Source organism: Rattus rattus, chromosome 1 (genome assembly GCF_011064425.1).
Source record: "Rattus rattus isolate New Zealand chromosome 1, Rrattus_CSIRO_v1, whole genome shotgun sequence".
NCBI lineage: Eukaryota > Metazoa > Chordata > Mammalia > Rodentia > Muridae > Rattus > Rattus rattus.
The window spans coordinates 240636148-240708236 of NC_046154.1; the positions used below are offsets into that span (position 1 = coordinate 240636148).

The 72089-nt window shown below is 39.0% G+C and overlaps 2 protein-coding genes and 1 pseudogene across 14 annotated transcripts in view; 2 read left to right on the plus strand and 1 right to left on the minus strand.

Moving 5' to 3' along the window:
- The first annotated feature begins 4136 nt into the window (after positions 1-4136).
- On the plus strand, positions 4137-5826 carry LOC116890120 (annotated as a pseudogene).
- Positions 5827-8372: 2546 nt separating this feature from the next.
- Tmem71 (transmembrane protein 71) lies at positions 8373-41824 on the minus strand. The gene is made up of 10 exons (XM_032916155.1): positions 41605-41824; positions 40111-40191; positions 38586-38646; positions 34406-34618; positions 31705-31853; positions 22641-22826; positions 18646-18721; positions 14872-14933; positions 14710-14770; positions 8373-9898 (listed from the first exon to the last, which is right to left on the minus strand). The coding sequence occupies exons 2-10, from the start codon at positions 40148-40150 to the stop codon at positions 9883-9885; spliced, it is 864 nt and encodes a 287-aa protein (XP_032772046.1). The 5' UTR covers positions 40151-40191; positions 41605-41824; the 3' UTR covers positions 8373-9882.
- Positions 41825-56392: 14568 nt separating this feature from the next.
- Phf20l1 (PHD finger protein 20 like 1) overlaps positions 56393-72089 on the plus strand; it is a 66370-nt gene continuing 50673 nt past the window's right edge. For 10 of the 13 annotated variants that reach the window (XR_004389438.1, XM_032916164.1, XM_032916190.1 and 7 more), the window contains exons 1-3: positions 56446-56685; positions 58666-58785; positions 72017-72089. The exon at positions 72017-72089 is cut by the window's right edge and continues 99 nt beyond it. Coding sequence is in view for 12 of the 13 variants with exons in the window: in XM_032916164.1 (XP_032772055.1) it covers positions 58703-58785; positions 72017-72089 (156 nt within the window). In the remaining variant the exon portion in view is untranslated. Of the gene's footprint in view, positions 56686-58665; positions 58786-72016 lie in introns of all 13 variants that reach the window. The other 3 variants (XM_032916226.1, XM_032916174.1, XM_032916182.1) reach the window with 3 other exon arrangements.

The window sequence follows — 72089 nt, forward strand, 5'->3', positions numbered from 1 at the left end:
AGAAGACTCATATAAACCAATGTATTTTTTTTTAGCAAAATTTGTATCTCTATTAGTGCTGATGCACATTTTCTGTAAGAGGGAGTTCTAGTTTCATTTATATTACTGTGATGAAATGCCCTGACTATAAGAAACTTAGGAGAGAAATGAATGTGTTTCAGCATAAAATCCTAGGTTATACTTCATCTCTTTAGGGAGTAAAGGCAGGAACTTGACTCAAACTGGTCACAACACGTCTGGTCAAGAGCAAAAAGGAATGAATGCTCATGTGTTTACTTGCTTATGCCCACACTGATTTCACTAAAACAGTTCAGGATAGCCTTCTGAGAAAATGACATCACCCACAATAGACTGAGTCATTCCTCATCCAGTAATTTAAATATGATAATCCCATATGGATATGCCAATAAGACAAGACAATGAAGAGGACTCCTCCATGAGTCTCTTTTCTCTGGTAATTTCAGGTTGTGTTGACAATTAAAGCTAATTACAGTGAGTGTTCTATCTATCGTTTTTATCTTGTTCATATCCAAATTCTTATTCTGAAGCCCTTGTGCCAGAGTGATGGTATTAACAAGTGGAGATTTGGGTGGGGAAAAAGAACAAGATCATGAGGGTGACCTCCTGTGAATGGGCTCAGTGGCTTTATAGAAAGAGGAAGGTATGGTGTCTTTCTCCTCTATGTGAGGATCCAATGAGAAGACGGCCATTTTCTAACTGATAAGAGTGTCCTCACCACACACTGTGATTAGGATTCAGACTTCTCGCCCTTCTGATTTATGAGAAATGAATGTTACTATTTAAATTATGACATACATAATTTTATCTAGCATCTAAAACTAAGAGCTCCAATGAGCAACTCTTTGGAGCATCCCATCGCCAGTGACTATATTGCATTCTTCTTGTTTTGCACAATACTTTCTTTACCTATGAGACAAAGTTCTTGAAGGCAGATGCCAGGTTGTAAATTAACTTTTGTCTAGTTCAATTCTTGCTTAGTATGTTCTTAAAAATAACAATAAGTACTAGCTGAACTTTAGAACTTGAGTTACTCCCTCTACACATATTTTTCTACTTTGATACACTGATGTGACATAAACTTCACATAGATTGGAGGGTAGAGGCATGCTTTCTTTGAAATATATGAAAATTGTCATACCTGCTACATTAACAAATTACCCCATAGAAATATAACCAATAAGGTATGTGCTGTATACTAACTATGCTCACATAAATATATTTATATATAACATATACATTTATATATCATATTAAATACTATATCATATACTATATTATATATTCTATTAATACAGTAGACTACAAAATTATATTCTTTATTCCATACCTGTCATACATAGCTATATTATAAGTATTAATTAATAAATCCTATTGGTTCTATTCTCTGGAGGACTTTGACAGTATAGTTTATATATATATGTATACATGTGTATAACATATATATGTATACATATGTATATAGCATGTGGTCTGGTTATAATAATGAAAAAGTACAAATTTATATATTATAGCTCATTTCCTATATTTTTAGTATTTTAATAACAAAATATTTTAAAATAATGGCTTTCTTACTAATATTTCAGTTATTGAGCTGAAACTGTCTGCTTTGGTGTACGTTGCCAGGAGCTTGGCTCTTGACCTATGGTTGGGCTATGCAGATATTCACTAAATAAATGAGATTCTAGAATCAATACACACAAATGTCATCTTTTGATGCAAACATGAAAATACTCATCAAAAGTTGTAAATACTCAGGAAACAGACTCCATATCATTGGGCATCTGCTGTGTATGGTGGATAATCTTGATTGTTAAATTGTTCTGATTGATAATCAACTAAGAGGTTTACCTCTGGGCAGATCTGTGAGAGAAATTACAGGCAGAATTAACTAATAGCAGAAAACATCCTCCAGAGGATGAGGTCAGGTTGGAGGAAAAAGCAATGATACTTACCTGCCAGCGTTTATTTCTTCCTAGTAATTATATATATCCCATTGTTGTGGCTGCTGCTGCCATTTGCTGCCACCAGACTCCAGCGTCTTCTGGTTCCTGCATGGGCTAAAGCCCAGTAGATTACTAAGCATCCTCCATGACCTCAGCACCACATTGGCGCTACTAAGATTATGTTACCAAATCAACAGCAGGGGAGAATGGTCAATGCTACTTTCAAGTCTCTCCAAAAACCTGTATCATTTTTGTTTTAAGATTATTCCTGTTTATAAAGAGTTATATGTGAATCAGCTATTAAATAATAATTACTTTTTTCTACTCCTCCACCGAAGATATCAGTCACAGAAAGGGAGTTCCTTGGCAGATTTCCAGGTCTCAATATGACTTGCTTATACATAGGGATTCAACATTGCTATATACATTGCTTATACATAGGGATTCACCATTGCTACCTGGTCATGTTAAAGTTTTAATAACTGAACTCAGAGAATCACTTTACGCGCACTTAGTAATTTACTTACAAGGAAACATATCATAAGAATATAGTGCATGAACAGATGAAACAATACACAGAGCCAAATAAAGAGCCAGATGAGTTTGGGCGCATCGTCCATATTTCCTGCATGTGGAAAATAACCAAGAAGGTCTCCAAATGCTACACCTGACATATTTAGTGGAGGCTCCATCACGTGGTTGTGGTCAGCAGTTAGCTCAGTTTCTGTCTCTATTTTCTTCTCTACGACATGAAGGGACATAGAATTCCAGGCTTCTAATCATGCTCTGCTCTGTCTAATGGCCAGTTCCCTTCCTGTAGGTGTCCAGGAATTCATCAAGTGTGTCTTCATTAGACTGGAAGATACACATGACTTCCAGAAAATCCCAGTGGGTTTAGCAGTTCTATGTAAGATTCTCCCATCATCACTATTACCCAGGATATTACCAGGGTTTTCCTGGCTCTGTATTAAAGGGCAGGACCAGGGACCAGGTGCCCATTTCCTATTCTGTTACAAAATTATAAATGTTTTGTTACAGTCACAAATTTTATAAAACCTTAAACAGGGTTGGAAATGGTTGATCAGTTTATCTTCTTTTATTAACCCCAAACTTTGTACAGCAGATCAGTGATGCCGGGGGGTTGAGGTCATGAGTCAGTACCAAGCAGGCTGCAAAACGCAATATATACCCCTATCTTGCTCTGGGTCTAAAAGGTACCACATGTATAAGCAGGTTTTCCCTTTCTGGGAAGTAATTGGTCACCAGCTCAAGAAGGGGAGGGAGGGCAGGAGGGGCAGGGTTTAGAGGACCATGAGTATGACAGAATGACTTCCAGGAACAGCTCCAGTAAGAGAGAGCAAGTTTATTGTTGTAAACAAGGACTGTATAGACCTTGGGAAGTGAGTGGGGTTTTCAAGATTGGTGAACATTATTGGCTAGGGCTGAGGTTCCAGGGAAGATTCATTTCCATGAAGAGGAATTCCAAGAACACGGTAGGCAGGTTCTTATGGGTGAGGAAGTTGAACCTGTAATCTGGCCAAAGACTACGTGAGGTGGGGGGGGTGGGTAGAGGTAATAATAGGCTGGAACATGTAGGCTAAGAACAGGAAGAGAGCTGTCCTAATCCTGGTGGTCTCAGGATGAGATTTTTCAGGAGTGAATCTCAGTCTTGTTCCAGGGAAGCTTTCCCAGTTGCACGTGCCCACATTTTTCCCCCGATAAAGTTTAATTGTTGCTTTGGGCTAAAATATGTCAATTTTAGAAATCCCAGGAAATCTTGATAAGCAACAGATGTTTTCTTAGTTTATTTAGCAATTATGAATGTTTTGTGGCAACTCCAAAGAGTAAGTTGATCTTGTGGCTCTTCTCCAGTAAAATTTGAGACAATGACTTCATTGAGGAAGTTGGAAAAATCGCAGGATCACACTCCAACACTTTCAAGGAGGCAAAAGAGCTGGACTGTGAAGCAGAAGTCATTTGTAAGTGATGTAAAACCTTATCCCAAAGTCCAGTCCCTCTTCTCTGGAGATCATTGTCTTAGTTAGGGTTTTATGGCTGTGAACAGACACCATGACCAAGGCAACATTATAAGGACAATATTCCCCCAGTGCAGGCTGAATGGGCTACCTCTTGACACCCCCCCTCCCCTGTCCCCAGCGCTGAGTTGAAACCATGCATGGGCACCTGAAGGCCAAGACATCCGAAGAGCAGGCAGAGGCCAGAAGGCTAGAGTGGGAGCAGAAGCTAAAGCTCTACCTGTCAGCCACTCAAGCTGTCTTTGAGAAGCAGCCGGCTGGCGAGCTGGATGAATCAGTGCTAAAACTGACAAGCCAGATTCTGAGAGCCAGCCCTGATTTTGCCACCTTCTGGAACTGTCTCAGAGAAGTGCTCCAGCAGTTAGAAACCCAGAAGTCCCCTGAGGAGTTGGCTGCTCATGAAGGCAGAACTAAGCTTCCTAGAGAGCTGTCTGCATGTGAACCTTAAGTCCTATGGCACTCGAAGCATGGCTGCTAGCTGCTAAGCTGCCTGCCTAAGCCCAACTGGGCCTGGGAGCTGGAACTGTGTGCTTGCTTCCTCCAGGCAGATGAGTGGATGAGCGGATGAGCAGAGCTTTCATTGCTGGGACTTTGTAACTTCACTGGTTGCTGTCACCCCTGCAGTGGAACTCACCTTCACTGTGCAGCCTCATCACCAGAAACTTCTCCAAATATTCCTCCAGGCATTATCGCTCCTGCCTCTTGCCTCAGCTGCACCCGCAGCCAGACTCCTGCCCACAGGGACTGCTGAAAGAGCTGACAGTGGTGCGAAATGCCTTCTTTACTGACCCCAGTGATCAGAGTGCCTGGTTCTATCGCCCGCTGGCTCCTGGATCAGGCAGAGCCCCACGATGTTCTGTGCTGCCTGCATGTGAGCTGGGAAGAGGCCTGTCTGTCAGTCTGCTTTTCTCATCTCCTGAGAGTGGGCTCCAGGATGAGGACCTTGCTACTCTTGGTTGATGAGGCACCTTTGAGTGTGGAGTGGAGTACTCCAGATGGCAGGAACTGGCCCAGCCATGTCTGGCTCCGTGACCTGCCCACTGCCTCTTTCTCAATGACCAGTTGCCCAGCACACGTTCAAGGTCGTCTGGACAGGAAGTGATGCCCAAAAGGAATGCATGCTTTTAAAAGGTCATCAGGCGTGCTTGTGCTCAGACCCAGCTATTGATGAACAGCTCTTTAGGTGTGAGTTGTTAGTAGAAAAGTCCACAATGCTACAGTCTGAGCTTGAATCCTGTAAGGAGCTGCAGAAGCTGGAGCCTGAGAATAAATGGTGCCTGCTGACCATCATCCTCCTGGTGCAGGCACTGGACCCTCTCTTCTATGAGAAAGAAATACTGCAGTACTCCAATACCCCAAAGCCATGGACCCAATGAGAACAGCCTACTTGGATGATCTGTGCAGCAAGTTCTTGCTGGAAAAGTGTTCTCAAGATGGAGTACGCAAACGTGTGTGTGCTGCACCTGGCTCACAAGGATCTGACAGTGTTCTGCCATCTGGAACAGCTGCTCTTTGTCACCCATCTTGATCTGTCCCATAATCATCTCCCAGCCTTGCCCTCAGCCCTGGCTGCTCTGCACTGTCTTGAGGTGCTGCAGGCCAGTGATAATACCCTGGAGAACTTGGATGGCTTGGCTAACCTTCCCAGGCTGCAGCAGTTGTTACTATGTAATAACCACCTCCATCAGTCTGCAACACTCCAGCCTCTTGTCTCCTGCCCCAAACTAGTCCTCCTCAACTTCCAGGGCAACTTGCTGTGCCAGGAAGAGGGGATCCTGGAGCATCTGGCTGAGATTCTATCCTCTGTCAGCACCATCCTCACCTAGGAGACCCTGCTTTACCCTTACCCTTTAACTTATTGGGGCTGAATAAAGAATGGAGAGGTTCCTCTAAAAAAACAAGAAGTAGAAAAAGAACAATATTTAAATTTAGTTGGGGCTGGCTTACAGGTTCAGAGGTTCAGTCCATCACCATCAAGGCAGGAGCATGACAGCATCCAGGCAGGCATGGTGCAGGCAGAGCTGAGAGTTCTACTTCTTCATCTGAAGGCTGTTAGTGGAAGACTGACTTCCAGGCAGCGAGGACTAGGGTATTAAAGCCCATTCCCACAGTGACACACGTATTTCAACAAGGCCACACCTACTCCAACAAGGCCACACTTTCAAATAGTGCTACTCCCTGGAGCAAGCATGTACAAACCATCACAAACATGTACTTAGAGTTTCTAGGTTCTTGATAATACTGGAAGAAAGGAAACTATGGAGACAGAAGTATCAATGAATCAATGATTACATTATCTTAAAACCTCATTCTTATGATCATCACCTCTACAGGAAAGACTTCCAATAGAGGAATTGGAACACAAACCCAGCTACAAAACCATCAACCCAAAATTTGTCCTACCTACAAGATGTGCAGGGGTAAAGGAGTAGAAATTAAGAGAATGGCTAACCAATGTCTGGACCAGCTTAAGACCCAGGTCATGAGACAGTACCCAACCCTGACACTCTTTATGGTGTTCTGATATACTTACCAACAGGTGCCTAGCATAAATGTCATCAGAGAGGCTTTACAGAGCAACTGATTGAAACAAATGAAGTGGCCTAGAGGTAAACAATAAGTGGAACTTGGGGACTTTTGTGGAAGAGGGAGAGGAAGGATTCAAGGAGCAAGAGAGGTCAAAGACACCAAAACAAACAAACAAAACAAACAAACAAACAAACAAACAAACAAATCAGAAAAAAACATCCTACAGAATCAACTAACCTGGGTCTGTAGGGGCCAAACAGAGACTGAATAGCCAACCAAAGAGCACAGATGGGATGGACCTTGGCCTTCTGCACATAAGTAACAGCTGTGCATCTTGGTCTTTGTGTGGGGTTCCACACCAGGAGCAGGGGCTGTCTCTGATGATGCTGCTTGCCTTTGGATCCCTTTCCCCTAACTGGGCTGCTATGTTATGCCTCAACTGGAGAAGATGTGCCTAGGACTACCACAACCTGATATGCCAAGGGAGGTTGATATCCATGGGAGGCCTTCTCTTTTCTTAGGAGAAACAGAGAGGGTATTGGAGGGAGGGTAGGTGAAAAGGAGGGGCTGGGAGGAGAAAAGGGAGGAGAAGTACAACAAATAAATTAATAATAATAAAAATCTCATGTATAACTGCTTTTGAAGCCCTTTGCGGACAGAATAGTTCTGCTAAGAAACGCTATTGAGAAAGTTGGATATTCTTATCTAATGCCATGTGATAAAATATCTTTCATAAGAAACTACAGGTTGAAAGGATTAGTTGAGTGCACGGTTTTAAACGTTTCAACCTGTGGTTACTTGAAGAAAAACATGATAGAGAGACAATGCTGAAACAAAGGAATTTACCTCATGGCAGCTTGGAGAGGGAGGGGCCAAGTTCCACCATGACTTTCAATCATGTTTCCAGTCACACATCTAGGGCCATGTTCTAAAGTTGCTACCACTTCTCAAATGTGTGGACCAAGCCTTCAACATGGGAGCATGTGGGGGCATTCCAGATCAAACTACAACATACCATATACAGTATGGTATTGAGACCTGTTGAAGTCCTAAATGTAAGCTCTGAGACAATGGAAAGCAACCAAAGGGAGTTTGTTGACATTGACTTCAGCAGTGATTTGGGGGACGGGTGTTTTTAGTTTTGTTGTTGTTGTTGTTGTTGTTGTTGTTGCTGCTGCTGCTGCTGCTGCTGCTGTTGATGATGATGATGGCTTTACTACCACACCAAATCTCAGGCAACAAGAATGAAAATAAGCACATGGGAACATTTTAAATTAAAAACTTATGCACAGCAAAAACAAAAAATCAACAAAGTAAAAAATTCAAGCAAAGGGTTTAGAAAAATATTTGTTTGCTATGTATCTCGTAAAATACATAGGATGGTCATACAATTTAAAGTGGAAATACACAGTCAGTCTTGAAAATTTGTGCTTATCCTCACAGCATTCAGAAGCCTGGGTCAGGAGGGTTGTCATGAGTTTAAAGTCAGTCAAAGTTGCATAGTGAATTCTAGGCTACTTTTGGACTGTAGAGTGAGAAATCCTTTCTCTGAAATCAAATAAATAAATAATAAACAAGCAAATAAAAAGACAAAACACACATAAACTAGTAGAAAATGAATAAGAAATCTAAGTGATCAAGGTCAATAGATATGTGAAAAGGTTTATGGAGGTAGACAAATATAAATTATACATACACACTACTGTATATGTAATTTGATGGTGAGTCTTCTTACTTAAATAGGTAAGAACTTATATAAGTTCATTCAACCAAAAATGTACAGAAACCAAATGGCATTAGTTCCTTTTCTTACTGCTTTAACAAAATACCTGACAAAAGTAAGTTAAGGAATGGAAGGTTTATTTGACTCAAGGTTTAAAGGGATACAGTCCGTGATAGGAAAACAAGGCGCCAGAACCTGAATAAATGGTCACATTGTGTCCACAGTCAAAAAGAGAGAGAGAAAGGTGAGTGCTGGTGCTCAGCTCTCTTATTTCCTTCCTCTTTTTTATTCTGCCAAGGACATTTTTATTCTTTTTATTCTGCTCACGGGATATTGGTACCCAAGTTCAGGGTAAGTCTTCTCTCTTCAACCTCTCTAGAGACAATTATGTAGACAAACCTAGAATTGAGTCATATGGGTAATGCTAAATATAGTCATGCTGACAATGAATGCTAACCATTGTAGATATAAAAGGGATTGATTTGGTATTAATTTTAAAGTATGTAGTTTTATACACAGACGTTTCTTACCATGGAGCATCCTTAGCAGGCTATATTTGAAAGTTCCTGGTGAGAGACTAGAATACTCAATGTCTTCTATAACCTTTCAGTCCACTCTACAGCTTTATCTTTTTCATGTGCTTTAAAACACTAATTTTTCCTTCATTTTGAACTTAAAGAAATTTTACATATCATATTTTCATCATAACATAAATAAAAGATGATCATTATTCCCCAGAAATCAAAACGAAAAATCTAGTAAGGAAAATTGTACAAAAGAATTCATAATCCAAGGAATGGCTCTCCCCTGCTCATTTCCCATCAATGTCTGCCTTTCTTTTAGCCTATTTCTTGTTACTATAATAAAATATCCAAGGCAGAATACTGAGTGATGAAAAGGGATAGCATCACATCAGTGGATATGGGAGGAAGTGATCATATAGCTGGACAGAAAGCCAGAGACAGATTGAGGGACTGACCATTTATACTGAGTGAAGTTCTCTCAGATGTAAGGAAATCTCACTGGCCCTGTTTCTTAAAAAGTCTAACACCTCTTAACACTGCCACACTGACAATCAAAGTTTCAACACATGGACATCTGGAGGCAAACCATAGCACCTATTTTCACCATCTAAAATCAATGTACATTTTCAAATGGATACATTTATTGTATTGTATGTACAAATGGTGTCTGTTTCCTATGCATCTTTTATGAATAATATAAGCTTGTTTGCATTGTTTAGTTAAAGTAGTTTAGCAAGGCATATCTGCATGATGGAGAACATAAGATATTCATGGTTCGAGCCTCTCACAGAATTCTCTATTCAAAATAAATGTTTGAGGTCCACTGAATTAGAGACAACAAGGGAGCATTACTCCAAATGGTCTGTCCTCTGTTATTTTCTCTTGTCCTTTCCTTTTTAGTTAACAGTGTTTTTGAAAGAAAGGAACATTAATATTATTGTCATGAACCAATTACTATTACATGTGGAAATTAGATTTTTTTTAAAAAAATAACATTGTCAAGTTAACTTTTCTGTTATCCATTCCCTTTCAATAAAGTGGTTGATTCCAAGAAGACTCCAAATTAATGTTCCCAGATGGAGGACATTCATCATCACATGTATTCCTCAAGTGCTGTCAAATCTAGATTAGAGAAAGGAGAAAATAAGTGAATAATTCTCTCTCTCTCTCTCTCTCTCTCTCTCTCTCTCACACACACACACACACACACACACACACACACACACAATTGCATTATCTAATCATACACAAACTAGCCTGAACAATATCAGCTAAGAAGAGTGGAGCCTCAACTTAAGTTTACTCTATACCAATTTCCCCAGTTTTCAGTGCCCTTTTCTCTGAAGCCAGGCAGCTTTTGACCTTTAAAGTTTACCAAGGAAATTGGCAAATTACCGTTTTATAACTGTTTTATCAGCATCATGCCAGGAGTACAGCCTAGAGTAGTCTTTCTCAACCCTCCTAATGCTGCAACCCTTTAACACAGCTCCTTATGTTGTGGTGACTCCAGACATAAAATTATTTCCATTGCTACTTCATAACTGTGATTTTGCTACTTTTATGAATGGTAATGTAAATATCTGTTGTGAAGTGGTCTTTTAGCCTCCTAAAAGGTTGAAAACTTCTGGCCTGGAGGACATGATTGTAGTTTCTATGTCTCAACTCTCTAAAGTTAATTAATTCATGTATCTTTAGCATGAATGGAAAAGTTTCCATCTAGCAGTAGAGAGAACACATGTATTCTGGCTACTTCTAACTATTAACTTAACACAACCTACTGACTTGAGAAAAGAGCCCCAGTTAAGAAATTATCTAGAGCAACATGTCTGTAGAAGATTGTCATGACTGTTAATTGAGATGAGAAGACTCAGTCCACTGTGAACAGCAATATTCCCTAGGCAGTGAAGACCTGACTATATAAAGAGCGGGATAAGCTAGCTAAGAGGAGAAAGTATGCATTTGTTCTTTTTGCACTACACTGTGAATGCAGTGTGACTAGTTGCTTGAGTTCCTGTCTTGATTTCCTCTCAGTGATAGACTATAACCTAAAACTTTATGCTAAATAAGCCCTTCTCTCTCCTATATTGATTTCCATTCCAATTTTCATGGGAGATTTTACTAGAGCAACATAAATCAAACTAGAACAAGCTGCTACCTGCTTTGGTACTAGGATCTCTGTCATAGGTTTGCAAAATATTCACACTGGGGCTGAAAAGGAATCACTGGAGGCACAGGATACTTGTGATAACCTTCATGAACAACCCCGACAACTGTACACTTTAAATTCAAGGAGGAAGGCAGGCGATGATGTAAAAGGTGGTATGACTTGAGAAGACTGAAATGCCAAGAAGAGGTCATGTAATCGAGTTTATCCCTGCATAGTACAAGATGTGTGTGGGAGGGCTCAGTGTGGATGTCTGTTGAATGTACTCAATGATTTCCCCCAGTTCCTTAGACCTTCATCACTGACTGTAAGAGAGACTAATGAGTCATTCCTTTCTTTTGCAAAATAAAATTATATTTATTATTGTTATTCTGGAAGTTCACAAAGATGCTATGTCAAGGGAAAGTAAATAAACATGAATGACTCTGGACTCTTGAGCTTAAGACACACATATATGTCTCACTATCTTTTAGATACATTTATGGAGAAAGGATAGATTTGTAATATCTCTAATACACAGGAACAAAAAAAAAGTCCTGAAAAAAGTCCTTCAAGCAATGATGAGGAAAACATCATTGGGCTGATGAATATGTATCCAATATCTGCTATTTTGAAGGTATTGAGATAGATGCAGTTCTTGTTTTCCAGATCATCATATAAGAGAGTATATACATAAAAACTGATAAGAAGGAGACAAGAAAATGGAGAGATAATACAAGAAAAAGAGGGGAAGGAGAAGGAGAGGTCAAAGTATGTACATAAACCATAAATGAGGGTGTGCCTGAAAATGTCAGTGGAGGATGTATATGCAGTTTTGATCTGTTTGCTTTTATGAAAGGACAAAGGAAGAGCACAGAGAAGTGGAGAGATACCTGAAAATTAACTTGGGAAAGTAACCATGACAGATCACAAGGTGCTTCTTCCAGGAAGGCTTGCCTGTCCACACCCCATACCTCTCCCAGTCTGGGGAAACAACCTTTTTAGTGTTCACTTGGCCTAATTACTAGATCCATACTTGTATTTACTATATATTTTTTTTACCCTTTTTGCATGTATGTGACTATTATTAAATTCTGAAATATTAAGACTGGCCACACACCTGAGTTTTGTGAACTTGAGACCCATGAAAGAAAATTACTGTAATGACTGTTCAGATAAATTGCACTCGGTACAGTTAGGAGTCAGGTTTTGGTAAGTTAAGTAATGCTGCAAATAAAGGGGTAAAAGTTACAGGATTGAGCCACCAACCAGGCAGCATATGCTAGCTAGTGTGAGCCCCTTGACACATATACAGCATAGGACTGCCTGGTCTGGCTCAGTGAGAATAGACATACCCAAACCTCTACAGACTTGAGACATCAGGGAGTAGAGAGGTCTGGAGGGGTGGGATGAGGTGGGGTGGGGTCAGGGGGTGGGGCCATAGGAGACAGTGGGAAGTACAAATGGGATGAGGAACTGTGGGAGGGTGGACCAGGGTGGGGATAATGACTGGACTGTTTAAAAAATGAAGATAATAAAGATGATGAATGAAGAATCAGAGGAGGAGGGGAGGGGAAGGAGGAAAGAGGAAGGGGGAGGGGGAGAGGGGAGGGAAAGGAGAAAGGAAGGGAGAAGGGCAAGGAAGGAGGGAGGGAAAGGGAAAGGAAGGGGAAGGGGGAAGGAAGGGGAAAGGGGAAGGGAAGGGAAGGAAGGAAGAAGGGAGGAAGGAAGGAAGGAAGGAAGGAAGGAAGGAAGGAAGGAAGGAAGGAATTCATTCATTCCAAGGTAAGAAAAACATTACAGGATTTTTCTTTCCAAGATTATCATAATAAATGTGCAAACCATTACCCAGACAGGTCATAAGGACTCAAGATCCTCAGGAGCTAGGATTCAGAAGGCCTGGAGCTTGAGAAAGAAGACAGCTCCTCCTTGACTTTTGTGTCTAGAGGCCCTACCCGTAATGCCTTAGTGCTCCCTTTTGCCTTCACCACAGACGTTTTACAGATAATGAGAATTTATTTTTCCAATTAATTGTACATTTAATTTTTAAGCAGGAGCGATTTATATATGCCTCACTGTCTGACAAGCCTTAACATTATTATTACTTCTGAAATTTGGGCCTTAAAATAACCTTTTGGATAAAAATTGTCTTTGTTTGTTTCTTTATTTTGGTGTCATCTTGGCATACAAAGCTGAGCTACCATGGAACATCACAGGATGACAGGGTGGAAAGAACGTAAGAGCTAGAGGTGGGGAACAGCACTGAGAATCAGGGTCTTACAGATGCGACGCACCCCAGCTGATGTATTTGTGAACTCACTGCAGATGTGGTTGCCTGCACAAGACCTGTATGAAACGGTGCTCATCAACATTCCACCATGGGAGGGAGAAGGGCTCCGGAGGCTACACTCTTCCCTGAGGGGACTATTGACAATGAATGTTGGTTAGAGGAAGGGTGTCACTTTCCTCAGCGGAGTAGCCACCACGGATAAGTTACTTATCCTTCAGTAAATAACCCCTCACCTATCCTCATTTAAACTCAGTGGGGTACAGATACAAACATGCATACAAACACACACACACACACACACACACACACACACACACACACACACGAAAATAGAATGAGGACACCAGGCAGTTCTACACTAACAGAAATGAATATCAGAGCCACCAAGATAAAGGGAGCATGAAGGTGGCTTGGAGTGTATCCCAGTTGTGTAGAGCTTGCTTATAAATGCATAAAACCTACATTTGATCTCTACGATAAAACAGCATACTTTTCTTTCTTACCAAGAGAAGAAAAGGAGGAGACATGAGACTTAAAATAACGATTAATTCACAATATTTAATTATTTCTGAAAAACTGTAGGTAGGGCTGGAAAAGGCAAGCCAGTGAGCCTCCACTGAGATCTAAAATGATTTGGGTATGGCTAGGAGGTAATTATTTAAGAGGAATTTTAAACAAATAGAGCTAACAATGGCTTAAGAACAAGACTTTGGGTGGTGATCCCAACACCAAATTATTCATTAAACTGGATGAATGACTGTCCTCAGAAACCCAAATAACTAGAAATTATGGGACATGTCACTCAACATGTCAGTAAATCCGTACTTACTAGAGTTGTAAACAAAACAAATCTTTACTCACTCCACAGTGATTTGAGACCAAGATTCCATAAACAAGTATGCGCAAAGTCAAGTGCAAAGGCCAGCAAACTGGTTTCACCTGCAGGGCACCCTCTATCTCCAAGCCCATGGGAGCCGGTCTCAGAAATCACAACGAAGCTAAGGCCATCGACACAGACCGTCTTGCAAGAAATGGCACTGAGAAGCCTGCTTTAAATTCTGTGAGCATCTCTCAGACCCTGAGAGCACTCTGGAATGAGGGTTAGAAGAGTTAGGGAGAGGAGAGAAATTGTGGTTCGCAACAAACCACTTGCTAGGCTTTTGGGAAGCTGTCCTACAAAGACATCATAATATAATGCATTTTGAAAGTGTGATACAATAAGTTTATAATGGCACTTCTAAAAAGAAGTGAAAAGAACACTAATTTTTCTATTGTTTTCAATGTTTCAGACCCTAAAATATAATTCTATATTTTTTGAGAATAAAGCCTAATTCTATGACTTCTACTAGGCTTTTAGCAGTAAAGGAAAATATTCTTCGTATGCTGACTGGAACTGCTCCTCCATGTAGCACTTACTAAATCTTACTTAGCAGAAGCCTACCAAATACTAGAATCTGTCATCTTTGATCAGACAGTGCTATCACCAGAGGTAGCACTTACCTAGCACAGGTGGTGGCTTTGAAATAGCTGGCAAGGTTGAGGAACAGTGACTTCACAACATCTTGAGTAGAAAAAAGAAATATATACATACATTTTATTTTAAATACCATAATTTGCGTAAATTTCAAGAATTAGAGGAACAATCTGGGAAAAGTTACTCACAAGCTATTGTGATCAGCAAAGCACATGTAAAGATGCTGGTTAATTCTCCTCCCACAAACCATCTGAAACAACAAGATTGTGTCGTTTGAGCATATTAACCCTGCATTCCCAGCACATACAGTGTTCTTCTAGACTAAGAATATACACCAAATGTCAAGATTTACTATATAGCTCCAAAATAAACATAGTTTGTCAGCCAAAAGGTAGGCAGATAGGGCAACAAAAGAGACTAGAGAACCTTAAACCAGAAACACATGTATATGCTAAACAGATTTGCTTTTTTTAATAATTTATTTTTATTTTAAATTATGTCTATGTCTGTTGTGTAGGAAAGACAGTATATTCATGTGAATACAGTATGCACAGAGGTGGAGGCCTGATGCATTAGATCACTCTGTAGCTGAACTTAAAGGCTGTTATGAGCCACCTGAGGTGGGTTCTGGCATTTGAACTTGACCTCTGTAAGAGCATTCATTCTTAACTGCCGAGCCTTCTCTCCAGCCCTGTAAACTGATTTCTAACAGGAATGTAAAAGCCACTCACTGGAAAGATAGTCCTGACAAATGGTCTTGAAACAATTAACTATTTGAAAACAGGAGAATGAATTCTCACATATATTTTATCTCACACATCAAAGTTAAAATGAGTCAGAGGCTACCATGAAGTACAAAACTTCCAAAAGAAATCATAGATAAAAACTGTATGACCTGCGTTTGACCATAAGTTGCTAACTACAGTATGAAGTGTAGAGTCTCTGAAAGAAAATGATTAATAATCAAGCTTTCTGAAGATTAAAGAAGTTTTCTCTGGGGAGGATGGTGTTAGGAGGATGAGAGGCAATGCAACGTCATAAGAAAATATCTGCCAATCATAAATCCACTGAAGGAATCTACCTAGATTATATATGAACAAACCTCAGCATAAGGTCACTGAAAAGTGACAAGGTATAATGACATATGTGTATGCAAATGCCACACTCAAACCTGCTGCTTTGCATAATAATTGAAAAATGAAACCCAACAACCATAAAACAAATAACCTTCAAAATGGGTGAAACAAACGAACACGTGCTACATCTCAGCCAATGGCAAAAATGCATGTGAAGAGAAGTATTTAAAGCAATGTAGACATCGCTTGTCATTAGACAATGCTAGCTAATGAATGTGATCAGAATGTGTGATATGCAATTATCAGAGAATAAATACTTTACAGGCCATTAAAAAATCCTTGAGTATATATGGATATGAGTAAATGCTTAAATTTGGATTTTTCAGTTTTCACCTAATGCCCTTTTCTGTTTCAGGATCCCATCTAGAAAACACATTCCCCTTAGGCTGCTCTGACAAGGTCCTCAATGGCCTTAGTGCCTTTGTGGATGGATTCCAATGTGCTGAATGCTCTTCATTTGGGTTTTCTCTTTATTTTTCTCATGGCTAGACTAGGGTTTGCAAGACTGTACAGGTAAAGTGCCATTCTTACTATATCTTCCCAAGGGCACAGGCAATAATCACTCTCATATCTTTGACAGTGACCATGCTTACCAAAGGGGGTGCCAGTCTATTGTACAAACACCATTTCTACCCACTTCCTCGAACTGTTCTTTGGAAATCAGTTCCTAAATACGGCTCACCCAAAAGTGATATGGAGTTTAGCTCTGCTTCTCAAGGCTGGATGTGTCTACATATGCTAGCCTAAGAGAAAGGTTTCACTGAAAGAAATGTTCATATGAAATCCTGTCATATATGAAACAGAGTTTCCTGACCAACTCAGAAGTTTGGAATATATTAAGTAAAAGGAATGCTGACTATGATTGGTCCTCATAATTTCTTCCAGCCATTATTGTACTAATGCACATTATCAGTATCCAATTTGGTGTATTAATGAAGAACGTTACAATCTATTTCTAGCCATAGAGCCTCCTCCTTTTGTTCTTTTGGTCCTATTGTGATCTAAAATGTTTCTCAAACCTCATAATTAAGTGGGAGGCTTGTTTTAAAATACCAACTCTCACTAGGCCTAAATTTGTACTTAAGTGAGAGAATCTAGGAGTTGGAGTTAGAAAAATCAACCTTTCCAAGCAAAGTGGAGGAGTTTGACCTCAGGATGCAGGCATTGAGAGTAAAAGCATTTTGCCTCCAGAGGCTAAAGACTGTGAAGCTTTTAAGGCTTCACTGTTCACTTTCATTTCCTCCATTCATTCAAAAATATCAATGAACTTGGGTCATTGAGGATACAGAAGTAAGGCAATACATTGATGTCAGCTCTGGATTGCTCATGTCCTTTAAGAAATACTTAAAATTTTATCTCTGTGTGTGCATGTGTGCGCGCGCGCGCGCGTGTGTGTGTGTGTGTGTGTGTGTGTGTGCGCGCGCATGTGTGTGTATCCCATGTCTGTGTCTATGTATATATACATGTGTATATGTACACATGACTGTGACAGAACAACTTTCAGGAGTAGGCTCTCTTTTTCCAATGTGGGTTCTAGGTATTGAACTCAAGACATCAAGCTTGTACTGAAAACACTTTTACTTGCAAAAATTGCCATTAACAGATTGCTCACATTCTTATAGTGAGAGCTAGATGATTAATATTTGGGTAACTGCACATACAGTCATGAAGGGTCAGTAATAGAAAGTGTTCTGAAGTAAAATCAAGCAGGGCATATGTGTGACGATGGGTGTGATGATGTGTGGTGTCATTCTGTGCAAACTTGCCAAGGAAGTTTTCTCTAACATAGAAGTTGAAAAGAGTCTAGAAAGAAGTAAGGTCATAAGTTAGTAGCTTAGGGAAATATTCTTGGCCAGGGAGAGAGAACAAAGACTCTGAGACATGAACAGGGTTAGTACTGATGGGACTTGAACATTTTTCTAGAGTTTTGAGAAAAGATGGACAAGAAGGCAGACCAAGAACATGTAGTATAGGAGGTAGATGTTAGCACACCTATAGTAAAGACTGAATGCTGTGTATCCATGTGAGGCTGGCTCCTCTAAAACTGACAGTTATCATGTGCAAGTTGATAGGGTAAGGCAATAAATAAAATCAGGATGGTATGAACAAAGGATCTTTACATATGATTGACTGACAGTAACTATTCAGAAAAATGTTGCATGGGAACGCAAAGTACTACAAGCTCATTATAAGCTTGTATGCCAAGTGTTTCTACATGGACATCTGCCCAATATCAAAGCAACCTCAATATAGCATCACTCTTGGTATCAATTACTGTGGCCAAAGGTTGCTGTTTCAAAATTCTTGCTATAATACAGTTTTCTATCTATAAATCTCACCTTTTCTCAATCTGTTAATCCACTCATGACTGAAGTAAATCATCTGTTCATATACATCATGCTGTTAGTTCCAGATAAATATTGCTATCATTTAGACTTTAAAATTTAGAGAATATCTTTTTGATTCTTCTGTATTTTAGGGTACAAGCTACAATAGGAAAGGCAGAGACTCAGTGGGGACTTCAAGTGCTCTGAAATGAACTGAAATGGAAACCGGGATTGTAGCTCTCCTTGCCATCACAGCTTAAACAGAATATAGCACATGGTCAAATCAATTTCTAAGCAATGTATGCTAGCTTCTGTATGTACTGGAGACGAGAGAGAAGGTACCTGAAGAATAAAAAGCAGTATCACGCTAGATAATGAACAAATCTTAGCTATAGAACTACCTAAAATGTTTTATGGGAAGAGGCAAGAAAATTACCCATCAATTACAGCTCCCCATTTATTCTGAAATGTTATTGTAAGAAATCAAAACCAGGATTACCTTGTGCATGCAGAAATGATTAAGCACACGGCTAGGAGGATTGCCTGAAAGGAGAGCTTATGCATCAAACCAGCTCCTGAAGGAAAAAGAAATCAATTATAGATCATTGCTAATTAAATAACCCCGGAAAACAAATTTCTGCAAAACCTGTTTCATAGTTTTCAGAAGTATGTCATTTTAATCAATCAATCAATCATCAATAACAAGATAAAAATCGTGCCAAGTGCAGCTGGAACAATGGCTCAATGGTTAAGAGCATGCCCAGTACCTACATAGTAGCTTACAACATTAGTTCCAAAGAATCTGATGCCCTTCTTCTGGCCTCCATGAGCTCCTGCATACACATGCTACCAATAAACTCATGCAGACATATATACCTATGCATAAATTTTAAAAATATTTTAAATCATGTAATATTTTATGGATTCATTGATTAGAAAACTCTACAGTCAATGAATTAAATTTCCTCTCTCACAACAAAACAAGAGAATATGCACCTCAAAATGTTTCAGACTTGCTACTTGCTTTGATATTGGAAGAAGCACTTGTAGAATTTATGCTAAAGTCAGAATACTAAATATATGATGATTATTATGACTGTGAGAACCACAATAATAAGAATGCCTAACATTTTCAGAGTATTTTTAACACACAAATACTTTTGACACATTAGCTTATTTAATTATCCCCAAACCATGAAAGATAGGGAGCATATTCTCAGTTTTATAAATGAGTACATCAAGACTGGGAGACATGATGTAATAGTTCAAGATCAAGCAGCTATGGGGTCCTGGAGCCAAGATTTAAAAACTCACATCTAGACAGGACATAATGTTTTGTCTGAAATGAGGCATGAAAAGACAATTGCAACTTTGCGTACTGGAAATTTCTAAAGACCAAGAGGAAAAAAAATATATGTATTATGAAGTATTTATCCTTTCAAAATTCTGTAATCAGTGAACTATTTCAATGGTGTCAAATCACAGAAGAAAGAAGTACAAGCTTCCAGCAGTTATAATTAGGAGAATCATGAGAATCATGACCTTGAGTCTCAGACTAATCACCTCGAAGAAATCAAAGCTGACTTAAAGATGAACACATGAGGATTTAAAAATATATTTATGATTAGATCTCAACTTGATTTCTCCCCAAATGCTACAGAAGCTTCATTTTGCAACAGTTTAAAACTCAGAAAGACTTTATACTGTGAATGTTGTTATTTTTGTGATTTATGCTGGAAATGAACATAGAGTTAGCTATAAATCTCACTGAGCCCCTAGTGTGGGTGGAATCCTGAAGTCTGGTGAGTCAAACTGGAGCAATAGTAAATTATGTCACTCAGAGCGAGGAAGATTTATGTATACTGTGAATTAAATAAATTATTGCTGGTGCAGTGGAATGTTAACCATTCATCTAACGTGTGTTTACATTGTCCATCCCTTCTGATTTCATGTGCAATTAGGGAAAATAAACCCAGCTTGAGACACAACAAAGATCACTGGCTATGCACACTGAAGGGTGAAAGTATGTATGTACCTTTGAATTCAACCAAGAGATGAGTTCCGTGACTTTGAACATATTCTTCTTCATATTCATATTCATATTCATTGCTTCTTCAGTGGCCATTGACTTGGCACTTATCTTGACTTAGCTCATCAGTAACATAATGTCAATTCCAGGCTTTGATTCCTCCAACTTCTCCCTCCTTTACTCTCTCTCTCTCTCTCTCTCTCTCTCTCTCTCTCTCTCTCTCTCTCTCTCCACTCCCCATTTTAGCACCTTCTATTTTCTTTAACATTTTTAATGTTTAAGTTTTCTTTTTCTTTCTCTCTTCCCCATCCTACCCCACCTCACCCTCATGTCCAAAAATGTCTGCATGTACACACTGCTGAGTACAGTGAGCATCTATTTGCTGGTTTTGAAGGCAATGCTATATTCTTGATGGGAACTCCTTTTCCTGCTAGACAGTAAAGTAGCTGGATTTTTCTATTTTTTCTTCCCAGCATTTAACCTATTCAAAACCTTTTAAAAACACACATACTTATCAACAAAGTAGTTGTTTTTGCCATGAAAATGGAATCTTTCCAGAACAGATGTAACAATTCTAGGTTTCATATCATAACTCTAAATGAACATAGCCTCCTCTGATGGACTGGAGATCTGAAGGGTATGTGTTGAAAGAGTCTCCAGGAGCCACCATGGGAAGATGGGCACAGAGGAACGGCACCCACACAGAAAAGATGGCAAGGAGGCAAAGACTAGAAAAACGCTAAGCTCTCTGTTTGAAATCATTTACATAAGCCAGTAAATTCTATCACTGTAACTCAGGCCTGGAACTCAAAAGCCCTAATTGATACAAATTGATACAGGCCAGTGTTATTCAAATCTGCTGTGTCACCAGGAACAGAATGATCATTCAGGTCCTTCACAGGGAGAAAAAGAAATGATGGAGATGCCCAAACATGTCAAATCCCAATGATAAGGAAAATAAATATTTTCAGTGAATTTATACATGCAGAGGACCCTGGAATAATGGGAGAACAACTTATTCCAGCCACCAAGCAGGAGAGGACAAAGAAGGTCCATCAGTGGCAATCTCATTTCGAGTGGGCCTTGAAGAAAAGTAGGAGCTGTCCAAGTACAGCAGATAGGACAGACATCCCAACTAGATGGTCACATTCTTTGCAATGAGTGGACAAGGCTTACTTCATCTGTAGAATGTTGGCATTCTTATATGCTAAAACAACTCAAACAGTTATGAATTCATTCATCATGAGTCAAGGAGAATTTATTCTGCCCAGTCACTGTATGGTCAGTTTGGAATCCAAGGATGACCTTCATAGAATGATGAGAAATGCAGGCAAGCATGCAACAGTGGTACAGCTCATGGGCATAAGAGAGAGGAGTTCTGGGAACCAGAACAGTGAAGGCTAGGCTTCTGAGGTGGCTGCTGAGACTCAATAAGTATTGATAGCCTAGTGGTTATCTACTCAGTCAAAGCTAGCTTTTCTGTTATTGAAACAACTGTACAGTGAACTTAAAGACCCTTTAGCACTTGCTGAGCAGCTGCAGCAGGGATATATTATACAGGGCATATGAGTGAGTGTTTGGAGGAATGCTCAGTGGGACACTATCCATTCCTGGTTTATAGAGGCAAGTAAAGACAGGGTCTTTTCACTCAATCTCAGCCTCCTACAGTGATAACCTCAAATCTCTTGAGTATTCACGTGGACAGGAAACTGTACAATCTTCTAGGTTGTTTTCATTGCAATGCAAAGAATAGGATCATCTCTCTGCACAGATTCAAGACTAAATTTTAGAATTTGGCCACCTGCTAGTACATGTTTTCCTTCTGTGACTCCTAGCGCTGTAGATTATAGGTGGGGCTCTGAAACGTGAAATCTGTGCAAGCTTATCAGAACGAGCTCAGCTCTCCAACTTGGATGTGAGACACGATGAAAATGTCTTTCATTAATCAGCTGCTGACAAACCAGAGTCTTCAGCACATTGGTGAGCTTCTTCCACTATTAATGCTAGGAAATAGGAATAACTCACTAGTATTTTCCTTCCTGAGGCATAGCACTAAAAATGGGGGGGGGTTGTTTGTTTTGTTTTGTTGTTTTTGTTGTTTGTTTTTGTCTTCTTTTTCTTCATTTTCCTCCTTTTAGAGTACATCAAACACACAGCTAAAAATCAAGAAGTAAATGATAGAGACCTGCCATCCTTCCCCTCAGCTTTATCAAAACTAAATGCTAATCAGGCATCGAGGTTCTTGAAAAATAGAACACTATAAACTCAGGGCTGCTGAGGACTTCATGACTATACTCAAAGGCAGTCACCTCCTCTGTGTAATCTGGACACTAGCAGGAACCCAGGTCCTCCCTTCCTCAAGCAGGTTGATACCAGTTCCTGTACACATTAGTCATTGCTACATCACTCTTAGGTGGCAAGAAGAGAGAATAGTTTGGGCGTGGCAAAGATTTAAAAGGACTCACTTGAATGCACCAACATGTTCTTTTCAAAATGTCCTGATGTTTTCATCTGAAGCTGAAGAGAGGAACTCTGGGAGCTTTCTCCGAGAGGCTGAAGCAGGAGGTGGCCAGTAGAAGAAGATTCTGATGTGTCTGTGATTGGCTTCTGAGACTCCCAGCCATCACTCAGAGAACAATCTAGATCACTTCCTGGAAAAGCAAAAGTTCAATATCTCTCTCTCTCTCTCTCTCTCTCTCTCTCTCTCTCTCTCTCTCTCTCTCTCTCTCTCTCTGTGTGTGTGTGTGTGTGTGTGTGTGTGTGTATGTGTCTTTTCTGTTTCTTTCTGTGTGTGGGTCTGTGGAGGGTTCTGTCTGTTCTTATCTATCTATCTATCTATCTATCTATCTATCTAATCTGTGTGTATATACATATATCCAATGATGCTGTTATACTTTTTATTTCTGTTTCTATGATGAATCACCCTGAACAAAAGCAATTTGGCAGAAGGAAAATAGTGTTTATTTGGCTTAAAGTTCCAGGTTATAGTCCATCATTTTGAGTAAGTCAAGGCAATAACTCAAGCAGCCAGTCACAGTGTATTCCCACTCAAGATTAGAGAGAAACAAGTGTTCCGAACTGAGCTCGCTTCTGCTCAGTCATCTTCTTTCATTCTGATGCTGCTCAGGGGCCCTAGGCCAAGCACTGATGCCTCCCATAGAGGACTGAATCAATTATCAAGCAAGATAATTGCACATAGACATGCCCCACCTGATCTGGACAATGCCTCACTGAGATCCTCTCTCCTGAGTGGATCTAGGTTATGTCAAGTTGACAATAGAAACTAACCAGCAGAGCTGCCCTGGTACTGTTCCCAATAATCAGAACAATAACAACATTGCCTATTGCACTAGTGGAGGGGGACAGTAGGAGCCTTCCTGGTGGTGTTTTAATCTGTCCTCATCCTTTGAGGTATAAAAGACATATATCTTCAGAACACAAATAAACAAAGATGAGAAGAATGAGAGTTTGGTAAAGGAATCCAACTATAGTGTAGTTACCTAGTAGAGTTCAAGGAAAATATAATTTTACAAGTTGGAGGAAAAAAAAACCCAGAAAGCATTGACTTCCTATTGGAAGGGTAGGGGCTCCATTTACAGATGATGGACTGTTCCTTAGTAAAAATGTCTCCATGTACATATTCATGTGGAATTTCATCTGGATAAAACAATGTACAGTTTGACATATAGTAAAGTCCAGGTGATCCTTGAAGAAATCATGAAATTATGCCTTAACATCATATAGGCAAGGACATGGGTTATCATATTTTTAATCTCTAAGTGATGTTAGAAGATAAATGGATTTATTTGAAGGATATGGGAGAGCATATGAGGCTTACATTTTTAGAACATCAAACTTTATAGCAGAGATCACTCCTACTTCTAATTTGCTCGTTCACTCATTTGGCATCTATTGAATGTTCCTGTTGAGAAGCAATAGTGGAGTAGACAGGTGTCACCTTTTGTTTTGTGAGGTTTATATTCAGGTAGGAGCATAATATATTAGAATATATTGTGATAGGTGTCACTATAGAAACCTACTCTCTATAAACCACATTGAAACACTGAATGAAATCTCGAATAGCAAATATTTGCTTGGTTTTATCATCCAAACAGAATGCTTGGTGCAAATAGTTTCTAATGCATTCCCTTATAACGGTTCATTACAAATACATTTTACTTACCCTGGAATTAACCTACCAATGCTTCTGAATGACAGTCAGGTTTAATCTCAAATCCATGCAACACAAAGTTTGAAGCACGATATGACAACGCCTAGAATCAACAGGTGCCTTCAACATAAAGTCACCATGGGATGATTCTGGGTTGTTGACTTTTGAGCTGAATCTAAGGTTAAAAGACCCTAAACTGCTGGAAAGGATGAATGCAATAAGTAAGAATGACTTTCAATTACATAGGAAGTGCCACACTTTGACTAAACAGAACCCACTGATTTGGTTCATCTGGCTTGAATATCCTAGGATTTCTCAAGTCTCTGTCTTTGATGATATCCACCCTCAGCTTAGTTTTTCTACCTTGTCCCTAGGTGAGAATTTGAAACAATGAGGAACACAATGGTTTGGAGACAAGACATTCACAAAGATCAGGCAGAAGTCCTGCATGAAATACAGGTATTTCCTGGGCTGACTTAAAAGATGGCACACATCCAACACACACTCTTTTAAAGCTGCATGCTTAATTAAACTCAAAAGAAAAGGTCATTCACAGCAGGCAAGCTGAGAGGCACTCATAACCCTAAACAATAGCTGTGGCTGGCTGAATGGGGGGTGGGGGTGGAAAGTTGGGACTTACAAGTCATAATTAAAGGGCTGCAGTTCAGAGAGTTCTATAGAGAATGGGGAAGGACTCTTTATTCTTAAAGGGAACAGAAAATTAGAAGCAAGTCCCTGCAGAGATGCAATAGTCCATATTCCCTCATGAAGAGAGAGGTGGGGGAGGTTGGGAGGGGAGAGAGAGATTTGATAGTCCAGGTCCAGTAGTCAGTGAATGGAAGGAAACTATCTCCTTAGTGTTTTAAAAGTGGATTTCAAGTTATAATTTGTACTAATCCAAAGAGTTAATATTTGTCCCATCAGTACTGGCCCTTGATACTGCCAGGAGCCAGTACAGGCTACGTGCAACATCGCTCAGTGCAAACTACATGATTTCCTTCAGAGAATGCCCAGATTGATGTTCACAACCCTATACCACAAAGTGCACAGAAATATCATCTCACATGGGAAAGGAAAACAAATATGGCTATGAAAGATGGAGAACCTCTGTAAAATATGCTCCAAAGATTCATGCAATCCCTGCTTGGATTTTAGCTTTAACAAGCTGGTCTGGCTTTTGGGGGACTCATTATCTAATTAGAAATTTTTGTAAAAGGTGATGTTGATAATCAGAAACAAAGTATTTATCTTTATTCCATCATTTCACACAAAGTAAGTTAGGACAATTTCCTCCTTTGAATTGGACATCTAGAGAATTCCATGGAAGAATTTTTGTTCTTTCCCTAGATTCTTCTAGGCTCAAGACTTATCACATATTTTAAATCCCCTGAATTCACTGTGGGGAAAAATATAACTTCTGCCACCTACACCTTATACAGCTGACATGTATAGTGACAGGGTCTCCAGAAAGGGCACAACTGAAGTGCGGTGAGGAATAGCTAAGACCCTAAAGGTTTTTTTTAGAGAGAACAAGAACTAAAAAAAGCAAAGAAGAAGAGAATGCAGTAGGGAATACTATTGTTTCCAGGCGGTGGGTACCTCAGACAGAACAATAGGAGGCTGGCCAGTCCTTGTTAACAATCAGAAAGGCTTCTTCCTCTGTTTCCACTGGTGTCAGGGGATGCCCAGAACATAAGGTGATTGAGGAAAGATGCCAGGTGGGCAGAAGTACTGAAGCAAGGCAGGCTACAATGACACCTCAGGGAAGCCCCCAGGCCAAAGGATCTCAGAAACTGCAGCAAAAATAGAATAGACAGGTACTTCATGGACACATAGCAAGAAGGTCTGTTTATCTGTTAAGTACATTTCTTATATACCTTGTATGGATTGTTCTTTTCAAGGAACTAGAGGAGCCAAGTCATATTACAGTGAAAGTCTGGAAAAGGACTTTGGAGTATGCCTTGAGGAATACAGGAAGACTTCACAGGAGAGGCAGGACTGGACCAGAAACCTGGAGGATCAGTATAAACTCTATCAGGAGACAGTAGGAAGATAACGGAGCAGGTGCAGAGAGGGAAGGTCAGAGGAAAAGAGGGGGGTGGGCAAAGGCCAGACATGAGTCTGAGAGATAATATGGTAGGTTCCCAGTGAGCAAGTTCTACAGGGCTGGATGGAAGAATGAACCTGGGGAAGTACCACAAAATGATTCTGACTGGACTGAGTCCAGGTTCAACGCTTCCTATCACACTCAGGATCTAAGATTACTATGTGAGGAGTTTGGAGTCATTAATGAATATCCAGAATGAATGTAACATGATCCTTGTGACTAAAATACTCTAAGCAATGAGCCCTGGAAGCTCATGAGTCCTTACCAAAGAAAGGACAGCGATTCAGGCATATCAATAGACCCTTGGGGTCCTCCTATAACAATGTTTTAAATTAGGTGGTATTTAAATTGGGTAGTATCACTCTGTGACACAGCTTAGATACTGAGCCAATGAGCTGAGGTTTTTGGAGAGGGGAGTCGCTGCCATACATACATATTTCTTTCTCCCATTCTCTCATTCTTTGGACATCGCCAAAAAAGTCTAAGAAAGCATCATTGCTGGTTGCCGTAGAAAAGGAAAGTGGTAGGTAAATAGTAAGGACCACACAGTAGAGCTTATTCTGGAGCATGCTCACCATAGCACTGCTCACAATAGTCAAAATGCAGATTCTAGAGGAGTCCATAGGTGAATATATAAGTAAAATGCAGTAAGTGTATGCAGTAGGGTGTATTCACCCTTAAATAAGGAAGACGGTCCTGCTGCTTGCAACAAACTGGAACGACCCGCATGACCTTTGGCTAAGATAAATAAGTAAGTCCACTTCTGTAAGGATCTAGATAGATAAACTTAGAGAAACAGACAATGCAATAGTGGTTACCAAGGCTTCAGTGATTAGGAGGTGATGAAGAACGTTCAGAGTATACCATTTCTGTTACAATAAATGAGTACATTTTAAGGGTATGTGTAGCACAGTCTGGTGCCTATAGTTAACAATATGATATTTGTTTTTAAAAGATAGATTATGTTACATGTTCTTAAAACACACCTACACCTACACACAAACACACAGAAGGATCTAAGGTGCCTTAGGGAGCTGTTTGGTATGTCCTTTATGCTAATTATGATGATAAGTAACAGGTGTTTGCATATATCTAACTCATTAAGCTACGCACATTAAATGTGTACTTTTTTGTGTATCAATTATACCTCGGTAAAGCTGTAAAGAACACAGAGAAAGCCAGATGACCATATTAATATGGAAGTGAGAATGTATCTAGGATATTCCCGGCTAATTGTACATTCCTAAAACACTATTCTATGATCCTAGGACACGAGGCAGGATCTGTGGCAACAGGAAAAATTTCCCTGTGCTGTTTCCCAGGACTATCTGCCCTAACTTAGAGAATTAGTGCTGAAAATTGAACAAAGGGCTCTTATCTGTCATCCTGGAAATCCTGCACAGAACTTTTAAATGATGGAGTTAAACCACAGAGAAACCATAAAACTTCTTAATACCCAAATGACCAAGGAGACATGTTTCTAAACAGACATGTTTTGTATGACTGATTTTCATCCTTTGATAAGTTTAATAATAAATGAATGACTCCTACCATGCTAAATATTTCAGCAAATAATTTTAGTTGTATTATACTTGAAAGCATGAAGGGCTAAGGGAACATCCTGTTCCATTCAATTATCCTTGTGAGAATTCTCTATTCTCTTTCAGGGTTACTCACAGCTCCAGGAACACATTCCAAATTGCAGTTTGGCGGGGGGCTGGGGGGGAGGTGGCCCTCAGGAACTGCAAAAAATTGCCAACAACTAAAAAATGAATTGCAACTAATGAGGAAAGGTGTCTCCTGCAGCTGGAGAAGAGGTTAGATGAGGACAAACCAAGTCGGCAAAATATCCTTTAGTCTGAAAAAAAAAATGAAGCATGAGAAAAATCAGGGGAAATAGTGTTTGATTACAGCCACTGCACAGAGAGAAAATAGCAAAACAATTTAATTTTGAATTCTTCTGGAGTCTTCTAACTAGGCCATATTTCCAGAGAAGAACAAATTGCTGATAAATCAAGAGGCCTTTGGTAAAACCGGAAAACTAGATGTCTGAGGAAATATGATTACAGCTGACAGCAGAAATGAGAGCTTCCCAACTCTTGTATGCACCCAGGTTGACTAATTACTGATTTTTTGGAATGGGTGGTTTAATTTATATTTAGAAGATATTTGACAACCATGAGAATTTTAATCAGATACCTCATGAATGTGCGGCATGAGTGTGGTCCAACTGCTTTCAAGTTGTTTGGGCATATTTGGAAGAACCAGCTATGGAAGGCAGATGCCTATTTCCAAATGTGTGAAAATGGTCTTTGTAAAAGCCATTCCTTAGTGTTTTCAGTTTAAGTTTGAAATGTCTTCCATGAGTGTTGGTCTTCAACTGGTTTTGGAAAGGTCATTGGAGTGGTTTGGAGGCAGACTGTTGCTGCAGGAAACAGGTCTTCATCCAAGGAGGTGTCAGGGATTTATATCAACCTCCTACTTTCTCCCTGTGTCTGGACTCATAGACACCATGTGACCAGCTGCTCCGCTCTCCTGCCATCAGATCTTCCCTGCAGTGCTGGACTGTGTACTTTAAAACTGCAAGCCAAATAAGCCCCTCCTCCTCTAAGTTGCTTTTGGTCTGCAATTCTGCCACCAAACCAGAAAAGTAACCAAGACACTAGTTGTAGTTACCAGACACAATTTTCGTGTTTTTGTCATCTTATAGAAATTGGTCTCCCTTCATCACTTACAATTTTTTTTCAAATTGCCTCTTTTAGGCCTTTATTTCAAAGAAAACTTTGTCTCATTTAGAGTCACAATGAGAAAGTAAATGTAAGAAGTAAGACTTCTAAATATTGAGCGTAAGTAGGGGCAAAGTAGGGGCTGGAGAGATGGTTTACAGTACCCACATGGCAGCACACAACCAGGTTTTAATACCAGCTCCAGTGTGCCATAGCTTTGGAGAGTACAACAACACATAATAAAAATATAAAAATAAATCTTTGTAGAGTGAATGTGTTGAATAGAACACCAATCCATTGATTCAACATTAGTACTTTTAATGAACTACTGCATTTCGTCTTCACAGCAACCCTACCTGCTATGTTCTCTGTCCTTATATTAATAAAGAAATGGAAGATAAGAAGATTTAATTGATGTTCACAAGAACACTCGAATAGGAAAAGGCATTTCCAGGACATGAATTCAGGGACATTTAGCCCCAAAGACAGGCTCTTTCAGCCTTCTGATTTCCTAGGTTCCAGAGCTGGTATGGGCAAAATATTTCCCACAGTCTACCAAACAAAACACATCCATTTGTTAAACTTCTCCCACTTCCTCACAACCTCATTCACTCTCTCACAAAATTGTCAATTCTACATAAAAAACAAATTACTTCCTTCTATTTGCTCTGTCCTTTCTTGGAATGCTTGATGCTTTTCTTTGCTTCTGCGCTCATATCAGCTACTGTCTGGTGTAATCTTCCCTTGCATACTACTGGAAAGCTAACATTGAAAATCTAAATCTGATATGTCCTCATCCTGCTTCAGATGCTTCAAAATGCCCATGAATCACTAGATAAACTCTGTCTCCTCAAAAAGGCACAGAAGATTCTTCAGCCCCTTCACCATCTGTTGTTTCTGGTCCAACCCCTATGTCAGCCTCCTGTCTGTGTCCTGCTTAGATTTCCTTATTTTTGGCAGGAACTAGAATGCACTTGGTTCCATTAATCATTTGTTCTTATTATGAGAAGGACACTTCATTTGACATTTTCTTCTTGTAAAATGAGTCTAGTGTTATATGCACCTACACACACACACACACACACACACACACACACACACACAGAGAGAGAGAGAGAGAGAGACAGAGAGAGACAGAGAGAGAGAGACAGAGAGAGACAGAGAGACAGAGAGAGACAGAGAGTCTTTAAAATAAAGGAGTACATTCTTGTAGAGATCTCAACCTGAGACCACTCATTGGAATGACTCATTCTTACAAACAAAGATGTATCTGAATTATCAGAGTCAAATGCATGTAAGGGAGAGGGAAGAAAATGAACTTGAAGACAGGACCAGAGACATGGGATTTAGACAACAACAATTGTACAGGGAACCATGCTCAGATGGGGCTCATTTTGAGTTTAGCTGTTTGGTGTCACATTTAACATTCTTTTTGTTCTGGACTCTTCATTCTCATTTTTTTACTGGTTACTAAAAGTTTAAGCCAGGTCTAAGAAGCAGAAGAAAGTTAAATAAATTTATATGTGATAGGAAGGAATGACTAGCCATAATATATATCTTGAAAAGTCTAGAATCCCAGTAATTGTAAGGCAGCATAGAAAAGGCAGAAATGTCATTTAAGCTCCCATCCACCTAATGAGTCACTCGTTTCTGATGTTATTATACCTGAAACCCTTCTGGCGTTATCTAGGGTGAGCTCATACCACCTTTCTGGTTTATGTATTAACTTCCTCTCCTCCATTCTCTCCATGTTCCTAACCCTGCTATGGCAGTTAAGGCATTATACTGTAGTTATTTGGAAACTTATTTCTCTTCCTATTTAAGAACTTTCCCATTAGGGTTGTGTCTTACTAAGCTCAGAAAAAGTGCTTAGTTCAGTTGTTTCCATAGAGCATGTATTCAAGGATTTGATGAATGAATAACAAAAGAATGGGCTTAGAGTTTCTATCATTACATTTAAATACATACATTTGAATGCAGGAATGCATAAGCATATATCTATATTATCTATGTTATTTCTATATGTATGTATCATCTATTTCAGCAGAACACAGATATGTATATGCACATGCGTGCTTATATCTTGCTTTTAAACTAAAGCAATTGAGTCTTAATGAAGGTACTATCCCAGAATGTCCAAACTGAGATTCAAATCCTGATTGCAGAACACAGTTTCTGATACATGTCTTGTAAGTTTGCCCCCATTATTACTTCCCCACTTCTATTTCATCAAAAACTATATTGAAAATGGGCCAATAATTTTTGAGTATTATCAACATTCTGATAATAATGAGATATTTAAACTCTCATTTTTTTGGACAACATGAAGACCTTTGTGTTTCAGTAACAAGAAGTGCAGAAATATGTCAATGAAATTTTAATCCCTGGCTTCACCCTCTCCATCAAAATATTACTCATCTCTGAACTGTGCCTCAGGCCTGTACTATATGATTGCCATTCAGAAATGGCATCTCATCATGGAATGAAATAGCAAAGATCACCATTTTCATTGCAGTGGGACCTACCAAGGCTCCTGATTCCCTCCAGCCAGAGATCCTCACTTGGGAGTGAATCAACATCTCCAAAGATACTTCCATGCAGCCAAGACTTCGAGGCTCGGGGGTCCAAGAGTGAAGAAAGAGAACGGTGGGATCTCCTTTTCTTTCTAAATATTCTGGGAAGAAAAAACGCAGCACGATGAGCAGCAAGTAGCAGTGACTTTGGGTTGGAAGAAGTCAAGTAGTAATGGCTTGAGGCACACAGTAGGTACAACCCAAATTCGTATATTCAAATAATTCTGATTTTTCCCACCAATGTATTTGAAAACTACATGATTTATTCTGCTGAATAGTTTTGTGTCAACTTGGCATGAGCTAGAATCATCAAAGAGGAAGGAAAGTCGATTGAGGAAATGTTCGTAAACAAACCTGTAGGGCATTTTCTTAGTTAGTGATTGATATAGGAGGGCTAAGCCATCGTGAGTGATGCCATACCTGGGCTTGTTCTCCTGGGTTCTATAAGAAAGCAAGCTGAGAACGCCAGGAGGACCGAGAAAGTTATAGCGCTTCTCTGCAGCTTCTCCTTTAGCTCTGGCTTCCACATCCCTGCTTTAGTATATGTTTGATGATGAACTATTATATGAAAATGTGAGTGAAGTAAACCCCTTCGTCCCCTAGTTGCTTTTGGTCATGGTGTTTCATCACAATAGTCACTAGGTCATTTATTATTTTATTTTTTCTATCACTATACAAACTTCATGAAACTGTTAGCACATTGCAACATATAACCCGAAGAAACCTAAATTTGTACTCCTGGTCCATGGTTGCTCCATCTTTCTCTAGAATAAATGATTTCTGATCCCCTTTGATGTGAGAGTTATGGTTTTTTCTTTTTAATTTTGATGGCTTACGATAGTGAGCTAAAGACTAAACTATGTATAGATGGTGGCCATGGTCTATGTTTTAGGAAACTGACAAGGCACGGAAAATACTGGGGATTCCTTCATGCAACTCACTCTGTGCCAGGTAGCCTTCTCTGCCTTCATAAACCCACATGATTCCCAGAACAGCCAACAGCCCTATGAGGTAGGTACTCCTATTACCCCATATTTAAGATTGGGCAAAGGAGACCCAGAGAGGTTGTATTATTTCCTAAGGTCATCCCACTGGAAAACAAGATAACTTGGAAGAAAATCTAATCAGTCTGAGTCCACAGGCTGTGGTCCTGGCCATCATGTTATGTTTAGAATGTGAGCTCAGAAGAATTACTTAGGAAGGGCCCACAGAGAAATGGAAGGACAGGCTAATTGAAAATCGGTGAAGCTTCTGGGATAAGTGAGTCATAAACTGTATGAGATGATTGTTGAAAAAATAAGTATGTTTCATATTGGGTCATGGTAGAAAATAAAGCTGGGAAGATACAATGGGGCAGATAATAAAGAACACTGTGTGTTTCTTTGGGAGACGTGGAGCTTAACGTTAGTGTAAAAGAAACCACAGGAGAGTGTGTTAGAGAAGGGAGGGGTAATGGCTTTCAGTTCCAAAGACTCTTAGCCACAGAAGAAGGCTCAAAGTGGTGGGACCAAGGGCAAGGAAGTATTGAAAGTTCATGATAGGGTCAGTTCTTGGGCACTTGTCTGTGATGTGCCAAGCCTTTTTACAAATACATTATGTTAGTGAGAAATGCTAACGGGCCAAATCAGAACCAAGTAACATGAAGAGGAAATGGATCGATTTTATCATGACAGCCTTTTACTGTCCTGTGGGGCATCTGCAATTGCTCTTAGAAGATGAATTTTGAAGCGGTGTTTCTCCAGTGTAAAGGTAGATTAGAGAAAGCCTTTGGTTTCATTTATTTAATTTGCAGTGGCGCTGGTGTGTGTGTGTGTGTGTGTGTGTGTGTGTGTGTGTGGGTGTGTGTGTGTGTGTGTGCGCATGCGCGCTCGAGCACTCATGCGTGTGTGCATATGCGCATGTATATGTAAACTAAAGGTCAATCTTGAGTATCTTTCTCCAGCATTTCCCATCTTATTATTCGAAATAAGGCCTCTATTGAACCTGGAGCTTTCTGATTTAACTAAATTAGTTGGCCAACGAGCTCCAGGATTGCACAGGCCTCTGCCCCCTCTGCCTCTCCAGGGCTCGGATTATAGATGCACAGTGCTGCAACTGGCTTCTGTGTGGATGCTAGGGATCTGAGTTCAGGTCCCCATGCTTTAGCACAAGGCATCTGACCTACTTGGCCACTTCACAGATCCTATGTTGAGGTATCCATTACTCTCAACTAGGATCATTTTAGCCTTCTTTCTTGCAGGAAGCCTCTTTCTTAAGCTATTTTCCCACCAGCTACTTACATTCTCCCAGTTGTATCAGGGTTTCTCAGAGTCCTTTGCCTTTACCCTTCTCCATGAAATTCCATTTCTTACTTTGTTTTAGCAGACTTGCTATGTCTTACAATTCACCCTCACATTTCTAAAAAGCTTATATTACCTGTACCCCACACAAACCTGACATCGTTCTCTTTCCCTCCACTATCCTTCATACCAATTTCCACTCCAGCATGGGGATCACTGAGTTTTACTTTTATTTGTTTTTATGTTGATTTTAACTGGTTTCAGTTCTTTTACTACCATACTCTTGAGCAGCAGTGAGCTGCTTGTAAATGTGCAGATGAATGGACAGTGGGCAGAATGGTCTTGAGATGTCTTATACAATATCCTCTACTTACCTAACTAAGTTCTCCTTGTACATCACACTGGTGTGGGAGGGATTCAGTGTGATGTGGCCATCTGGGTCACAGAGGAAACTGTCCTCAGTCCAAATGTAGTAGCCATTGGTGAGGAGTCGGGGGCTTCTGCGGCAGATATAGTAGGAGCCTGTCAGGGGGTCTATGGAGCAGCATTCAAAAGAACTCTCTCCGTCCAGGAAGTCACAAGTAAAGCTAAAGAGGAAAAAAGAAAGTCCTTTAAGTCTCTATCGTGTATGTACAATCACACAAGACCCACATGACCATGTAGTCATTGTGAAAGAAATTCCATTCTTTACATTCATGATACCAACTACTTCCACAACCCTTATCACTGGTTCTCTCAACCATCAGGGCTTAGGCATTGAACCACACAGCATTTGATTTTTTCCTATTTTGAACTTTGGTGGCAACATTCTGGACAATTAGCCTCTTCAACTTAAGATAGACCTATATTCTTAATATTAGTCTATCTTTTTAAAGATGGAAATACCATCAAACTTCCTTTCTGGGATGTTGAAATTCATTGTTCTCTTCATTCAATACAGCTCATTTCATGTGCCAGAACACTACCCTTGTGTTTGTAATAGAGAAATTATAATTTCCTTTCTTTCCAATCCCCTAGTTATGAAGCATTCAGCAGCTTCCATTTCTTAGCCAAATCTGTTCTTTTCTGTACTTTCCCATTCATAAAATTCATCTCTCTATGGAAGGTGACTTTGAACCATTTGCTGTTTTACTCTGACTCCCTTTCTCTGTTTTCTAAGGAAAGCAACCTTTTCTTTCTTGTGACAAGAAAGGGGCACTTCGGTGCATCCATCCCAAGGAGACTGTGATGGTCACTTCCCTCCTTATAGAATTCCTTTCTTAAATGACAAAGCCTTTTTGGTTATCTACCACCATCACCAGCACACTGTCTTAGCACTAAACCAATTGTCAATTTCTAGTGTTTCCCCCATACGGTTAATCATACCATCTGTGCAAATGCCTGTGTCAACTTCACATGGGAATGTCAGTATGAAGTAGACCAAGGAGAGGGGGGTGTGCATCTAACAAGAACTAGGTTTTTACTTTGGGTTTGAATCATAATTCTACAAAATGTTATTTATTCTTTCCACACACTAGTGTCCTGTAATCAAAATTCTGTACATTGAAGGTTATTTAAGGCTTTAGAATTTCCTTAATGATGTCATTATTCTAAGGACAGTTCTTAACACTGATGTCTCTCATAGTCTAAAGACTCTGACGGAACACATTGGCTAGTATTTATATATACTCATGGTTTGAAGAATTCACTGTCCTGGTTTGCTCTTTTGTTGCTGTCATAGGAACCTTCTGGCTAAAGTCATCTTTGGGGTAGAATAGTTCATGTCACCTTACAGGTTATAGCCCACCCATATATCCACACAGATAAGGCAGGAACTCAGAAAGCAGAAATGTGAAGGGTTATGGCCTACTGGCTCACTTCCTTTAGTTTGCTGAGGTAATTTTCTCACACAGCCCAGGTCCACCTGTCTAGAGATGGCACACTTCACAGATATCTGGACCCTCCTGCATCAAGTAGCAATAAAGAAAATGCCTCATGGGCATGCCGATAGGCTAATCTAACCGAGGCAATTCTTCAGCTGAGGTGTCTGCTTTCTGGGTGACTCTATGTTGTGTCAAGTTAACAGCTAAAGCTAAATATGACACTAACTATATCAATACGATGCTTCAGATGTCTTTATATATAATTTAATTAAAGTGCAAATGTAGGGAAAAGCTAATAAACTAGTAAAGAAAGTAGAATGAGTGATGAGGAAAGACAGAAGGATAAAAGGGTAGGAGAAGGACCGACAGAGACTGGTAAATGATGCTAAGGAGGGGGAGGGACATATAAAGAAACAAGAGGGTGGGAGAGAGGAGAGGGAGGAGAGACACTAAAATATACTTTGTTCAAAAAATGCAAGATGATTTCTAATACTTTTATGCTGATTTAAAATATTTCTAGACTGCTTTTACTGATGTTACCTAGTGCTTACTTTAAAGCATTAATGAAAATGCTGAATGGTAGAGGTAGAGGGACCAGAGACTTTGGAAATGCTAGGAACAAATTCTCTGAAGAGAGACCTGGACTGCTTCATTTCAGCATCATATTGCTCATCATTTCCTCTTTTGTAGATAAGGAAAGGAAAATACCAGTAAGATAATAATTGCCCTTGATGCTCTAAGTGACAGAGCTACACATTTCTATTTTGGGGGGTGGGGGGGGTCTCCTACCCTATGCTTTTCTTTCCATACTATTTGCCTTCTCAAGAATCAGAGTGCGGATTATCGATAGTGCACTAGGCACTTGGAACCAGTAGAGTGCGGGAGCTGTATTTCTAGCTATTCTCTGAGGTTCAGTCTTTAGCAAATATTATTCACCTCAGTTTCTCTAACCCTGGTTATCTCTCCTTTCAAATGTCCTTAATATTTTCTCTCTTATTTTTTTGTCTGGACATAAATTTGAAATATTCTTACAACATCAATAGAGAGAGAGAGAGAGAGAGAGAGAGAGAGAGAGAGAGAGAGAGAGAATTTACTGTGCTATCAAATATTTTTAGTCATTAAAAGAAAACTACTTCTAGCTCTTGACTGTCACTTGAGTTACACTGGAGGAATTCCAGCAGCTGGCTATCTTTCAATTGGCCCTTTTCAATGGATTTGAGGAATCTAGCCACACATACTATCAGCAACTTGCTCAACTATCCAAATACCAGTCCTTTCTTGTCTTGAGTGATGATTAACGAAGTCCTGGAAGAATATAGCTTCCTGGTATTGGTGAAGAGACAAACCCCAGTACATCCTTATATCCCTTTAAAATTTTGTGTAGTTACTCACATGCTGATAGGTTCTAAACCATGTTTCATTCTGTCTTTCTATGTTTCCTGATGGCCTTACTACTTTTTACAATTTAAAAACCTATGAACAATTGGAATATGTGCTTGCTATTAATAAAATACTAACTAATAGATACCACTTATTCCATTTGCGCCATGGATCTATTCCCAATGGTTTTTCCTACCCTTTGCAAATCTCTCTAAAAGGTAAGGATACTTATGATTCTCCTTATGTAGCAAAAAAACAAAAGATGAAGATTCAGAAAGACGAATTACTTAGCTATTGTACACAGCTAGTATTCGGGGGAGCTAGGATGCACCTCTAGTTAAACAGATCCAACACCAATTCATACTTCTGCTTCCATATCATTGGCTGACTTGTGTGGTAGTGTCAGAAGGCCTGATGCCTACAGGGAAGGCAGGTTCTAATATTGTGCTAGATCCCTTTATCTTTCAGAAAACGGTGGGGGAAACCTCAGCTAATGACTGTAGAAGGAAGAAGGGGTAGACAGAACCTCCATTAGAAAAATCACAGGAAGGAAAACAAAGATCCCATGGAAGGCTTGAACAAAATAGTGGAGTTGACTAGTGTGAGCAGAACATGAAATGTGACCAGCTTGTGTACTCGTGAATACTGTGACTGTTGTGAAATGCGATGGGAAGTCATGATGTGATGGTTTGAATGAGAGTGACCCTGTAGGCGCATACATTTGAATGCTTGGTCCCCAGTTTGTGAAACTGTTTGGGAAGGATTGGGAGGTATAGGCTTATAGGGGGAAGCGTGCCACTGGACTTTGCAGTTTAAAAAGTCCACGCCTGCCCCAGTTAGTTCTTTCTTTATCTGCCTTGTGTTCTGGATTGTATATAAGCTCTCCAGCACTATACCTGCCTGCTTGTTGACATGCTTCCTCCATAATAGTCATGTGTTAACATCCTTCTACTATAGCAATACTGTAGAATCTTACGCTTCCATAAATGATTTCTTCTAGAAGTTGTCTTGGTAACGGTGTGTTTTTTCACAGCAATAGAAAGCAACAAAGATACCAAGTTAACAAAACAACCCAACCATATCTAAGTATTTGATGTAGTTTGCCATTCGATAGACATCTGGTATGTACTCACACTAAAAAGGAAAAAAGAATAACCCATTCTTAGAGCAGACGAGTTTTCAATAGTTAATGCAGGGGACCAAAAATTTATAGCCAGGATAAGCCTGTACCATATGTACTATAGTGCTTTTAAAGGAATACAAAGTAAGATGGGCAGGAAATGAGTTTGACAGAGAAAAGTACCCAATATACCTTGGGAAAAGGCGTGTGGGGGACAACTTTCCAGAAGGTCCTCCTCCTGATCTGGAAGAATCTGCATAAGGAAATGAGAGAGAATTTTCAATATCTCTCTAGCATGTATGAACATGATTGCTGCATGGGTGACATGTGGGAAGTTATGCCTAGCATACACTCCAGCCTTAGTAGGAAGACAGCAATGTGGTAGAGTGGTGTGAACAACTAGTTTCAGGGAATCCACCAACTTGTCACCCATCCCCTGTGGGAAACAGAAACTAATCTAGGAGTGTCTATCTTCTGTCTTTCTCACACTCCGTAGTCCTTGGAGGCTCTTTTTAGTGCAGGGTGATAAATCATGACCACCACCTGGAGCTTGTGAATGGAAGAGAAAAGCATCTTGTGTGAAATTAAAGATTAAAAAAAGCAAGCAAAATCAGTCGCTCAGTATGTTGGTTATTATCGCTAACTCCATAATGTGAGGAATCCAATCGCTGTCAAGGGTTTTGTTATTAGTGTGTTGTAAGATGTTTCTACTATAGCAAACAAAAAGCATTGTGGCAGCAGGGTATGAAGTTTAGATTCTGTGTGTGCAAGTGTGCATGTGTCTTCCTCTCTTGTTCTCTAGCTTGCTTGAGACAAGGACTCTCACTGAACCTGGATCTCACCCATTCCACTAGGATGTCTGTCCAGTAGAAGGACTACAGATTCATGTCATCATACCCTGTCCTTTAGTGGGCTGTGTGAGACTGAAATCAGGTTCTCATGCTTGTATAATGAACACTTTACATGACAGCACCTCTCTCCCCAGCCCTCAGGTTGATTTTATTGTTTTTAAATAGATGACTTCTAAAACTAGGAAGCTTGTCAAATCTTCATTAAAGAAGATTTAAGCCATAGGCATGACAATGTGCTTCACTTGGAAGAGAGTTACAGGTGATTAATAGTCTAAACTCTATCACAGAATTTTATAAAAGGCAATGATAGTATTGAGACTTCAAACCGTCTGGCTCAGAAAAACTTAATTCCCTTGCTGACAATCACTACTGAAAATAAATAAGGTAATTTAGACTTTCAGCTTGGGCTGTTATTTTACTAGTAAAAAAAAAAAAAGAAGTGGATGTGTGAGAGAGGGTTACAAAGGGGGTTGAGAGAGAAAAATAAGAGGAAGGAAGAAACTCGAAACCACTACCGTTTGAACAACGCCCTTATTTTCTGCAAGTTGTAATCAATCTTTCAGCATTTTTTGTAGACAGTTTTACATCTTAATAGTAGCCAATAAATGGTCTCTTTTCACATTTATGCATAGGCATCTAAAAAAAAATAGTGATTTTTTTTTATCCTAAAAGGAAAAAAATGCCACATTTCTCTCAAGGAAAGAAATGAAGTCAAAATCATTGCCAAAGCACACGCTGGCATTTAAAAAAACACGAGCTACTGACAGATGGCTAATGGTCTGGGGATCAGCAAAATCAAAGCGAGGAAATTGCTAAGAGGACGCTAATCGTTCAAAGATAATTGCACAGAGCAGTTTCACATTTACTTGCTACTGGTGTCGACATCAGTTGCGGGACTCGGTACATCTTGAGAAGGCCGCTTGTTCAAACTTCACAGATTTTTTTTTCTGCAAAAGACATTTAAAAAAAAAAGATGGACTATATATTAAAAATAGACAAATGATGCCAAAACAGATGGCGTCTACTAATTGCACTAGTCAGATTTGTTTACCGAAATAGTACAGAGATGTAGGATTAGAGAGGCAGTCCAGATTGTGGGACTTCGGTGAGGTTGCTGCCTACTTCAAAGACTTTGAATTCTATTTTTCATTGTCTCGTTCCTTAAGTTTGAATGTTCTGTAAATAACAACACCATTTCGAGAGAAAAAGCAATCCTTAGAAAGGTTGATTTGTCATCCAGATTAAATAGTTTTAGTTACTTAATTAGGAAATCTGAAAAAGAGACTGGTTCTAGAGTGTTTGAGACAAATTCACCTGTATTTAAAGGAGCCAGCAGGACATAGTTACATTATTGACTTGCAAAGTGCTTGGAGACTGGTGCCTGCCTCTTTTTACTTAACAACATGAACCAGTGACAAGTGGCCATGGAGAAGGTCAGTGCTGTTTGTGGTGGCTATCAGTTTGAACATTCCTCAACAGCATAAGCTACACTGAGCTGCAAATAGCCCACTCTAACCCAGATACAAAGCTACATTCCTGAAAGCTTAGGATTTACCTTACAGTTTCAAAGTAAGTAAGCTTCAAAGTGTGTGGTTTGTGTAAATATTGATCAGTTACTTCTTATCACATAGTTCCATCTCCATGTAGCTATTGAATTACATAAATTATGTGTGCACACATTACATATGTGTGTGTGTGTGTGTGTATAATACTATCCTAGTAGTTTTATAAGGTGACACTAGAGCCTTTTATGATCTAGTAGTTCTGTCCCTACTTTTTATAAACATGTCAACTAGTAATTGGTTGCAGTAGCATAATACATTAAATCAATCACATCAACCCTTAGACGGAAACTAGATTATTTTAATAATGTATGTATGAACCTTTCAAGGAATCATATACTCCAGCTTATAAGATCACTTTAAAGAACACAGGAGACATTTCTAGCATTCTTTGGAAGATTTCTAAATAAAAACACACATTAAAAATAAAAAGAAAGTAAGTCACTGGTTTGCAAAAGAAGATGGCATTGCATACAAGGGAGCATACTAACATGTCCCTTGTCACTTCAACATTGACCAATACAGTAAGAATGTGTTCACTCCAAATGCCTATATGTTAGTTTTCCTTAGGCAGTAAGCTTAGTTTTAAGGCAAGACATTCTTCAGCAGAAAGCAAGGTCTCACTGTTTGATCTTATGAAAGCGAGTAGCTGTGTACAGCGAGCATAACACCAGTTAGTAAAGAATTAGTAACTGTGAAAACAACTTGCAATAACAGCTCAAGAACTTTCAAGACACAGACTCTGTCTACCAGTTCATCAAAGCAGTGCGTCTGTTCTAAAATATAACTTGCTCATACATATTCCTCCACAGGGAGTCCCAAGGCTCTTCTTCCAACTGATAAATGACAGGAGGATTACTGAAATGCGAAACTTCCCTGTGGTTGGCAGTGCAGAGAGCTGGACCAAGCCGTTCTTCAGCTGAAAAAAAATCCCATCAGAATGTCAACAGGTGAGAAGTTACTTCCCAAAGGGAATCCCGTCTTCCCTTCAGGTGGTAGCTGCGCATGCCCCTGCCATGAGTAGGCATCCACAGCGCAGTTTGGTCTTCAGCAGCCTCTCGATCTTTGAGTTGTTTCCCAGAATAGAATAGCTTGTCATTCTTGGGAGAGTTAGTCTCACGGCCCTTGTTTACTTTCAGTATCAGCCTTCTCCAACTAGAGACAAGGCTGCAGAATGAGGTCATACTTCCTGTCATGATCGCATCAGTGGTGTTCACATAGTGAATATAACAGATCTCCTTGACCATCAGAAGGGAACAGGCAACCCAGAGTCAGGTCAGCTTGATACACTGTGATCCATGACGGATGCTTCTCGGAGCCTCTGTGTCTCCTCAACCTGTATGAAAGTGAGAAAGTTTAAACAATGCTTCCTGTTTGTCATTTTCTGGTTACATTCAATTATAAGTAGTTATACAGTTATGCTCTTGATCCAATTAACCTAAATATGTCGACGATTCTATATCAATGCTATCAAGTTCAGAATGCTGTAAAAGAGTATAATAATAGGATTTCATGAGAATTTCCACAGTATTGATATGTTGAATCGAACAGGTTTGGTGTTTCAAAATGCTCAATGGGAGGCATTCTGCATTTCCCTTTCATTACAGGCCAAATCACTTTGTGCTTCTGGACACATCTGTGCTCTCTAAGATGCAAAGGAAGTGCTTACTCCAGAATCGCTGGGGTAACACCAGGAAATGGGAGGAGCATGGGTTTCATAAGCTCACAGGCCAAGATTAAAATGGTCTTTCCTGCTAGCATCTTTGAGTTGCAATTTTCTCAAATTTAAATGTAATAATCTATAGCCCAAGGGTTGGCTTGGAGAATTCAATGAGAAGAAAGAAGAAAGAAATAGCTGGGTACCTGAAGAAATGTGCAAGATATATTCCTTATTGGATTTTGTGAACTGACTTCTTGTTGGAGAATTTGGTTGTTCAGGCTGGTGGAGAATCTGGTGTTATCAATTCTTGGGGATTGCTGGAGCACTGAGATGTCGTTGATGTTTGGAGATATAAGTATTATTTCTTATGCAGAGTCCCACATTCTCTCCACCTCCATTGTCTCTCCCTGGAACTCCACTTACTACCTAATTCTGCCTGTATTTTATGCTAACATTCCAACTGTCTACTTGGCCTCTATCCAACACATTATGCACACACATATCTCACTATGGAAATCTGATTATGTCATTCCTTAAATTAAAACCTTCAACAAGGCATCTTTGCTACTCCCCCATAATAAGTTCAAAATCATCCCTGCAGCCTTGAGTCCACGTGAGGTCCGGTGTTGCCTTGGTTTTAGCCTCATACTGCATTCATCCTGTCTTCTAAAATTTGACCACGCTGACCTTCAGCCTTTCATCTTGCTCAGCTTTGCTTTCTCCTTGGAGCCTTTGAACACACTGCCATTGTTCCTACGTCTTGTCCCTAAATAACTCTTCATTAACTCTGTGATGCTCCTCGATCAAGTTATGAATTCCACAGATCGCTACGCTTTTCTTTTGGAGTATGCGTCATAGCTACAGTTAATGAACCAAGAGTCTCTCCATGTTCCATCTCCTGCTTTACTGTGAGTATCGGGAGCTTAAGGTCTATGCTTTTCTTGTTCTCAATCATGGTTTGTATGTTTAGTATGAGGTCTAGCACACACTAGGAACTTAAAAGTATTATGAGTTGCATGACTACCATCTACCGCACTCTGGGCTTTTTGCCACATACAGTACAGAATTTTATCAGGGCCTGACATTGCTCTTCCAGTTGGAATTTGGAAAAGCCAATAATCTGGAAAGAGTTGCAGGGCTGTCATTTTAATCACAGAAATTACTCCACATTCAAAACAAGGATCCAAACCTTAGTTATTTATAGTGATACGCTTTTATTTTCTTAGGCAGTAACTTTGTCATTGGTCACCATAGCTAAGCTGAGCTTTTCCCAGAACTCTTTCCATTTCATTTTTACCCAGCAACCTGTGCAGAACGTGAAATGTGAAAAATGGAGCAGGAGCCTTGACTGGTCACATGAGGGTCCATGCACTGCCTAGTTGGACTCTCAGCTTGGCACAACGCAGAGTCAACTGTGACAGGAGTGTTAAAGGAAAAATTGCCTAGATCTGATTGGTCTGTGGACATACCTGGGGGTCCGGAGTGGATCATGGAGGTTAGTTCATGTAGAAAGATCAAACCTATTGTTAGCAGCAGCATCATGGGCTATAGAAAAGTAGTGCTGAGAGCCGGCAAGCAAGGTTGTGTATATTCTCTTTGCTTTCAACTGTCAATGTGATGTGACAGCCTTACACAGCTGCTTCTGTTTCTGCCTGGAATCCATGCTAACTCTTTCCTCTCCTATGTTGCTTTTTTGTCAGGGTATGTGTCACAATAACTAAGACAATCCATGCAGGTCAGACTCTGTTTGTATCGCATTCATGCATACCTGCATAGGACATTGGGATATCTCTGTGAACTAAACTCAAGGCTCCAGTCTCTACTGAGTCTTCTGCACTAGCTTCACAAAGCCTAGTTCAAAAGTCAGTATGGCTGTGAAGAAAACCATCAGATTATCTTCAAGGCATCTTAGGTAATAAGGGTTGGCACTCTCAGGTGGGAACAGACGAACACAGCTGTCATTGACCGACCTGGTTCTAGTTGTTCTTATGCATCCCAGCTTTCACTGCTCTGCTCTCTTCCACACCTGTCATCTGAACCTGATTAACTGTCCTTTGAGCTCCCATTCTGTGCCACTGACAAAGAACACCAAACCTGACTCTCTAACCAACATGTTTATTTGTGTGAGGTTTAGCCCCTACTTTACAATTGCATGCCCCACATCACTCCTATTTATTCTTCTCTGCTTCAGCTGGACTGAAATGACCTGTCCTGTGTTGACTGTGCACTGGCTATAGTTCAATGTGCTTTGGACCATTAATGTGTTTTATTTTTATGCTATTGGGTATTGAACTTAAGAATTTACACACACTAGACAAGTACCCTACCTATAGTGAAAGCCCAAGCCCTAGGCTGCCATTGCTTTAGCTTTAAAGCTTGAGAATCAGCCTCATGATGAACATACTTCCTTGATTAAAAAAAATCCAGGTATTTTTAAATTTTTATTTTATGCATATTGAGTGCATGCAGTGACCAAGTAGGGCAGAAGAGAACATTGGGTCCCCAGGAACTGGAGTTACAGATGATTGTGAGCTATGGTGTGGGTTCTGGGAACCTAAGAGGGGTTCCCTGAAAGAGCAGCAAGAATTCTTAAGAGATGTTCCATCTCTCCAGTTCAGACAACCCCATGTTTAATGCAGAGAGAGAGAGAGAGAGAGAGAGAGAGAGAGAGAGAGAGAGATCAAGACAGAGAGACAAAGAGAGATTACAAAACCACATAATGACTTATAAAGCTCTTTTGTTAATTAGCACTTGAAATTTCCACTCATTGTCATACATAAGTTGAAGCAGCTTGAACAGCCAACCTCAGTGTTTCCACAGTACAAAAATTCTCTCCTTTTTAACATTTAAAATTTATTTATTTTATGTATATGAGTACACTGTAGCTATCTTCAGACACAACGGAAGAGGGCATCAGATCCCATTACAGATGGTTGTGAGCCACCATGTGATTGCTGGAAATTGAACTCAGGACCTCTGGAAGAGCAGTCAGTACTCTTAACTGCTAAGCCATCTCTTCAGCCTTAAAAAGTTCTTTTTAACAGTGGAAAGCATCACAAATCAGAGAAATCGACAAGACAAATAACATAGCTGTAAGAGAAGGAAATTAATAAAAATAGCCTCTAATTTATTATAGTTCTTCATTTCGGTCAGAGACACACCCACCATTGACTTTCAGATATTGTGTATTCCCTTCTCCCCAGAGGATACTCAGGACTCATGACAGTCATGGCAGCAGACTTCACGTCCAGCATCTCATAGTAACCTCTTCTCCAGTGTGAGTGGTCTTGATGCCAAGGTCTTGGAACCATCTTGTCTTCTCTGCCCAAGAAGTAACAGGTAGAGTTACTTCCACCAAAACTCTAGATAGGGAATTTATAGAATGGCCTGGGTGAGATCATAGGAACTGAGATGGAAGGTCAAACACTCGGATGCTGCAAGAGCCTGGAATCTGTACCTGCACAATGTGCTTAATACACTGCTGCTTCTCTCCCTGTAATCAGTAACTCAGGTAACTGGTTTTGACTTCTGGCTCTGAAAATGAAAAGCTTTCATTTTCCATTGCATTCATTACCTACACCCAAAAGCTAAGAGAAGGAGCTTTTCATAGGCGCTGGAAAATTCACAACAAACATGTCACTTGCAGAAGCAGGAAAATGCAAAGTGGTTCTGAGTCCTTGGCTTCTCATGCTCTTCTTGTACTTTGCTACTGCTTTGGTTATGCATTACATCAAAAACGCAGTTGGCATATTTCTCCTGTTTTATTCCATCAAGTTCCCTACACTTGTGTGACTACCTATAGATCATTTTAGACATGCTTCTGTCTTTGTTTTTAATTGCTGACACATTGAGCTCATTGGATTTACAAGTGTCACAGAACTTATTCATGGACACTGCCTGTCATAGTAAAATTATTTTCACTATGAAATGATACTATGACCAAGGCAACTTTTATGATAGGAGTATTTAATTGGGAGCTCGATTACTGTTTCATAGGCTTAGTCCATTATCATCTTGGCAGGCAGCACATGGTCCTGGAGTAGTGGTTGAAAGCTAGCTACATCCTGGTCCTCAGGCTGAGAGAATTATACTGGCCCTGGCCTGGGCTTTGAATTTGCAAACCCACTTCCAGTGACATACTTCCTCCAATAAAACCACAATGTCCAATCCTTTAAATCCTTTCAAATAATGCCTGGGACAGTTGCTAGATTGATAGGTTTAAACTGCATAAATGCAGTTTAACCCCTGTATAAAAGCAACTTGTCCAAATAGTGACACAATAAGAATTTCTAATGGAGTCTTCTGAATTTGGCCATCCATTTATATGTGGTTAAACTTATTTCAGTAGCTTTAAGATTTGATTTTGAATTAGATTTTTGTCTGTATTTGATATTCTCAAACTTCCCTTGTCCCTAATGAGCTTCAGGATTTATCTGTTTCCTGTAACTTGGACTTTTTTCCAGGCATATAATTGAATACTATCCTTGTTTAGAAAAGAGAAATATGAATAGAAAGGGAGATAGATAGATAGATAGATAGATAGATAGATAGATAGATAGAGGAGAATAGATGAGGAATATCTAAGAGATACTGATCAGCTAGCTGTAAAACCCCAGTGTAAGTCCATACAAACAATTGGATCCAGGAGGCAAGAATAGTTTTTATTTTTCTCTATAATCCCCAGCAGAAAGAAGTAGAGTGTATGCAAAATATCTAAGTATTTATTTGAAAATATGTGTTTTCATAGACATATAATTAGTGTAAGTAAGACTACCCTCAGATAAATGGGCCACTTCAAAAGGTAAGAGGACCAATGGGAAGCACCTGGCATACAGATACTGCTTATAGTTTATGAAACATGTGAGTCTTGTTTTCTTCAATTAAATCCTCATTAAAGGTCCATGAAGTAGGTTTGCAATCCCATTTCCACGAAGAAAAGTCAACCAGAGAAGTATCTATTCCCCAAACTACTGGCAACATGTCAAGTCTAACAAAATTTCTGATTTTATTCCAAATGCCTGTGTCTTACACTGTTTGTGAGTTGAGGTTACTACGGAATCAAGCAATATCAAGAAGCAAGTGAATATAGCCTTATTTCCTTTAACTTTACAGTTTTCTATGACCTTTAAGATAAGGCTAGTTCTACAACAACAACAGAAAGAAAAGAAAAACAAAAGATGCTTGCCCTTATCAGAGTAAAGTTGTTTCTGTAGATTGTTTTGCCAAGTCACAGAGAGGAAGTCCCAATAGCTGACCACAGGGGAGGTTGCTTCAGCATCTCTCAGGGTCTTACAAGGGGAAGCTAGCAGGCCAGGGCGGGTAGCAATGCTGACCCAATGGACTCACCTCCCACAACCCCTTTCCACAGAGAGGAACCTTGTCTATCTCAAAGTTCATCAGTTACCTTAAGGGGTGTAGATGTTCTCTTATACTAGACAAGAGGACAAACTGAGGCAAACTGCAAGTGGCCCTGTATACATGACCCCGCATGTTCTACTATGCTAACACTTGGAATCAATGCAAATGACCTGTTCACTGGTCCATGTAACTATATATGCTTAAGTGCCTTAAGACCAGAAACTATAGGATGGAAATATGACTCAATGAGTTCTAGTCCAGGACCTACATCAAAAGCCTGGCTATTTTCTTGGGTGTTAAAGTTGGAAGATGAGTACAAGGGAATCCCCAGAGTCTGTCTAGCCAAGTCAGTGAGCCTATAGATCAGTGTAATAACCCATCTCAAGGCAGGAAGGTAGTGAGCAGTATTTCTGGCCTTATCCACTCCACTAAGATTTTTAGGTCCATGTCCTGGCAAATTCTAAACCCTACTCAACACTCAAGCCTAGCACTGCTCTTGGAACATTTCAGATATACAATGAATGCTTTCGAGAAAAAAGTGGTAGCATAGTCAATTTTTTGTTGGTACTGACTCAAACCAATAAAGAGCTATTGAGTATTATTTATTACAGTTTATGAGACTGGAGAGATGGTTTAGCAGTTTATGAACACTTACTTCTCTTTCAGAGGACCTGGTTTTAGTCTGGGCACCCACACAGCAGCTCACAACCATGTGCTTTCTTCCTAGGGTAAACAAACATACACATAGGCAAACAGAGATATAGGCAAAATACTCATACACAAAAAATAATTTAAAATAAATTTCAAACATAGTTGCACTTTGCACAATGTCACTATGTGAAATTTACTTATCCTTCAAATACTAGAATCTGGTTCCTTCTCTCCATGCAGTCTTTCCTGGTCTACACAGGAAGAATGCAAGGATTCCTATGACACCTCTATTTCATGCTGTTTTTAAAAAATGATTTATTTATGGATATGAGTGCTCTATGTACATGTATGGCATGCATGACAGAAGGCATCAGATTCTATGATAGGTGGCTGAGAGTCACCACATGGTTGCTGGGAATCGAACTTAGACCTCAGAAGATCAGCCAGCGCTCTTAACCCCTGAACCATCTCTCCAGCTCCCTGCTGTTTTGCACATAGTAGCTTCACACTGTGTTTGTTCCTGTAGTCATCTTCCATCACACAAAGTCACCTCAGTATAGGAACCTCCTTTTACTTTACTTCCTGTTCTCTTACTTTATATTACTCACAGTTTAGCAGTAGGTAGGAGAAGTTTAATCAAAATTAAAAAAAAAAACAGAAATGCTGCAGACTGTTGTGAGGCTAAGTGTATACTCCCTAGATCCCCACATTGAAGTGTAAATCCTCAGTGTGATGGCATCTAAAGAGGAAGTCCTTGGTAGTTTCTTGGGTCCTGAAATTGGGGCCTCTAGAACACGAGGAGGTTTTAGAAGACGCAGCAGAGGTGATCATTTCTTCTCACCCTGTGGGGAAACAGTGAGCAGATGGCCAAGTGAAAGCCAAAGAGAGTTCTAAGAACCAAGTTGGTCAGCATCTTTATCTTGAACTACTGAATCTCTAGCAGAAACATACGCTTTAGGTGTTTAATTCTCCTCCTTTATGGTGCTTTTGCAACAGCAACCTAAATGAACTAAAACTTTTCAATAATTAATAAAGGAACAACCAGGGAAGAAGTGCAAATATCCAGGCTGTCTATTGTATTTGAAGATGCCACCAGATTGAGCTCCTTTTTGTTTCAAGGACAGCACCTATCACCAAACAGACCTTGCCTTATCATTACCCTGCCTCGAATTATTTACTTACTTATTTTTGAGGTATTGAGGTCTGGAACTTCAGCTAGGTAAGTGCTCTTCAATTTCTACCATTTAGATACTTCTGCAGCCCGACGATTCTGTATTCTTTTCAGTTATTGAAAGTTATCTTAATTGAATGACTAAAAACCAATCATTTTGTGCCTCAGATGATTGAGGAACTCTTATACCTACACCTGACCCAAATAATAGTCTGGTAGAATTTTAAATCCCAAGTTAAAAATTCAGGAATTTTCAATCAAGGTATACATTTGCTGAAAGGAACAGTGTTAATAGCTGTTAATTTCAATGACTGCTGTGTTCTGGTACTCAGGTCTCCTCCCTAAAATTGCAACAATCCCCAACAATGTATTTCTAAGCTCCAGAAACTGACTGGAAAAGCAAACGGTCTTTGACTCTGAAACTAGCGCAGACCCATCTCTTACTGGATTTGTCCTTCATTGGGCTTGCTTTTCTAATTTCGCTGACCAGAAACATATGCTCAGCTGTGGAGGATGGTGTTAAACTGTAATTTGGAGTTACACACTGTCTACATCATTTGAGCTGAATATTAGTTATTTTTGTTGCCAGCTTTCATTTTCCTTTCAGAGGAAGCTTCTCAATTTTGCTTTAAAGTTCCCATTGACCTCCACGCCTCAATTCATAGGGTTTTATAGTTTCTACTTTATCTGCGTGATAGAGATTTTAGTTTCTTTCAGACCAGGCTCATGGCTACCACTCCTAATTCAGAGTTGAACTTAAATTAGGTCAGTGAAAAGAAATATTCAAAAGACTTTTGTGTGTGTGTGTGTGTGTGTGTGTGTGTGTGTGTGTGTGTGTGTGTGTATGCGCCAGAATATTTTAATGATAAGGCTGAAGCTGTTAGGGACTGAAATATAATGCTAAGACTCAAGTCATCCCCAAAGAAGCAGAATGAAAGATATTGTGATTTGATCCTTAAATCAAGCTGATCCAAAGGGAAGAATATTCTTATCTCATATTAATTCTTGAGTTTAATTCTTTCTCTTTATGCTTAAGATTGTTTCCATGAAATTCTCTTATATGTGTGTGCATGTGTGTGCCTGTGTGTGTACACATGTATATATGTGTATGTGTCATATATATGGAATACATACCTATGTGTATATCCTCAGAGGCCATAGGAAGATGTTGGGTGTTCTTTATCAGTTTCCACCATATTCCACTGGTGTAGAGTCTCTCACCAAATATAGAGTGAAACTGACAGCCAGACTTCCCCTACCCTCCAGTCTCTGCCACGCACTGGAGTTATACAGACCACACAGAGCCAAGGTTAGGCTTTTCTGTTGTTGTTTTGTACAAAGGTGATTGAGATTTAAACTCCGTCCTAATGTTTGCTCAGCACTTTATTGTGAACCGGCTCCCCAATGTCTCCAATAATCTCAAGCAAGCAAAAAAATTTTCACATCCTTCAGATCTTATACTTTTGGTGTAGATAAAACCTATTTAGTGTGGCTTATTAAGATGTTGCCTCCAAACCCAAAAGAAAAATTAGAACGTAGGAATTTGCATTTCAGAAAACAACCCAGGAAAGCCTGGAGGATGAGTGGGGGAGTAAAACTTGAGAGACGCTGATCTGGTGAATAAAAGTGAAACCAGCGAATAAGAAAAAATCTGAGGAGAAACCATCTGTCCGTAGGAGCTGAAAGAAAAGAGCCCATCTTCTTTCTTGGCATGGCCAAGGGGAATAAGTTTTGAAGCATCAAGAGGGATTCCCACATCAAATGCTATTCTTAATAAGGAAACTGTACATCTTATAGCACTTTCCCCTGCTTATATGCTATGATCCTGTATCCTTTTTTCAGACTGCCCGGGGGTCCACCTGTCATTCATTAATAACTAGCACTTCTTTCCACCCTAAAAACTGTCCAGGATTGGATAATAAATGTTATGGCTGTTCCTTGCTTCAGAGCAATTGGCATACAAAGACACTTTGTCTCTCTTGTGGTATACATGCACATTCACTTTACGTGCTATGCACACATATATGTACTTTTAGTAGCTGGAACTGTGATATCTTGAAGTTATTGCTGCCAGCTCAGAAAGTCTTTAGAATTGCAGAAATACAAGTGGCTTCTGAATATCACAAGAACATTCAGTAAATCTGCACTTACAACAACACACACACATATGTATATATATACATATATATATATATGTGTGTGTGTGTATGTATATATATAATATTATCTGACCCTCCACTTTTATAGTTAATAAGGAATCCATCTTTACTAGTTATGTTAACAGAAATATATAGTAACATCTGAAAAGATGAGGCCTGTCACTTTGCTGCTACCTTGGAGATCTGCTATAGTTGATACATTCTGATCAACCTTATAATTCTTGAGTTCAAGTATGTCACATCAATGCCATGTTCAAATATCCTAGAATAGGGAGATTTGCCAGTGCTGATTGTTGCAGCCACAGTTCTCCATTAAACTGGTCTATTAACAAAAATTATCGAATTGTTTTGATTATTTTGACTTTGCTGAAGCTAATTACAATTAAGTAAATGGAAAAATACCTGTCTTGTATTTCTGAGGCTGACTTGTATTTCCCTGTTGCAAGTTACACACACAATTGTTAAATATTCCAGCAAGTATGATGGTTCCATGCTTGCATTTCTAGTGTTGGAGGAATTTAGATCAATGGTTTCTGCCTAACAAGTGTTGTTTCAAGATAGTTTTCCTACTGCTTGTTTGGTTCTGCCCAAACACAGCTGTAAGGTCTTTCTTTCTATATTTGGAGTTGGAGTGACTGATGGCTTACATCCACCATCTGGAAGAGAATATGCTGGGTGGGGGAGAAGAGATAGAAATGCATGGCGTGGGAGACACCCTTAGAGTCTCCTCTACCTTGTATTAATGTTCTGATCTTAAGTTCAGACTCTATATGCCACTGAGGGAATGCAACATATGCGAAAAATTTTTCTTTCTCTCATTTGCATGTAATGTGGTGTGTGTGTGTGTGTGTGCAAATCTGTAGGTACATGTGTATGTGTGTGCTTGTAGAGTCTCAGGATTGATGCTGTCTTCCTTAGTAACTTTCCACCTTATTCAGTGAGGCAGGTTCTCTCAAGTAGACCCAGAGTTTGACAATATAGTCAATCTAGCTTGTTCCAGGGATACCCTGTTTCTTCCTTCTGAGGACCAACATCTTCATGCCCACTCAGAATTTACATGGGTTCAAAATATGCAAACCCTAGTTCTTACACTTACATAGAAAAGGCTTTAACCTCTAAGCTATGTTTCTATACCTGGGTGAAATTTTTGTTAGTTTTATCACAAATCAAATGCCTCCATTTTAAAGTAGATTTAGATACAGAACTCTCAGTTACCTCTCCAGGACCACGTCTGCCTGCATGCTGTCATGCTTCCCCCCACGATGGACTAAACCTTTGAACTGTATGGCAGCTTCAATGAAATGTTTTACACATGAGACTGTGGGACAATGGACCAAACAAGAAAACTTTGTATGGCGGGTCCAGAGTCTCCCAGCACCCAGGTACCTACCTGAGATGGTAGGTGTCCTCCTGACCCCTCCTAGATTTCTGGCCTAGAACACATGCTACACTTCCCACAGAGGAACTGTGACGTGTGGTCTCATAGCCCAGAACATACTCCGTGCTAATGAAGTACCTAGAGACCCAAGAAGCATCCCTTCCTGGAAATTTCTTCCTGCTAAAGATAAATAGTTTAGAACCAAGGATTGTCTCTTTTATCAAGAACCACTGTGAGGAGCACGGAGAAAGCCTTTGAATACCTAGCTGCAGCCTAAGTCTCCTACAGAAGGACCCTCTGCACTCTCAGACAACAGCAATCAAGCTAAAGACTTTCTCCAATTGATGAGCTGAGGTGGAGTTCCCACCTGTCTTGGCCCTGGGCTTGTTGCCGCCCTCAGCCTGTGGACCCTCAGCTATACTCCCAACTCTTCAAAACCCAGAGATGCTTGGATATCCAGGACTTTGGAAGCCCGCTCCCCACCCAGGGTCCTGACCTTGTAGTTCCTGACCCCTCTATGAGGTAACCCAGTGGTGACTGGATGTCTGGGAGCTTGGGAATACTAGCTTCAGCCTACCATACCTTAGAGTGTGTTTACCCAGCCTGCAAGTGGTGTCTTGGTGCTTCCCTAAAGCCCAGCACCCGCTGGTAGCAGTGCAGGGTAAACAGTCAAAATTCGCCTCCCAGCAGGGCTTCTTCACTCCAGCAGTGGGGCAAAACGTGGACTCACAGAGACTCAGTTTTAAACTTTTTCATTCTTTTGAGTGTCTAGATGGACATACAAATGTCATACATGACTTGGTATAATTCTTCAAGCTTAAGAACTGCATTATGTATTCCAAGCTGTTTAGTAGACCTGGTTTCTCCTTGTTAAATAGTTGAGATTTCCCATTGCAATTAGTGACAACTAAAAGTGGTGCTTCCATTTGCAACATGTATTCCAAGACAGGGCATTAACTCCACAAGACCGCAATTCACTCAAGCCACCAATGTCTCTAAAGCCTCATGCCCATTTATAAAACCTTCACTTTCAATTTGCCTATTTTATACACTGGCATTATACATTTTAGTCATTTTCACACACAATTCCCCTTCTTACCCCCTCCTTCACAGGAACTACTCTTCTAAACATGGGAGGTCGCTCTCACTTTTATTCTATACTGTACCTTTGAGGGAATCTGTTTATTTCTACTTGAAATAGAAGCATAATTATATTGGTAGACACTCAACATAGTAAAGAATATATATATATTCAGAAAAAGTATATTATATATTTATATAATTCATAAACACGCATATATTTACATTTAAACACACATATATGAATGTGCACACACTATATATATAAACTAAATATAAACTGTGTGTGTGTGTGTGTGTGTGTGTGTGTGTGTATGGTTTACTGCCTTATATATCAGTGGGGTTTCGGCTATGCTTCAGGAAGATTTAGATGTAGGTTGAAAGTCACTAACCTGATGTAGTGGTACCATCGCTGATGTGATGTAGTGGTACCATCGCTGATGTGATTTGTAAACTTTTCCCCCTTATTTTGAACATTGCTATAATCTTTGAATACAAATCTTTAAAGCAATATGGTTTTAATAGCACTTAAAGTGAGACCTATAGCCACAAGGGAGACTAAATCCATTAGATTCTAATATTTTCCATCCCATTTAATGAAGGGTTGACTCTTCCTCTAAGATTCCTTACATTTAGGTCAGATTCTGAAACAAATGATCCTCATTTATAAATATATATATCTTTCATTTGTCAACATTGTACATTTTATTGTTTAAATTAAATGTTTTTAATTGCATGTGTGGTTTAGGTGATATGTAATTCCTGCACTCATTCTAGTGTATCAAGGACATATACTGCTAAAACAGTAATTATTGCAAACATTGCCAAGCGCAGCACTGAGGACAGAAAATTTGTGGGGCTGGGCATCTCACATTGACATTTTTTTGTGATAAATCTTACCTGTGTTTTAATTTTATATCAAATTAAATAACCACACATAATATTAAGATAAATGGAAAGTATAATTCTGCTTGTGACAGAAGATTCTAGAAATCTTAATTGTATTGGACTAATGGCAACCACAGTTGAATTTCTCAGATATTGAAAAGAAGAACATGAAGACAAATGTCATCTAGGGGTTGTTTTATCTATATTGTTTGTAGTGTTACACTAAGCTCAGTGTAATTCTGCACATACATTTGAGTAAGTGTCTTTTGAATAAAAGGACGATTATGAACATTTTCTCAATTTACCAAATCTCTTGAAATTTAGAGAAAACGTTGCTATTTTCACTGTTCATGATGAAGCAAGATAAATATAAGTGTCATTTGTATGCAGTGATGCACTTTTAAAACGTGGGAGGCAGAGTGATGGAGTAGAAAGAAAAAAAATATGTTTCTCTCAGTAGTGTTTTGAATGAGCACTTGTAGATCTTCTCAAAGCTGGGACAGAGATTCTTCTGCTTAATATAGACTTTGGTTCATGATAGGTGTTCAATAGAGGTAGTCCTACACCATTAACTGAAGACTTGTTCTATTACTGCCCTAAACGGCTTAAGAATTTTAAAAGATTCTTAAGAATCTTTTATTTGTTTTATAAAGTTTTCTGAAATTGGAGAATAAGTGTGCAGTTGTGACTATCATGTGATATATTTATAGCAGAGTGTCGGTGAGAAAGTATTCATTGAAAAGAGATTATCCAATTAAAAAATAAAGGAAAAGGGAAGAAAAAAAAACCCAAACCAAACCAAAAACAAGAGAGACAATTCTGACTTTGCGTCTATCCTTAGTGCGGGTTAGAACAGACCCTGTTACACAGTTTCACTTTAAGGGTCTTGTCCAGTAGATTGTCTTTTGTAAAAGTTTTTAATTCAGCTGCCTCCCACAGTCTCCCATCTCCTCACAAGAAAATGGAAAAGTGTGTGGTGCATTGATAAGTTTGGCCAATGTGTCAAGTAGTGGGATTTGTTAGAAAGCAACAACAATCACAAAAATCATCATCCTTTTAACCCACCAAGGAGATTCTACTGCGCAGGTCCCTTCTATAGGCAAGGAGCCAGCCCGGGCTGAAGCCACACCCCCACAGTAGTCCTCCAATCCGCTACACCGCGCCAGCCCGGCCCTCGTGAACCACGTGATGCAACCCAGCCCGCTTCCGGCGCGTCGCGGGCGGCTGACGTCCCCGGCCGGCGTCGCGTCAGGGCTGGCCGGCGGCGGCAGCGGCGGCGGCGGCGGCTGCAGCGAAGGCGAAGGCGAAGGCGGCTGCGATGGTAGCGACCCCGGAGTGGGCTTGAGGGCTCGGACCCCGCTTCCTCTAGCGCGTCCTCGGGCCGACGCGGCGCCGCGGGCCCGGCTTACTCAGCGCCCGCTTCCTCCCCTACCGCTGCCGGGGCAGAGTCGGACGAGGCCCGCGCTGGCCGCCCTGACGCGACCCGGCTCGGCCCCGGACGGCCCGGCTGCTGTGCGGAGACGAGGCCGAGTCGGTAAGAGGCGGCGGAGGGGCCTGGAGGCTGCGGGGTCCCCGGGCCGCCTTCGCCCCCGCGTTGCTCTCGTCCGGCGTCCCGCTCCCTGCCATCCGCTGACCCTATTGTCTGCGCGCCGCCGCGCTCCCCCGCCTTCCTTCCCCTGCCGGGCCAGCGGCTGTCAACCTGCAGCTCCCGGGCTCAGGGCCAGCCGCGCCGCGGCCTTTCCTGGCTCCCCTTGACACCCCTGCGGGCTTGCCTGGTCCCACATCTCTGCTTAGCTTCGCGGTGTTTCCCTCACCACCTACTAGCTCTGTGTGTCTGTCTCTTTCCTCTCACTGTCATCTCTGCTCACTTCCACCATCCTTACATCGCAGTTCTTTTTACCGCTTTCCCTTCTCTCTTCATTCCTTTTTGTTTCCTTCTACCCTGTTACACAGTTTCACTTTAAGGGTCTGTCCAGTAGATTGTCTTTTGTAAAAGTTTTTATTTCAGCTGCCTCCCACAGTCTCCCATCTCCTCACAAGAAAATGGAAATCATCCCTGCCTTTTGAGGTGCCTCATTCCTGAGAGTCACTGGGGGATTAGATTTACAGGCTGGAAGTTTGATCTTAGGAAATGTTAGCATAACTGGCAAACTGCCTCTTCAGATTCTATTTCTGTACATTGAAGCAACAGCCTTGTATGTTGCACACTTACAAGATTTCTATTTAAAATATTTATGTTTGTCCCCATTACACCTAGTGTGTCCTGGCTATGAATCTTAACCTCACTGATGCCATGCCAGGATATTCTATAGCCCCTTAGCTATGACCTTGTAAACTTGATCCCCCATATTTTTGTAACAAGCATTGACGCTATTTCTTTTTTCTTCCCTTTTCAGATTCTAAAAAAAATGGAGGGGGGGGGAGAGACAGCAATTCTGTTTGCTGTTATGTTTTACCTATTTTAAACAGTGGCTAAAACATAAGATTTTTCATTTGTGTGGGGTTTATTTTTTTTTAAGCTAGAGAGAGAGCCTAGTGAACAGTAACAAAAAACACGTTTTAAGCATCTCCCTCCAAAAAGAGCAGCTTTAGCTTCCTGATTACCAACCAGTTTTATTTTGCTGAGACTGTGCTTACCAATTATTATTTTCTTTCCACTATTGATACTTTGAGAAGGTATGCATTTACTTCAAATACTCAGTAGCAAAAAAGGCCTCACGTGTGCTAGGCAGCCAGTGTGTTCAAAAGAACAGTAAATACTTCACATGTGAATGGGCTACAGACTCCTCTGCTGTTTTTTGTTTTTGTTTTGTCTTTTTAATGAGAAACATTTTTTTAAATTTTCTTTGTGGGCAGTATGTTGAGTTAATGATAGAAACCGTATTCAGAGTCTGGCATGACTGATAAAGAAAAATCCTTTGCCAACTCTTTATGTTCAGATTACCCTGTGGTGTGGTGTGGTGCTGAGATAGTATGTACTAACTATCCTGATCTTCCAGGAGGATTGGCTAAAGTCCTCCCTGACACAGTGCTTGTTTACTGCTCTCTCCATGCTTTTGGCGATTTTCATAGGGTCGTACATTTTGACATACTAAATGATTTCTGGAAATTAAGTGGAAGACGATTAAGTTGTTCCCTTCAAGGATTTCAGTAAATAGAATTGTCTTAATTTTTAAAACTACAGCATTTTCAACCTTCTTTGGGTGGAACTTTCCTGAGCCCTTTTTTTCTTTTCAGTTAAGGTTTGAAGCATTTTAGCTAATAGTCTCAATAGCTTGACTCTTCTTTTTAGCTGATTTTCCTTTCTGTATTCTTTTTATAAATGTCCTACAAGATTGTATTCAAGTTGCATCCTACCTACAAGTATTGGTGATTGTTCAATTAAAAGTCTGGCAAATATTATAATAGCCCATGAATTATTTTGAAATTAGTTAAATTCTGTCTATTCCTTTAAACTATATTCCATGTGCATCATCTCATGCATTAGAATCTAACTTTCTTTTTTCCTCTTGAGGTAGTGGAAAGAAAGCACTGAAGAATAGGATCTCAAGATGAGTAAAAAGCCCCCAAACCGTCCTGGAATCACTTTTGAGATTGGTGCTCGTTTGGAGGCACTCGACTACTTACAGAAATGGTATGGAAAAAACAACAGAATATTGACCCAAAGCACAAAATTCGTAGCTTTAATAAGTTAGTTGCTATTCTAACTCTGTGTCAGTCACATGAGTATATTCATCATTTGAATACACATACACATTGGGTTTAGGTTTAGTATTTAAAAACTTCAGACATTGCACAGTATTTTAGCTGTTTGAGATTTGAAAGTGTCTAGAGTAAATGACAAACAGAGAGGATGTTACTGTTGAGTAACACGATTATATTGGCAGAGGTCAAAGAAGGCTAATTCACATATTTAGTTCCTAAAATGTGTAAAAACCACAGTGTGTTTGTTTTCTTGCTGTTTAGCAGATACATAATGATTAGGACTTGTACTTTCACAGGGTACATTCTTTACTATCCTACTGAAAACCAAAATCACAACCTAACCCTCTCCTTCCTTAAAGAGCAGAACCTTGTAGTTGACAATTGGACTAGAAAGACAGTCCTCTCAGCGGCACTTTCTCCTCTTGTTCTGGTCATCTATGGCAGGTGGTCAGTATAAACACCCCATGCACATCACTGACATGGTGGTGTAGGAAAGAATGATATTGCTAGTGTGATACCCATGTGTCTTCCTTTCCTTGGAGAGGAAGGAAACAGCATTCAGGGGTCATCGGCTCACAACTAAGGATAAGAGAATGAGTTACTTGTTTTTATTAGTGGCTCATCACTCTACCTTCCAGGCTAATGTCCTCTTGTTGCCATCCTTGGGGCACTGAGAGGAGCATTTGATAGATTGTGCCTGGAATAAGTGCTGTCTTTTCTCCCTTCTGACACTCATTTGTTTTGGAGAAGGGCCTAACATAGCTACACTTTGGCGTTTTCTCTCACCATCGCTTCATTAAAGCCATAATGAAACCTAGTAGATAAGCTTCTAATCATCTGCATTCAGTCTGTATACTAAATTGGTAATGAAACCTTGTTTAGTCATAGTATTGACTTGAGACTAGCCCTGGGCTTTTATTAACATCTTACCTTAGACCTCAGCACGTCTTTATCACCAGCTTAATGGTCTCACTTTTGGGCTCTTCCGTAGGACTTTGGAGACCCTGATTAGAGGTTGAGTGCCACAGTTATTTTGCCCCCTTTCCCCAGTTACTCAGTGGGTGGTTCTTTTATGGAGCCCACTTCTTTCCAGGTGGACAGTATATACAGCGTTTTCTTGAACTTGAGAAACACCTGAAGAATAGGCTTCATCATAGCAAGGGAGATTAAAAAAATCAGTGTCTAGATCTTACCAAAGTTACAAGGATGTGTTGGTAATAGTGGTGAAATACTCCCAACTACAAAATAGTGAATTTATACCATGCAGCAAAAGATGCCAGTTTGTGCAAAACTTGGCTTTCTTGGTTGTGATTTAGCCAAGATTGTTTTACTGTGAAGGTATACTATTGAATTTTTGTGAGATATGAATGTAAAGAACCTTTTTTATGTGAATTTTTTATTTTTAAAGTTGCTGCTTTCATGAACAACAAGTTATTTCATATTCATATGTTCTCATAGGCTTCTCAGCCAACAAAGTGCCACTGAGCTAGCTTCAAGCTTTGAAGAAGCACATAGTTCATTAGTTCATACTATGGTTTTTAGGGACACTAATGCAGCTTTAAGGTTTTTCAAATCCTCTTTTTAATGATGGTTCTTAAGTGCTTTAACCTCCCCGTTAGCTCATCACCCACTAAGTAGTTCAAAGAAAAAAAAAAGATACAGGAGAAGTGGACCTGTTTAGAAATGTTCTTTGGAACAACTTCCCTTCCAACCGACTTTCTAAAGAACCCTTTAAGTTTCCACTTCACTGTAATGTAATTTTAACCTCGATTATAAGGGGTTTGCTTTGGTGAAGTGTACTCTTAATTCCGTGGCTGTTATATTTTGATTCAGTAACTAAATTTAAAAAATACTTTTATAGAAATACTTGTTCAGACCTTATTTGAGTATGCTTTAGTGTCTTATGCTTCGGAGTATAATTGCTGAAGTCAAGTCAGAGGTGTAGCTTCTCAACAGGAGAGCCATGTAAACTAGGTTTTAACGTCTACATGCATTTCTAGTAAGTCCAGTGATGATGGACCTGTTGAGATACAGTGGCCAGTAGTGCATGTTTACCTTTTGTTCTCAAGACATGTGCACTGAAGCATATACTGTGGAATTAAAGTATCACATATGGGAACCTTTCCTTTTAAAAAGAAGTATTAGAGTAGCAGCAGGACAGTTTAACCACTAAGGGAGCTTAAATTAGCCAGTTAAACTTAAGTTAAAGCAGTTAAGGGAGTTTGCTGCTTTCCCAAAGGATCTAAGTTTAGTTTCTAGTACCCTTATGCAAAGGCTCACAACTGCCTATAATTCCAGCTCCAGGGTATGCTTTCTTCTGGCGTTTGAGAGTACCCTCATTCACATGCACATACACATATACATACACAAAGACATTTTAAAAATATTTTTATTATTTTACCTGCTTGGTACCTGAGGAGTTCATAAGAGGTAGTTAGAGATTGGTGTGAACCACCCATGTGGATGTTGGGAAATGACCAGGTCCTTAGAGGAGCAAGTACTCTTAACCATTGAGCTGTTTCTCTAGCTCATCCCTCTACTTCATACACATGAATTAAAGGGGTGGGGGGAGGGGGGAGAACAAGCCAAGCATGGTGGCACACTCCCAGCAACTTAGGAGGCTGAGGCTGAAGTAGGCCTATAGCAAGTTCAAGGTATAGCAACTTAGTGTGCCTACCTGAGAATAATGTATCCAGGTTTTGTGAATTTAGCTTTGTGGTAGAGCACTTGCCTGGCATGTACAAAGCCTTGAGTTCAGTCAGTCACTCTAACAGAAAACAGCATCAAAAGCACAAAAGTAGGTAACAGTGGAACATTCAAAATGCCAGTAATTTGATCTATATATACAACAGGTTTTTTTATGTATAAAAAAGGAAGATACATTATTGTCCTAGTAATAAAAAGATAACGCTAAATTTAGTAGGAAGAAATAAACTAAAGTAAGCTTCTCCTTTTAGGTTTAGGAAGATATAGTTTACTAGGGGACTTAATCTGTTTCTTAGGAAGAGTACCATCAATACAAAGCAGGCAATACCACATATTAGATAGCTTCTCTTTGAGAATTCACATACCCAAAATAGAGATTGTTGTTTTCTGATTTCAAAGCAAGCATGCAGCTACCTATGGAAGTCACTGATGGCTTGATTGATCTGTCTCCACTGGTGTATGCAGGCCCTGAGACGTCATTCTGCATTTTTACATTTTTACTTTGTATTTGCTTTTGTTACCTAGATAGATCTCTTCGATACATGCTAAACCTCTGCTGAATATGGACATTTAATTTTATCATCTGATTTATAACATTTTATTTTCTAGACAATCTGCATAAGTACTATGCTAGATTATCTAATCAACTGTTTTAAATCACATTTTTCTGTTATATTTTCCACTGTTACCTATACCTACTCATTCCTTGACATTGGGTTTTTATCTCTGGAACATATCATAAGAATACCAAAGTATTTTGGTATAGGAATATATTTGGAGAAAGAATGTTCATAATAAAGTTACTTTGGAGACACTAATGGATGGTTTTTAATTTATGCAGTTATTTATTGATCTGGTAAGTATGGGCAAATCCTCGCTTGTTTCGAAGTAACACTGGCTATTACTTATACAATATTTTAGGATCAAATAAACACATATCTGAACTTATTTTGAATTCTACAGTTTCAATTTAAAACACTGACATAAATAAAAGGGGAGGAGGAGAGCTGAAAAATAAGCCTATGAATCAGAAGACTTTAGTGTCCAGGCTTTTAATAGACTTAAGTGTTGGCATCAGAGTAAGCTAGACTCACACAGGACAAACATCGTTGGAGCCGGCTGTGAGAGTATAGTCTCTGAGATACTCACTCATTACGTCTTCCACTCCTGTAGACTTTGCCAGATTGCAGAGCACCTGTACACACATTGACATTTAACCATGTGCAATATAGTTAGTTGATAAGTGATAAAACTGGTTTTAACAATTTAACTGCTGCCTTTTGATTAAGTTGTTATTCTGCAGTCAGTGGTTTATTTATGAGAACACACCAGATGGAGTGATATGCTGTTAGTCTTACAATATTTGAAATACAGTCAAAGTATTCAGAAGAGTTCTGTTCTTCTGGTTTCTTTTGGAATATTCCTATTAAATTCTGTTCTAGATCTAAAGAAAAGGAAAGAGATTAAAAAGTGTGGCAATGTCTCCAATTATGAGAGTTTGCTAGAACAGTTTAAATTTGAGTTGGCAAATGCTATTCCCACACATTTGGAGGGTTTGAACTGTATGGGACATTTGCAAATGTGTTTAGGTTGTTCACCAACAGAATTTTAAAAGTGTGAAAAAATTCAAGAAGTTAAGATTGTAGTAGTGAGAGATACCTTCTAATTGAAAATAAATGCATTTTTTAAAATAAAAAGTAGCTTTAAATTGATGGCTCTTCAGGAGAGCATAGAGATGTGTGATCTATGTTCAAGGCCAGAGAATGCCCTCTGAAAACTAGTCATTGTAGTACGTTTGAAATTTATAGGAACATTAGGTGAATACTTTCAAGATAGAGATTCTTCAGCTGATATGAACAAAGTTTTTGTCCTTTTACATTTGGAGTTTCCAAAGATTGTTTTTAACACTTGAAATATAATTTCTTTGAATCATTCACTGACATTGAAAGCCTGATTTCTACTGTAGACTCAGAAAAAAAAAGTGTATCATTGCATGTATAATACCAACATAATTAAATTATATGTTAGGTTCTGTAGACTACAGTTTAAGCCTGAGATTGAAATGATAAGAACTTTGTTTTGAATTCTGATGTGTAATCTACTTAAATCATTAAGTGGGCCTATGCCAGCATACAAACACTTTGAGCTTTCCACAAATCAGAGCTCTGCCTGTGTTTAAGGTGCTAACGATGAGACCTTCTCTATAAAGTATGAAAAACAAATTTAGAAATAGGGTAGGTGGGCTCTTTGTTTCAGAGCACACATGGTCCTTCTGTTCTTGTTCTTAACCACATGTGCTCCGTGTATTGATGTACTTTTTAATCCATTTTTTTCTGACCTACAAGTTTTATTACCCTATTTTTTTTTAAAAGAGGAGTTATTGGAAAAAGTAAATTTAATCAGAAGGAAGACAATAGGTGTTGTGAATCCTTGTTATGAATTTTGTATCTCTGAGTTGATGGTCTTCTAGTGGGCGTCTTCCATGGCAGGTTTTTCTAATTAAAATCCCAGTTTCTTTTTTATACCACCTTTTCTGAGTTGACAGATATTTTTACCTTACTTAGAGATGTATCTGCCATATACTTGAGACAGAAATAAAATATGTCTAAAGAATTTTTAGGTAGTTTTTCAAAACTGTTAGTCACTTAGGAAAAAAATGATGTTCAGAAATATAGAGAAAAGCCAGTATAATTTGGAACCAAAATATAGAGGTCTGAAACATTTCGGTGATAGAAAGTTTTCACTCCAGGTGATCACCAGTACAATCCATTGCTTCACATAGATTTCCAAGACGTGCCTAGGTCAGCACTGTTCCTAACTTGTGAATGTATGTATGTGGTATATGTATGTAATATTTAAGAGGCCTCAGGTGCCTTTGTTCTTAGAATTATAATTTTAGGCAAGGTAAGTTAATTTCAGGTCTTCCTCTCCAACTACCTCCCTCCTGATTTTGGCATAGAAGTGACTCTTCAAATTGGCAATTTTGTTTCATGGCTTTTATCATAAATTTATAAAAGTATGAAGGTGAATATCATCAGGCTTGCTGTGCTTTATTTTGTATGTGTGCGTGTGTGTGTCTCTCTGTGTGTTTTTTCTGAGTATTTGATATGTGGTTTAGTGGCAGCCATTATCTTACATATTCTTTCCAGCATTCTTATTAATTTGGACATTGTTAACATCATTTTCTGCATAGTGGCCATTTACTTTGTGTGAGATAAACTGTTCTTTGGACTAACAGCAATTTTAGACATGTTTGAATATGAAACAAACTTTGCGAGAAAAAATAAACAGATAAATTATTTTAATTTCTATATGTCTTCATTGGTAAGAATGTGCTGGATTTGAACCACGATAGTGCTGAGTTGATTATCTAGTTTATAATGCAAAATCTATAATGATTGGTTAAATCAATTTTATGGACTAAAACACCTGAGTTCAAGGATCCATCATTTATTACCTCACTAACTGAAGCAAGTTATTGAACATTTGGAAGCAGTGGTGACCTCATCTTTTTAATAAAATAGGAAGAGTTTGGTATGGTATATATAATCTGAGCCCAGGGAGACTGAGTTTTTTTGTTTTTTTGTTTTTTTTTTTTTTTTTGAGATACGGGCAACTTAGTCTGCACAGTAAGACCAAATCTCAAAAGGAAATTGTGAGAAAGTAGGATTAAAGCACACAATATACTGAAAGAGCTTAGCATGACACTACCATGTGGTGCAGGCATGTGACAGACAACATCAAGTAAGGTAGAGCCAAGTGAAATAAGTCAGTGTAAGTCTAGGATTAATCAGGAGGGGTAAACAAGCCTCATTATTGGAAGGCATTCTAAATTCTTAATATTAAAGAGAATTAGACAGTCTAGACTTCCTGACTTGACTTGTATAAATTTAAAGTCTGTTTCTAGAAATCCGAACAAATTGTCCATACATAAACTTTGAATTCAGTACCAAAGAACATGTTTAATGAAGATGGGAAGGAATTCCTTTAATACTTGTAATGTGGGAAGGTAATGGGCATAAAACTACGAAGCAGGTTAAAAGAAAAATTTCTACTGGCAAATGTCATAGGAGTAAGTAGATATGCAAATATTTGAAGAGTCACTGGTGAGGATTTTTAGGATTCAGTGTTAGGATGTACTTTTGACCTAAAATCTATTACCTCAATCTCCTTGGGAATCAAGACTATTTCATGTTTTTATTTCATTTTATAATACGAATTTGAATTGAGATTTTGTTATTATATTTAAAGTGTGAAAAATTAGCATGCCAGTGTAGTTGGGTTGAATAGGTAAGGGAATTTTGAAAATTACAAAGCATAATATAAACTTAAAGTGCTTCCAGGAAGCTAACAATATAAAAAACATGTTAAGATACAAGCATTTGCTATATTTACTTGGCAAGTAATCATGTAATTCACAGTCATACGTAAGCAGTTCTTACCTTTGTTTCTGGCTGTGCTAGTAGGTTTTAGATATTTTTAGTGGTCATATGTTATGAATGAAAATTTCTGTTCACGGAACTGTTTTAGACTGCCAGTCCTTACCTATAGTTTCCAAACACTTAGATTATTCTTAACTTTTGTCTCAACTCTACTACCATCCTTTAAAACTTATCTACCTTGCCAAGGTGATATTCTCTTTAAATACTCTTCTGTGTATTAGTCTAATACTGTGTTGTCACTCATCTTGTCATGGTTTTAATTCTCTCTCCGTCTCTCTCAGGTAAAAACCAGTCCATTCCTAAATTACCAAAATTATAAATTTTATCGTGAACATAAATATTAAAATATATAACTTGAAAATATATTAGTATATATTTTGAAAGTACCTTTGCCACTTTGTTTATGTGACATTCAAAAAAAAGTTAGCATATTCTGTTTGTATTTAGTGAGTTGTAACCTAATAATGGTTGGGAACCATGTCCTTTGGATTATGTGCAAAAGATTCACAAGTCATTTTTTATGGTTGACTTTATCAATATAGGTTAAAAATAAATCAGGATTTAACAAACTAGATAACAAATCAGAATGAATTCCTTAAGTACAGATGCTTGTTTTACTGCTATTCTAAAATGATATTTTAAAAATTAATTCATCAGATGATATTTCTGGCATAGCTGCATGCCTGTTTTCTCACACCACAGCTCTCTAAGGAAAATTAATAGAGCAATATTGGTAGTAGATTATCTTGCCTTCCAGAAGATATTTGTCCATGGGCATCTCTTTAAAATCTAATTCAACTTAGGAGTACCTGTCTGAAGAAAAGTCACCTACTTCTACCACAGAGACATATTAGTTTGCAACAAAGAAATTCCCCACTCTCTTTTCTTAGATAAGTTAAGACAATAAAATGAGCAAATACAGTGAAATATATTTGCATGTGTGTGTACACATGCATATATGTATAAGTATATACACATAGTATATATATATATATATACACATACACATACACACATATACATATATCTTATGTAGCATGTATAAGACAAAAATAAGATCCTTGTGAGCTAAGATAGGAATTCACCAGCAGAGACTTCTTTCTTAGAATGCTTGTGTTCTTGTGTTTTGCCAGCACTTGGGGTTTGATGCTCTCGGGAGCTGATACTGTTCAGGTGCAGCTAAATTAACTACTTTGACCAATGTCTTTAGCCAGTGTCTAAATATTTTCATTTATATTAGTTGAAATGCTTATAATTCCTCCATTTTTTGGAATTAGACTCTGTTTCCAGGCTTAAGACTAAAGGACTTGGAAAAGGCCAAGTTAACCCAGAGCAATGAGGCAGTTCATGTTTTATCTGAGTCAGTAAATCCCATCGGACCAGAATCTGTATGCTATTTACATTGCTTTAATGTGAGATTATTTCAGAGAAGTTAGAGAAATCTTTGTTACTTTTCAACAGCAGATGATAAGGGGCCAAAGAGCTTTTCATAGTATGTTGGCATTGAGGAGTCATTTGCTTGGTGATGTGACATTCTCTTCATTTCTTTCAGTTAAATCTTTAAAAATTATCTTTAACCTATTTTTTATAGTCCAGTCATATCCCCTTTCCAGTGTGCCCTCCAACAGTTTTTCATCCCATTTCTCCTCCCACCCCCAGTCTCTAAGAGCATGTACCCACCCCCTCAACACGTCCCCCCCATTTCTTCCCCCACACACATACACCAGGCCTCCCCACTCTCTGGGACCTCAAGTCTCTCAAGGGTTAGGTGTGTCTTCTCTCACTGAGGCCTGACTAGGTAGTCCTCTACTGTATATGTGTGGGAGGCCTCAAACCAGCTCCTATATGCTGCCTGGTTAGAGGTTCAGTGTCTGAGATATCTCAGGGGCCCAGGTTAGTTGAGACTGCTGGGGTCACCCTCCTCTTCAACTTCTTCCAGTCTTTCCCTAATTCAGCGACAGGGGTTGCCAGTTTATTCTTGAGATAGAGCTGCTATGGAGATTCTCTCTAGTCATTCTGGCATCTTACCTGACACTATGGACTCTGAAAGTCTAATCTCCCACTTAAGTATTTTCCTGAATCATTCATAAATGTCTGAGGCTGAGCCTAATCACTACTCTTTATTCTAACAGCTTTCTGTGATTCAGCCTTTAAAACAAAAACATTAACACCATATCATCCAAATTCAGGAAGAAAAAAATATTATGTTCAATGCACAGTCAATTATAGTAAAACATAAGTAGCATATGAAAATAATACATTTTTTAAGACAGTCATTTGTGAATATATTTGCCCAATTTTTTTTACACTGTGTATCAAAACATATACCATTAGTTTGGGCCATCTGCTGGAACAGAGGAATTGTTTTGCTGTATAGAACTATATGTGAATTGCCATATTGTAATGTGCATCATATATGTGTTACAAAGATCTTAGCATGCTTTTTCCTTCCCAAGGTATAACCAATGGCCCAATTAAATAGAGGTCCCGTGTTCTGTAAAACAAAGGATCATTTTGTTAGCCTGCTATTTCAAAGCTCTAAGTTTGAAACAAGCTAACATGTCCAGTTTAATGTCTTTCTGTTCTACTTTATCTGCTGAACTGTTTACCATGTTGTCAGGCCAAGTGCCCTCAAGTCTTGACAGGTTAATCTTGAGGACAAATGACACATGTTGCTTTGCTTAATGGCCTCACTCACTATGCTGTCATCCAGAGCCATAATATTTTTCAATACTGAACATACAATTAACTGTAACTTGTGTAAATTATATTTGTATTCAGACTCTTAGTTCTTGAAATGTCCCACCAAATCCAACATGGTTAGTGTCTCCAGGAACCTTTAATGAACTTACCAGTGTTCTCAGAATTACTTAAGCATGTGAAATAAGGTATTTCTATTTACTTTGAATTTTTTCTGTGGGTGCGTTTTAATCATTTGTATGTATGTATATAAAGAACAACCAATGTTTAGTAAGCAAACAAAATAGAGGCTGATATACAGAATAGTATTTCTCATCCAGATATCCAAACTGAGCTCAATGATGAAATGATAGAATTTAGTTTTATTTCTTTTCAAATCTACCAACAGTGCTTGCCTGCTTCCTTTGTTCTCTCCCCTAACCCTCCCCTTCCCTCTTCCTTTCCCTCCTTTCATTTCCAAGTGCCAGGGACCAAAACTGAGCTCTCATTCTTGCTAGGAAAGCCCTCTGCCACTAAGGTACCCCTCCAGTCCTACCTTTGGTTTTACTGTATGTTCATATATATATATATATATATATATATATATATATATATATATATATGTTAGACATTCTTGATAATATTTTTGACACCTTTAACCATCAAATTCGACTAGTAAAACTTGTAAAAAAAATAAAATAGATTATAATCTTGTGCATTCGCATTTATTCTTGGCAGTAGCCTTGGTATGCATATTATTCTCTAGGCGTTTATCTAGACACTAACATGCTATCACTTATCCTGAAGAGGTTCCTCAGGATATAATTTGTTCTGGCTGTTACTTCAAGCATCCTTTCAGCCAACAGAATTTAAAATATTTTAGGAAAACCATAAGTTGCTTAAAAATAACAATCTAGATTTACATTATTTAAATTCATTCAGATTCTGGTTTTTTACCGAATTGAATCATTTTATGAAAATAGATATACATTTGAATTTGTTACTGTGGACTCTTTTTACTTTGAATAATGTTTTAAACATAAAGAGTTCCATACGTTTAGAATTTGAAAGAACCTAGAGAGCAAAGCCAAGGGCTTTGGGTTTTGCTTAAAATTTGAGTGTTATGATAGGTGAAATTAGAAGCTCTTACATTTTGAGAGAGGTTTATCAGCTTTTTGAACTTAATAGGTATGTCTCTTCATAGTACTTCAGTGGCTAGAAATGTTGAAAATATAGAGCAGCCTTGGTGAAAGTTTCCCTGTATGCTATGATAATTTTCTGTTTTAAAAATTAGAGCAACAAAATGTATCAAGGGGAAGACTATAAATGATGAATATTAATCTGTTAATCTGTGTTTTATTGGCTTGATGCTTTTCAGGAACAAAATGTTTCCTTACCCACTTTCTCCCTAAAACTAGGAAGTTAGATTAGAATGAGCCAAGAGCCTTCATAGTTCTTAAGAAACACGAAGACTGGCCTTTAGCTTCTGTGTGTTAGGACTGCTCCAGATGCTGAGGGCTATAAGGAGCACAGCTTAGGTAGACCCAGAGATCATATGCCTTGGCAGTATTCTAGCATCATGATCCTTAGCTGTGCGTTGTCTCTAGACATGTTAAACATTTTGAGATAAAACAGGCTACATCTTTCCTATTCAAAGTCAAATGCTTTATCTCCATTGCTGACAACAGCAAGAAATCTTCAAGTAGGTAACCTAGTTTTGATCTAGTATTTCCCCAACTTATTTGATGTTGGAAACCTTTTGAAACACATAAATGCCTCTGGTGATCATTCACCAACCAGCACTTAGTTTTGGAGTCTATCTAGAGAGAATTACCACAATCAGAGTTCCATAAGGTCAATGGAAAGGGGACTTCAGGAAGTCAGCTAAGATCATTACATGTTGGACAAGGCCTGAACAATGAGAATGAACAGGACAGGAAGGGTAAGTTAGGAGACGAAGGAAAGGTAGTGGTAAGAGGTGTGAAAGGATGGGTTGAAGAGTGTGGTGTATGTGAAGAACTCTGAATAGCTCAATATCATGCTACAAAATTAAGAAATCATCTCAGGAAAATTCAGTGTATTTAGATGTGTAAATGACTTTGAGCAACATAACTGACCTATAAAATAGATGGTAATCTCAAAGTTGCTTAATAGCTTTATGTTTAAAACTTTTAAAGATAAAACACAAAGCTTTGAATTTATTTTTAAAATAAAAAATGTGAGATAAACAGTTATAGCTGAATTATCTCCCATATGTGGCTATTGAATTCAAATGTTACTCATAAACAGTTCATCACCTATGAACATTTTTGTAGGAATAATGGAATAGTACACTCCTTATTAAAAGTTTAAGTGAATGAATTTTTGCTTTGAAATTAATCAAAGGATAATGAATTTTATTTGTGAATAAAATTTATTTTATTTGTGAATAAAAAGCAATCAAATATTTTAAACTTTACAGTCTTGGGGTTTTCCTTCCTAGCATCTATGCTTCCTATAGAAAAACAAAATGTGCTTACACCCTATAGAATTGGATTTATAGTCTTGGGAAATAGCCTGGTTGAAATGATAAGGTCGTGAGTTCTATCCCCAAAACTTGTGCAACAAAAACTAGAGGTGGTATCCAGTGCTTTAGAGGCGGTTATAGGCAGATGTCCAGCACTGACTGTCCAGCCAGCCTACTTTATCTGGCAAGTTCTTTGTGCATGGTATTTGAGAAGTGATAGTAGAGGTTGTCTTCTGGCCTCTGTGTTAATGGGTACACACAGGCATATACACAGAAATGAACGTGTACATAAGAAGGAATATGTTGAAATATTTTAAAACATATATCATTCTAAATATAATCTTTATTTAACTTTTTACTTTGTATAATATAAACATGGTATTTGAAGATTAATATTATGTTCTGTTAGATATGCCATTTCTCATACAACTTTAGAAAGTCTTCAGCTTTTCCAGTCATATTTTTACAGAGTTTCTATTTTATGGCAAATTATACATTGTGTATACATCTTCAGAACAGGAATAAGAAAGTAGGAATATCTTTACCATTTGACACATGCCAGTGCATGAGCTTCGTAAACAGTACAGTCCTTTATATTTTGCATTCAGGGTATATTAGAGGATTTCTTTTCTTGGCTTCTGAGAGAAATCACTTAGAAATGACAACAATGGTAATGTGTATTTTGTGTGTTCAGTAGTTTATGAGTATACTGACTTTTCTCATAGTTTTAATTGTAAGTTATACCCATTAAAATTGTTTTCCTTAATACTTTATACTTGACAACATAAGAATATTTCTTGATAGGAAGCTTTTTAAATTTTTTTGAGGTATCCATCACGAATTGAAAAAATTGATTATGAAGAAGGGAAGATGCTAGTTCATTTTGAGCGCTGGAGTCAT

Coding starts and splice junctions, on each gene's coding strand:
- Tmem71 (XM_032916155.1), bottom strand. CDS start 40,150: ATGTACCGAGTCCCGCAACTGATGTCGACACCAGTAGCAA. Junction 34,619..38,585: donor CCCACACGCCTTTTCCCAAG/GTATATTGGGTA, acceptor TTTCCTCTTTAG/CTTTACTTGTGACTTCCTGG. Junction 18,722..22,640: donor GAACATGTTGGTGCATTCAA/GTGAGTCCTTTT, acceptor TTTTTCCTTCAG/GAGCTGGTTTGATGCATAAG.